General features: G+C 34.6%; 1 protein-coding gene across 1 annotated transcript; it reads right to left on the bottom strand.

The window, feature by feature from the left end:
- Positions 1 to 13,976: 13,976 nt before the first annotated feature.
- On the bottom strand, positions 13,977 to 34,281 carry LOC128205128 (cadmium metallothionein-like). Its single transcript, XM_052906563.1, has 7 exons — positions 34,141 to 34,281; positions 31,761 to 31,929; positions 28,379 to 28,519; positions 21,118 to 21,255; positions 19,646 to 19,780; positions 17,039 to 17,182; positions 13,977 to 15,715 (listed from the first exon to the last, which is right to left on the bottom strand). Exons 1-7 carry the CDS (start codon positions 34,168 to 34,170, stop codon positions 15,711 to 15,713), a joined length of 762 nt encoding a protein of 253 aa, XP_052762523.1. The 5' UTR covers positions 34,171 to 34,281; the 3' UTR covers positions 13,977 to 15,710.
- Positions 34,282 to 72,089: the final 37,808 nt, after the last annotated feature.

Below are 72,089 nucleotides of genomic sequence, written 5' to 3'. Positions count from 1 at the left end.
GGACAGAAAAGGAATCTTCGAAAAAGGAACATTGAACTTGGCTTCACCCACAGTAAATTTACATTTTACTGGCCGTTCCAAGGCGGTACCTAACAATCCTTGATAAACACACCTAGTTTTTATATAGTATATATGTACTGTGTTGTTTGTGGAGTATTGTGCTGTTTTTCCATGTTTCTTGTTTGTGATTGTTTGTTTTTGTATTCGATGTCTTCGGCGTTTACCCTGTGCCATTTAAGGGGGGTTAGGTTTAAACTTTTGGCTACTGAGCTTGTTTCTGTAGTTTTTCATATATATATTGATCCATTTACCTTATTCCTATTCTAATATGGAACTGGTTCCTTATTCTCATTCAAACCAAAATAAGAACAGCAATATAAAAGTATCAAAATTATCATTTCTTCATATCTTTTTCAATTGGCTATGCAACATTGGTCATCATAAAAAGGTTGCGTTGTTTTTTATACGGTACTTTGGGCTTAAAGTGATTAACAATAAACAGAACTGCGAATAAGGAATAAGGAACGGAAACGGTGACCTCTTAACTTTTTTACTAATACTTTTTTGAAGAAATTAATATGCAGAAGTGGTCAAGACAAACAGGCAATGAGAATGCCATTTTATTTGAGTGTGTTTTAGTGCTTAAAGTGCTTTAAAAACGCACCCGAAAAGTCCGAATACAGAATTCTGTAAAATATATCGATTTCAAGGTGTCTATTTCTTCATTTGTTTGACGAAATATTAGGCAATATTGATTTAAACAAAAAGGTTGAAGTAAAAACATTCTATATTCTAGTTGGATGGAGTACTTTTACTACTTAATAACACGCTATAAGTCGAATAAGATATAAGGAACTGGTTTCTTATTCCTTATTTAAAATCGAATAAGGAACAGAAACGCTAAATTTTCAACTGTTTACAAATACATTTTGTTTTAATAAAATAGTAAAATTGATCTAAAACAAATAAATTGCAGAAATGCATTGTCTAATCAAGAGGATTTTAGTTCATAAATTGCTTTAAAAACGCACCAATTTCCGAATTAGAAACAGAATTCCTGAAGAGTTCAAAATTCAACTTAGTACCCTTTTGATCACTTTTTGACAAATTTACTATGGAGTAAAGTGATCTACATAAAAAGTTTACAGAAATGCCTTGTCCATTGAAGAAGATTCTAGCACTAAAATGCAATGAACAACGAATAAGGAACAGAAATCTTGAAAAGGTTAAAATTAACTTCTGTTAAAATATCTCAATTTAAAGGTGTCTTATGTCTCCATTTTTTGACGAAATATCCATGCAATATTGGTTAACTAAACGTTAGCGTAAATGCAATGTCTATTGTAGCTGGATGGAATACTTCAACTAGTTTGTAACCCGCTATATTTAAATAAGGAATAAGGAAATGGTTTCTTATTCCTTATTAAAACTCGAAAAAGGAACAAAATGTTAAATTTTCAACTTTATTATTAATACATTATTATTATCAAATAACTTAGCAGAAGTGGCCTACATGAAAAGTTTAAAGAAATGCATTGTCTATTCAAGATGGTTTTAGTACATAAAGCGCTCCAAAATCCTAATAAGGAACAGACTTCTGGAAAAAAGCTCAATTTCAAAGTGTTTTATTTGCCATTTATTGACAAAATATCCATGCAACATTGGTCTTAACAAAAACGTTTGCATCAATGCATTGTCTAATTCATTGGTATTTGATGCTATAAGTACTTTAAATCGCATAATATATGAAATAAGGAATAAGCAACTAGTTCCTTATTCCTTATTCAAACTCGAATAAGGAACAGACAAGGTGAATTTTCAACCATTTTACTAATACATTTTTTATCAAATAGCATAGCAGAAGTGGTCTCCATAAAAAAATGTGCAGAAATGCATTGTCTATTCAAGATGGTTTCAGTGCTTAACGTGCTTTAAAAACATTTGCAGAAATGCACTGACTATTCAAGTGTATTTTAGTGTTTAAAGTGTTATAAAAACGCTCCAAAATCCGAATGAGAAACAACATTCTGGGAAAAAATCTCAAAGTTTCAAAGTGTCTTATTTGGTATTTTTTTACGAAATTAGTCGAAACAAATAGTTTGCATAAATGCATTGTCTAATTCAGCAGGATGTCGTGTTATAAGTACTATATAACGCACAAGTCGAATAAGGAATAATGAACTATACGGAACAAAAACGGTGAAACGTTTTTACTAATACATTTTTTTTTATCAAATAGCTTAACAGAAGTGGTCTTAATAAAAAGAAAATGCAGTAAAACATTGTCTATTCAAGAGGATTTTAGAACTTAATGTGCTTTAAAAACGTACCAAACTCCGAATGTGGAACAGAAATCTTGAAAACGTCAAAAAATTATCTTTCCCGTTTTATCACTTTTTGGAAAGTAACTAGTTTGCAGAATTGGTCTACATGAAACGTTTGATTAATTCGTATGATAAATGCTCGTCTCCTCAGAGAAGGCAGACATGGGACAACTACAATCACAGAGGTCAGGTAAAACGATATGGTAAAAACTAAACGAACTGCCCAATCTTTCAAGCAGGTATAGTTGATTTGTTGCTTCAGACCATCGACGTTATATTGAGGGTCAGACTAATTTTGTCCGCTGATGGAAGATTGTGGAGTGTGTGTTTTGAAGGTACTTTTAATGTTTGAAATGAGATTGCAATTAAACTTTTATTTCTCACAATGAAATTGATTTCACATTGTTAGTCGTACGGTTTCCACCATATGTATATAGAAAAAGACTTTACACAAATAAAGCTTACTCCTCTTTAACCATAAGACGTTCATTCTTAAGCTACCATGGAACTCTGTTGGAACCACTAAATTCCTTAACGACCACATTTTGTCTTAGTAACAAAATACCACCCTGGCTATAATTAGCACTGTGTAGAGATCTTTTACCATGTTTTTTTTTTCAGTATTGACTTTGGTTATAATTTACTCCGTCATAAATATTTCTTGTGTAATGCTTACATAAAAGATAAAAAAAAACTACGTTGGCTCTAGCGAAAATCTCACCATTCTTAGGCAAGTATGGCCATCTTGTTTTTGTATGTTTTTATGATTATTGATAGTTTGCTTATTCAGATGGAAAACAGTTTCTTTTGACTACACAATTGATATATTCAGTATAAACAAAACATAGCTCATAGAGATGTGACAGGATGGTTCTTCCGTGCAATATTTCACTTGTGGTTGTTAATTAAGTTTCAATTAAAACACGAACTATAACTATAACATTTCCGATCCCTTGTATTAAAATGCAAATCATACATCCAAACAGAGATTATTTAAAAGGTTAACATTCAAATCTGCGAAGATGTAGTGTTTCATCGTTTACCATTATAAACAATGCAATGTATTATTGTTAACAAAATAAAACAAAAAATGAAATGGCTGTTCATTCGATAAATTAAAGATAGTGCTTAAGTTATGAGTTGACTTATACAAATATAACTGGTTCAAGATCATTTATAGAACAGAACAGAACACACATTTATTTCAACACATAAGATCATTGAATTTTCTACATCAAGGAAATACCTTGTCATAGCACATGATTTTTATTATTTAAGATTTCCATGGCGGTTGTCTACAGTTTATACTTGTTTGGACAATTATGATAACAGCGTGGTACACGAGTATATATAGTTCTAATATTTGTATATTGGTTGCATTCAATGACTATATGAAATTCGTCTTCTAATGCATTTCAATTTGGACAAACTTTCTGTATTATATTAAATAATTTCTTGTAATTTTTTGTAAATTAACACACTAAAGATATGGTTAAAATATTTCTATAAAATATTTTTTTCTTGAGGTGGATAACTTACTTTCGAAACTTTGAACAATAACTTTCTCTTTATATTTGTTTCATAAGTAAAATTATGGTTGAATAGTATTCTCCTAGTGCGGTCGACGCATGCTTGAACCTTGTAGATAGTTCTTACGAAGGTGTCATTTGGCATACTTATGGCTTTATTCCTGTATCAAATAATACTGATAATTCAATACTACACTTAATCAAATAGACCAGTGTCTCGAACATGTTTAGTTTTTTTAAAACAAGAGTACCCATCAGATTGACAATCGCTCTGAATTTCCCCTTCTGAACTTCTGAACCAAATTGCAAGAACAGGTCTTATAAATTTATCAAAAAGTACCAATCTTGTTTACGTGTTATATTACTGAATTAATGTAAGTTTTGCCTTATGGGCTTGACCTAAAAGCGCTTTGATGATATGCATTAGTAAGTGTTATATTTGTTGGCTTTTAGTTTGAATTTACGACTATATGTTTCTGAAATACTAAGATTAGCTTATTTAGCATAAACATAACAATAACGTAGTTGTATACGGTTAAAAGACTCTAACCTGTGTATACCCATTTGGCTTATTTAACATATAAAATCCGTCTCCGTGGCCTAGTGGTTAAGCATCCGCCTACGGAGCGAGAGGTCGTGGGTTCGATCCCTGGCCTGGTCATACCAAAAAACGTTAAAAATTGATACAAGTAGATCCCTTTCCTGGCGCTCGGCATTTAAAGGGTAGTGCTTGGAAAAGTGGTGTACTCAGTACTTGTTTAACCCAGGAAAGTTGTATCCCGTGTATCGGTGCTTTACACCGAGCACGTAAAAGAACCAAGGGGTCTCTTCGAAAAAGAGCTAGGGTATCGCACCCGGACTTCCTTGTATCCCACCAATGTATCTTCCGCGTGCTATCCTTCAGCGAAAAACAACAACAAAGGACCCCGTTGGAAATAAGTGCTTGCACTTTCACGGGTTATCCTTGACCGCAAGGTCTAAAGAAACACATACATACATACATTTAAAATCGTTAATAAACAAAAAACTGTAACGACGGTATACATTCACCTAGACGTACACATAAACGACTTTCGAACACTGCACCTATTTTATTTGGTGCTTTACTTTTAAATATACGTGATTATACATATATTCTATAATAGAGAAAAGATGGTATTTAAGTCCTGATCCATATTGTTTGACTACAAAGTATCTCGTATTATGTATTCAAACGCTTTCGTGAAATCAGTACAGGCACACAATAGTTGTTTCTTTTGATTTCTGACATGGTTATTTAAAGTTTAACTTAACTTTAAGTATTATCAACGGTACCAATATTTGCCTAAACATCAGCCTGCGCCTCAATATGTTCATGATAATGTTCTGCATACGTTGAAAACCAACTATTAAATAAATGTGTGAATATAATATTTTCTAGCACACCGGATAGGCATTTCCGGTGACGTCAGCCGTTCTGGAAAATCCCATCTGGCATCCCCCCATGCCAGATGAGTCACGCGCTGTGACGTAATACTTTTCATTTCTTTTATTTAACATTTAATGTAACCATAATTATGAGATATCAATAGATGAGTTCCATAGCTATTAACTTTACAAAAACACACCTTCAAAACAAAATACCCCTTAAAAGACGTGATGCTAAAGGAACTTCTTGACGTATGCAGTGAATACATATTAATGCGCGTCATGACGTCAGCTAACATCATCGCACGTGCTTTTTGTTGAAATTTACAAAACTGCGCTTTTCTATGCATTTTTCACAAAAAAGTGTATTTCAAGGTATGCTAGAAAAAATATATATCATGTGTGTCCGTTCCGGGTCGAAAATCCGACCCTCGGGCCCGCTGCGTAGCCGGTAACTCGGCAAGCCTCGTTACCTGGCAACGCAGGTGCCCTCGGGTCGGATTTTTCGATCCGGAACGAAAACACATGACATATATTATATTATATCTCACATCACTTGATAATGTGATTCCTCGATAATTCCCAACCTCTTCCGGTCTCCTTAGTATTCATTTGAACTATATAACCTAAGTCAGATTTTCCGGAAAAAAAGGTTTGATAGTTTGTTAATTGGTCTTAGTAAAGATTACGATAATACATATTTACCGAATATCAAGAATTCATTAAATATCCAATCTGGACCAGCACTTTTGCCCAAGTTTAGATCTGAAAAACCCTTTAGAATATCTTTCTCAGTAAAAGGCAAACAAAGGACTGCTGAACCTGTATTCACAAATCTACTCAGCAAAATACTTCACCCAAGTTAACTTTCCTTCCGGCTGGTTTCATTCTACTGCAGGTGATGACTATTGAGCTATTGAAATTAATGTATAAATTTATACGATTGTTTAGAAGGTTTGACAAATTGGGTGTAAAAGCAAAAATGTCAAAATCAACGATAATAGCATTTCCTGCGCCAGCTTCATTGTATTTTAGACACAATCGAACAATTCAATAATTAAAATCTGAAATTCAAATGAATAATGCCAGATATGTTATTTTGTCATGTATGCTTAGTTCCATGTGTTTCATGACGGCATTATAATTTTGATTTTTTAACCGCGGCCGTGCCGTTGGGGCGTTTAAGTAATAATGGGTGTTCAATATCATAAACACTCCCGAAAACGTGGAAATTACTCTGTGTACAAACCGGAAACTATGTGTGAGGTCATCGCCGAAAATAAGTCATGCAGAGGAAAATGAGGCATGTTCATTTTTTTTTTCAAAATAGTGTGCCAAATAACCGGCTAGTAAGTGTTATTTTGATTTTTTTTAATTATCTCATATTCAAGTTTAATCATTGTATTAAGTTAATTTTAATATCGAATCTCTTTTTCATTTTTTCACGATGATTTGAATATCACCACAGGGTACATTTTCGCAGACGATGTCACCTATTATATCAATGTACTTTTGATTTAACATCGCTAGTGTACAAGCGTTTGAGTTGTAACGTACTATTCCAGTTTATCAGACCTAACAGTACTGTAAGTTTTATACAAGTTTGTTCAGCCAGATATAACACCGATTAATAAGTGTGCATTGAACAAATTCTAGCAACTCATTCTAGTGTTGACAAAGCTGGGACCGAACATCTCCAAAATGAATCTGGCTGTACGATTTGGTGTGTCAGACACAACAGTCTTCAGAGTGATTTGAACTTGGTTTGATGTTTTGAACATGGCCTTTCAATCTTGAAGTTCCATCTACTGGCCGGTTAAATAATCCTTAAAAAAAACTATGCCGATGAACCTTACTTGGTACTAAAGTGTCTGTATTTAGCGATGGCTTCGAATCATTTAAGTAGCAACCTTCAGATCTAAAAGCAAGAACAGATATGGTCAAATTGTAAGCACCAACACACTACAAAATACTTGATTGGTATAGCAATTACGTTTACACCACAGGGTGCAATAACATTCATCTAACGGAACGGTAACGGCTGGGGTGACACAAAAATAACTGCAAAGGAGACATGTCCAGTAAATAGCAAGGGGCATAACTCATATATTACTGGTTACATATATGCATTTACTCGTCAACATTTGAACCGTTCAGTTTTATATCTATACATATTGTTTGTCGTGATACATGACGAAAACTTATTTCGCCACACTCTGACAACAATGACAACGACTAAGTCATGACGACAACAAAGTTTGTAATGAAGAAATTACAGAGGACAATAATAGTCTTGTATATAATTTATTTTACATTACTTTCATATATTTCATTCCAACTTCACGTTTTAATATGACAAAATAAATAAATGAAAAACAAGCAATACAAAATGTATACAACATTCATAATAGCTCACGTGCAATACTAATGTAAATGTAGGTTCCTAGTTATTGTTGTAATCTTTATTAAAATGGCAATACATGAACTACAATCAGGTACTTAATAAGTCAGCTACTTTAAAACTGGGAAATGCATGTATAGTAATTGATATATGTGACCAAAATATGAAATACAAATAATAAGAAAAGTATTAACATTAACGAATTGCACATAAATATGACACAAGTTGGGACAAATAAATTGCGAGTCACTCCCTTATCACAATATCATAAAGCATCAACGTCTGGATCTTTTGACACTTCAATGTGTGTTTTGCTCCGGGGGTCGTGCGCTTCACATTTCTGAGTGTCCTTAATGGTCGCAACCTTTTACCGGTGCGCGCACTTGTGTACCAAGATGGCGGAAACTAGATCATAAATAAAGTTGAGGTGGAACCATCCATATTTACAATCAGTGTGTGCTGTCGTCAACCTGTGTTGTACTTTTGTGAATAATTTTTTGACAAGTACTGATAACGCTGCAATTTTGGAGACTTCAATTTACGGCACTTTCTTCTTGAATTTAAGTTACCATCTTTAGGAGTTCACATTGTAAAATATATGGAACGTAATGGTCTGAAACTTTTAAGAGTAGTGAGATAATTGCTGGATTTGATTTTACTGGCCTACGTTTTGAATGAACATCTGTACGGGATCATTTGACGACGGATCTTTCTCTTTTTGGTGTTGAGCTGTGGGTGTGCGGCATTTCCTCCCTAGATGCTATCAACTGAGCAATCTAACTTTTTCTTTAAAGTTGCTGCACTAGTGAAATTAATCTCGTTTAAGCTGCGCATATCAGACATGATTGAATATTCGTGGCAATTTCCAGTACGCAGACACATCTCTTACAGTTCGACTATTGCGTAGCCAAACTACAGCCTCAAAAACATAAACTGTGAATAAGCTACGTTTGTGCAAAGTTTATCTAGGTCAGCAATACACTTACAATATCCCTCAATGATTCGACCATCTCTCTCAGTAAGTATCCAGAGACGGAGTGATTTTTTGTTCAGTCAAATTGAATTGAGACCTTGATTTAACCGAAAGACATTTTATATCAAATTTCTAACAGTAAGGGTGGCGTAGAGGTGCGATACGTGTTTTTTTTCTTCGTAAATACGACTTAGAAACTCGTTAAAACAGCTTACTAACTTTGTGTCTCGTTTAAATAAGTAACGTATCTCGTTAAGACTACTTACGCATCTCGTTTACGCCTCTAAAACACTGTAGACAGTCTATTGAATCATCACTGTTATATATTTTCATTTTTCTACTACAATCACAGTAACAAGGTGTAAAATTTAACTATTTATTTAGTCCTATTTTTTAAACAGAGTAAGACTAAGCCTTGAAATCATTTTATCGTATAATCGTGTTGATGGGTTTACCTTGCCAATGATTTATATTGTTATTATTCAATAGAAACTCAAAGTAAATCTCTTGTTATTCACTTAATTATTTTTTTATCGTAAAGTGATGTTGATGTGTGTATTTTGCCTAGTTTGAATCATATAATTTATAAAAATATTTTACGACATGCCTCGTTTCTTCACTTTATATCTTTTACGACATGCCTCGTTTCTTCCCTTCATATCTTTTACAACATGACCCGTTCCTCTCCTTCATATCTTTTACGACATGCCTCGTTCGTTCCCTTCATATCTTTTACAACATGCCTCGTTCGTTCCCTTCATATATTTTACTACATGCCTCGTTCCTTTCCTTTATACTTTTTACGTTTGTTCATGTGTGTATCTTGTTTAGGTTAAATATAATACCTTGATAGAATGGACATTCCTGCTTCCCTTCCTTGATGTTATTGAGTTATAGTATATATATAAGTATATATATATACTAAGAGGACACGCCTTGTTCCTGAAACTACAAGGACATTCCCATATCTTTCCCTTGATATCAATTTGTTTTCCGTTAGTAATTTATAGAATTAATCTAACATTTCGATAGAAACTTAAAAGATATGCGCAGCATTCAAATTCACTCAGACTTTTAAGGGCACAAACGTCTACAAAAGTAAAATATCGAGCAGGTTTAGCACATAGCTACGCGTTGCATTGGTCCAGTGGTATGACACTTAACTACCAACCAAGGAATTGCGGATAAGATTCACCCCCTCACAACTAAAATCACTAATCGTCTCTAGAGCGGAACGTTAAAAGGAGGTCCGTGTTTAGTGTTCTATTCAAGTGCGCTTTGAAGAACTCAGTAGATTTAACCATGGCTATATCATATATGTGCATTGTGCCCCACCAATCGATGATTTTCTTTTCAAAACAACCACGGATGTATATGGACGGATTACAATGTCAGAATTTTTTTAATTTAACTAATCTACGAGTAGATCGCGTTGTTATTTCAATCTATGACTTAATAATTTATGCAATAATACACTCCATCGTAAATCAATTTGAACTAAGTAATAAAAATTAGTGAAAACACTATTATTAATAAATATTAGTATTATTACTTTTACGAACTACTTCTACTAATGCAATGGCATACATCCGAAGCCCGTCGGGTGGAAGAGTTGTTCCGAGTGTATTCCCCACAACTTCTGACGACCGTCGTTAGTCTGCCGGAGTAAAAGTTCACATACATAAGACAGCACATACAGTCTACTGAATATGATTTTGTGATTGGTCCAAGGTTCCGAATAATTGCATCCCTAAAAATATTAACGTCGTCCACTCGAAAAAATTACTGAATATCAGAGAAAATCACTCTGGGTATGCCATTATCCAAATATGCATGTTATGTAACGTAAATCAAAAGGCAAATGTTTGGCCAAAATATTGTTACGAGTTTATAGATAATCAATCAGTTTGTATAGTTACATTAATTGATTCCATTATTGATTTATTTATTTCGTTATATTATTAATATTATTATTATTATTATTATTATTATTATTATTATTATTATTATTATTATTATTATTATTATTATTATTATTTTTATTATTATTATTATTATTATTATTATTATTATTATTATTATTATTATTGCATTAAATGATATTAGAAGAGCAGGAATAGGAGCTACTGTAAGGGATATAATAGAAAAACTAGATTGCAATTATGGAAGTTTAGACACTAAAGAAGAAATACTTCGACAATTATATTCAATATCTCAAGAAGATGGAGAGAACATTAATAGTTATTGCACTAGAGCAGAAATTTTATTTGATAAAGCTGTGAGATTAGGTGGACTTAGAAGAACAGATGAAGAGGTTTTAAGACAAGTTATACATAAGGGGCTAAGACAAACATTGAAATTAAGATCTTTCTACAAGCTGGACACAGAGAAAGATTATGGGAAGTTTAGATTGGAGTTACGTAAATTAGAGGCAGACATGAAAGAAGAAGAGGAATTAAATCAGCATAGGTGTAATGTAGCACAGAACAGAACAACTGAAGAAAGAAATGAAGAGGTTGAAAATATGAGTGAAATTATAAAGAAGTTTTATCATAGGATTCAAATACTTGAAAGAGAAACTGAAGGTTATGAACAAAGAGACGTATACAGAATCGGGCGACAATATAAGAGGTTCAAGCAATGGAATAACTTCCGACAACGAGAGCGATATATACCTCATCGGCCTACATCATTCCAGCCGACATGCTACCAATGCAATAGGAAGGGTCATATTGCCAGAAATTGCCCTAATGCAGTCATAAAGTCAATGACGACCACTACCAGGCCCAATAAAGAAGTGAAGCTGGTTAGTGATACAAACGAGGCTGATGTTCAGATAAATGGTATCACAGCGAGAGCTCTGATTGATACAGGGAGCTGCGTGAGTGCAATTTCAAAAGCCTACTACGATACTTACCTGAGCAACCTTGAATTACTTCCTGTCCAGAATATTTTGAAGATAGAGTGTGCAGATGGAAGCAGCTTACCTTACCTTGGTTATATTGAAGCAGATCTTGAAGTTGAAAATGGATTACAAAAATCAGGAACTCACTCATGTCTATTTCTTATCACCAAAGACACTTCATTTTCAGACAAGACACCTATCCTTCTTGGAACCAACATATTGAAAGAACTTTTATTAGAGTGTGAGAACAACTTCGGTGAACAGTACCTTCAACGTGCAAACCTATACTCACATTGGTATTTGTCTTTCCGCTGCATTGCATTAAGAGAACGTGAGCTCAAGAAAAACAAGAACCTCATTGCAGTTATTAGAAGCGCCATGTCAGAGAAAGTAACTCTACGCCTCAATGAGAGTATAGACATCAAGGGTTATACAGATAGGGAAATTGAATAAGGAACCACAGCAGCTCTGATACATGAATCAACTGAAGCCTACTTACCTGACTTAATTTATGTTACACCAGCAGTACAAGTACAAGGACAAGACCCCTATTACAGAGAATCTCTCTAATGTGACAACAACTACATTGACCATTCCACCTAGAGCGATTATATGTGAGCTCCAACCAGTTGTAATCGACGATGAAGTCCTAACCTCAATTGAAGAAGAAACAAAGAAGGATGTTCTCAAGGAGGTGCATATAGATGAAGACAAGAACTTAACAGAGGAACAGAAGAAGCGGATTTTATAATTACTTGAGCGACATAGAGACATTTTTTTCTACTAGCGATACTGACATAGGTAAATGTAATCTCATTAAACACAGAATAGACCTCCTTCCAGAATTTCAGACTCCTTTCAAACAACAACATAGAAGAAGTCCACCTAATATGATATCAGAAGTACGTCAACACCTTGAACAACAGTTAGCAGCCGGAATCATAAAGAAATCAAGATCACCATGGTCGTCAAATGTAGTTCTTGTAAGGAAGAAGAACGGAAAGTTGTGTTGACTACCGCCAATTAAACAACCGGTCTGTGAAAGACGCGTACGCTCTCCCAAGGATTGAAGAAGTATTCGACATTTTACTTGGAAGCCGTTACTTCACAACCATTGATATGAGGGCGGGGTACCACCAAGTAGAACTCGAGGACGAACACAAGCAAAGAACTGTGTTTACAGTTGGTCCACTAGGCTTTTGGGAATACATAAAAATGCCATTCGGCCCTAGCAACAGCCCAGCAACCTACCAAAGGCTTATGGAGGAGTGCTTGGGAGACCTCAACATGAATATATGTGTCATCTACCTCGACGATTTAACCTGGTTACCTTCCTTGATTTCATTTTGTTAGCGCATAGTGATATAATTGTGTGTATCTTGCCTAGGTTTAATGTTAGTTCTTGATAGAAACTAAGAGAACATGCCTGGTTACCTTCCTTGACATCATTCTGTTAGCGCATGGTGATATAAATGTGTGTATCTTGCCTATATAAAATGTTATAAATAAATATAAACTAGTGATTTTATGTGTGTATCTTTCTTAATTCTAATTTTATAATAGACATGCATTGTTTCTTCCCACTATATCATTTTTTTCTAATACTGATATTGTTTTAGTGGTATGAAACTTGACTTTTAACCCAGGGATCGCAGGCTCGATCCGCTGCCTAACCACTGAGTCACTAATCGTCTTCGACGAGGTACGTTATCCTGGGGTCCGTGTGTCAGTGTAATACACAGGTACGCTTTATAGAACATGGTAGCTTTAACAATGGCTATATTAAATATGTGCATTATGTCCAACCAAGTGGAGCTCCTCGGCCATTTTCCTATGTAAACAACCTCTGATGTATATGGACGGTTAATAATATCAGGACTTTACTCTTAGGAATTTTAATTATTTGTGCAATACTACACTATACTGGGAATCAATTTGAATTTAGTAATACATTTTTCATGTTAAAACACTACAATTAATAACTATAGTCCTATTATTAATTTTACGAACTTCTTTTACTAATGCACCGGCATACATCCGAGGCTCGTCGTTTTGCGGTGATGACCGAGGATTTTCTGACTACATGCCTTTATGTCAAATTAAAGTTCACGCACACAAGACAGCGCACCATTCCACTGAATATCAGGTTCCAATAAATGTTGAGGTTGTTGCTTCGAAGCAATCAGTGAATTTCAGAGAAAATCACAAGGAGGCCAAATATCCATTTACTGTAAGGTTAATCAAAGGGCAAAGGTTTCCCCAGAACCAAACCATAAATGGTTTAAATGTGCGAAGGGGTGTAATAATTAGCTGTTTGTGGTCTGAACTGGTGTAATTAAATGTTTCATGTTTATCTCTGTCAACTCATTGACATACATTGACATACATATAGTTTACTAGGGCAAATTTATGGAGGGGCCTCAAATTACAAGTTCAACACGTTTTATTTATTTATTTTCAATAAGTTTAAGAACGATAAGACACGTCAAATGATTTATTTCAAATTTAAATGTATATTGGTATATTAAGTTCTCTATAGTCGTTTTGTATTATGAACATTTGTCTCGGAGGACACTCAGAATAAACTACGCGATTTTTGACAGTGTTTTCGATAGCATTAATTACACCGCGTAGTTTAACGTAGTTTAACATGCATAAGCTGAAATATCTGCGTAAGAAGAAGACTTGAATTATAATATCGCAATACATATCATCTACGTGTTAACAACAGTATTCTTAACAGTCCATGTCAAACAATTGATCATTACATACACAATATTGTATCATTGTTCATCATAGATATGCATATCACTATTGAGGGTAGCATCATTATTTATCATAAATATGCCTAGATCTCTTGAAGGTAACATTATTATTCATCATAGATATGCATTGTGTCATTTTAAACTCACAATATTTTCTTGAAAAAAAAAACAAGTCAAACAAATCAACACAACTACCAATCGGAACACTTCGGCCATTATCCAACAGATATGAAGCTTGCCGGAGATGGCCGAGTTGGTACGATTGCAAAACCACCTCTATAAACATTCAAATTTATTAAACCTACACCGAAGATATCAAAAGAAATGCTGCTCAAACTCATACAGTCATTTTGAGAACTAACGCACTTTTACGCTGTAAGTATGCACTATGAATTGTTTATATTCCAAGCCTCATATATGGACAGTGCATAGTAACGGTCAATGCACAAGTGTTCATCCACAATCATGTACTGAGAGAGAGAGCACGTTTCAGACTAAAACACTTTTAAAGCATACACACCATAACGATCAATTCAAAAAATATAATATTTATTTCTAAAAGTTGTGCGGAATTATCAAATTCGTTAAGGTGGACAAAATAAATGCTTTCAACTAATAATCATTTGATTTCGAAATCCACCTTGTCATACATGTTCATATATTAAAGCAAATGAAATCTTTTTAACGTACTCAGAATGATCGATTTACATAACAATTTACACTATAATAACTGGTAGCAGATGACATCGTTATAAAAATTTGAAAACGTAATACCACGCCATATTGTATCAATTTAAAATCTAAAATAGGTCAATTTTTAATGTCATATCTACACCGAATATAAAGGAAACATTCCTATCTCCAGGTCCTTAAGCCATGGAATCCAATGGGACCTCAATGTACACGAAGTCCAATCCGATGTGAACTGAATGAACACAGACTTCAATCTTATGGGATATCAAAGAACACAGAGCTCAATCCAATGGAACTTCAATGTACACAGACTTCAAACCAATGTGATATCAATGAACACAGAGTTCCATCCTATTGAACGTCAATGTACACAGACTTCAAACTAATGTTATATCAATGAACATAGAGTTCCATCCCATGGAACGTCAATGTACACATACTTTAATCACATGGGACATCAATGTACACAGACTTCGATCACATCGGACCTCAATGTACACAGAGTTCAATCGTATTGGACCACAATGTACACAGAGTTCAGTCTGATTGGACCTCAATGTACACATAGTTATATCCCTGCTTACATAGCAAATTTATTATTATTAAGTATCATTACGTTAAATTATGAAATTCAGTATGTGTCGCCAGTGTGATGTCATCAAACCAATTTGTTCACATCATGCGCCTGGCTAGCCTTGCCCGTTTCCGACTGTTTACACTGTAATGAGAATAAAGGCTGGGTTATCGACTTGGCGATGCTGATGATAAAGATCATTAAGGTGAAGCCCGTAACATTTGTTAAAACTTGTCCATCTTTCTTCTAAAAGACGATACCGGGCTTATTAATATATGATGTGTTTCCGGTCCGGATAAAAAAAAAACGGACCCGAGGGCACGCGCGTGAGCCGGTTACGAACCATGACGGTCCCGAGGGTCCGATTTTACGATCCGGACCGGAAACACATAATTACATACTTTAATTTATACTTTTTTGTAAAACATGGTGTAGAAAAACGCATTTTTGTACATTTCATCAAATAGCGCGTGCGACATTGTTTACTAACGTCATAACGGGTACTAATTTACGTTCAATGATGACGTCAAGTAGTTCTTCTTAAATCGCGTTTTGATTACAATTATTATTTATTTCATTTTTTTAATAAATTTCTTGTAGAAATATGTATTCGATCGGGCTCTATTTAAATTCCATACTTTTATTTCCATAAACTATACAGTAAAATAAATTATAAGTGCCGCGCTGTTCGCCTGATTCATCTGGCCCCTTTATAACAACAATACTTAAGTCACTTTTCAATTTTTCCACATATAAGCATGGCATGATACAAATTTTTAAATGTTTAACTCTATTTAAAAAAAAGGATTCTGTTATATTGGTAAGCATCATTAATCATTTTTAATAAAAGAACTTCTAGAGCAAATATTGTTTCAGGGCTGTAACCTCAACAGTTATTGATATTGATATTAAAATATTTGTGTACTGTGTCTATTTGTCTTGTAACGTTATGTGTTTCTTGCGGTGTCCTTTTCTCGAAAACCTAATCTTGATTTAACTAAATATAAGTTTATCGTAATTATCAGAGAAATTTTCTTTTAATGTCCAAGACCTCTTAAAAACGTAAACTTTACACAAATTATATCCAAACAAAAAAGTAGCTTAGCTTAATCTTAGTTGTTATAAGAAAATTGGGCCCTGGTCTCCTAAGTCGTGGCAAACGTTTTGAAGAGGTATGTTCTGAACCGGCGGGGTTTTGACTCAAGCAAATGGAAAGGACATGCCGATTATTCAGCAGAACTGCAAGTCATACCGTATGCTAAAATATGCAGTGTGAACAGGCTCGTGATTATTTCTTGATACCGTTGCTGTGGCTGATTCTGTTGTTAGAAATAATTATAACAATGATTTTCTTTTCTTCAGTTAAAATCGGACATAGATGGCACATTTGAAAGTCTGTGAAGGCTAAACATACTTGTTAGCTACAATATGTTTGGTACAATATCTGTAATGAATTATGTTTCTTACTGCAAAAACCATTGGTTGGAGTTGTGTTCATCGAACAAACGCACGTGCTATTTTTGTTCAGGTCGCATATGCTGTTGCTATCTCTGATCTTACATTGGTCAAAGCCCGCTTTTAAGCAACAAGTTTCGCCCAGCTCACTTCCACCTGCAGCGTAACAACAACAGCATTATAACACTTAACATTCTTGACCCGTCTTGTCAACACACGTACGACCAAATGTTGGATTTCGACCCAAGCATGGGTCTCCTAGCTCATCTCCACCTGCAAGATAGCATTTAAGCCTTAATATCATAGGCCCGGCTAAACAACGCACGTACGACCAAGTATCGCATTTTACCATGTAAGGTGTAATTGTATATTGACCGTCTAAACATCCCACGTATGACCAAATATCGCATTTTGGTGTAGCAAGATCTCCATCGGAAGCGTAAAGACAATAACATTATAAACTTAACGTTATGGACTCGTCGTATCAACGTATGTACGACCAAATATCACACTTTGGTTAAAGCAAAAATGCCCTAGTTCATCTCCGCCTGCAACATATCACTTTCCACTTATTATAATGGACCCGTCGTATCGACGCACGTACGACCAAATGTAGCACTATGGTTGAAGCACCTAGTTCATCTCTGCCTGAAACATACCACTTAAGCCTTGATACTATAGGCCAGGCTAAACAACGCACGTACGACCAAACATTGCACTTCGGTTGAATCAAATATTTCCTAACTCATCTCCGCCTGAAACATACCACTTAAGCCTTGATATTATAGGCCCGGCTAAACAACACACGCACGACCAAATATCGCACTTTGATTGTAGCAGGGATCTCCTAGCTCATCTCCGCATGCAACATAGCACTTAAGCCTTAATATTATAGGCCCGGCTAAACAACGCACGTACGACCGAACATTGCACTTTGGTTGAAGCAGAGATCTCCTAGCTCATCTTCACCTGCAACATAACAATTAAGCCTCAATGTTATAGACCCGTACGACCAAATATCGCACTTTGATTGTAGCAGGGATCTCTTCGCTCATCTCCGCATGCAACATACCACTTAAGCCTTACTATTATAGGCCCGGCTCAACAACGCACGTACGACCAAATATCGCACTTTGATTATAGCAGGGATCTCCTCTCTCATCTCCGCCTGCAACATAACACTAAGGCCTTAATATTATAGGCCCGTCTTAAAGAACGCACGTACGACCAAATTCGGAACTTTGGTTGAAGTAGAGATCTCCTAGCTCATATTCGCCTGCAAAACATAACACTTAAGCCTCAATGTTATATGCCCGTCTTAATAACGCACGTACGACGAAATATCGAACTTTGCCAGAAGCAAGAATCTCCTAGCTCATCTCCACCTGCAAGATAGCATTAAAGCCTTAATATCATAGGCCCGGCTAAACAACGCACGTACGACCAAGTATCGCATATTGGTTGAACTAGGGTTCTCCTAGATCATCTCGACCTGCAAGATAACACTTAAATCTTAATAGTATTGGCCCGGCTAAACAACGCACATACAACAAAGTATCGCATATTTGTTGAACCAGGGATCTCCTAGATCATCTCCACCTGTAAGATAACACTTAAGTCTTAATAGTGTCGGCCATTTTTAACAACGCATCTGCAACATAACACTTAAAGTCTTAATATTATTGACATGTCATATCCAGGGGCGTACCTAGGCATACGGCAGTACGCCGTGGCGTTCAAAACAATTATGGCGCCCATGAAATGGAAAGACATTATATCTCGAAATCAGGAACAACAACCGAAGGTTAAGTGTGTGTGGTTAATATTTGGTGCAATATAAGTGAATGATGTCGTCTAGGATCTAGAGAACACTTGGCAAAAAAAAGCGTTAGTCTATTCCCCTCCCGCTCAAACTCCCACCCCATATAAAGTATCGAGAACCAACTAATGAAAGACCTTCACATATCGACACCTTGCTCAAACGTCAAGGCGTACAGTTCGAAATGCTTAAGGTACGCCCCTGTTATCAATGCACGTACGACCAAATATAGTAAAATGAGTACCATCTTTGTATGACAATCTATAACAGCACTGATTTCATAGTACCAGATAATGAATGACTACACTTTCGATGAAAATCTATGACAGCACTGATTTCGAAGTACCAGAAAATGAAGGACTACACTTTGGATGAGAATCTATAACAGCACTGATTTCGAAGTACCAGATAATGAATGACTACACTTTGGATGAAAATCTACAGCAGCACTGATTCCGAAGTACCAGATAATGAATGACTACACTTTGGATGAAAATCTATAAAAGCACTGATTCCGAATAACCAGATAATGAATGACTACACTTTGGATGAAAATCTATAGCAGCACTGATTCCGAAGTACCAGATAATAAATGATTACACTTTGGATGAAAATCTATAACAGCACTGATTTCGAAGTACCAGATAATGAATGACTACACTTTGGATGAAAGTATGACTACTCGTTTGATACTATACCTTTTAACTATATCTTTTTTTCAAGAATCACTTAGTTATAATACATAAGTGTATGCACCAGAAAATAAATAAATACACTGTTGCAACGCTATTCTGACTTACAGCATTTCTCCTCAAAGGGGTCATAATTGATGTCCGGATTGCTACACCTGCAGATCCCATCAATACATTTAAGACCATCCAATACACAACAGCTGTCGGGATCGGCTTGGCATGCCACTCCATATCTCATTCTGACTGTAAGACAAGACAAATACTGATTTTTCAAAATTAATTGTCATCAGTGAAAATGAGTCCTGGTGAGGTTAAAGCGAGATGTTCATGTTTGCAAGATATAGTGCCTTATACGCAGGAAATCGATTAGTGTTGTTTTTTTTTAAATATTTTTTGGAAATTAACAAAAAATCAATTTTGAACAGTGTTTAAATTTTGAACATTTTAATCATTTCGCTTGTTCATATTGTTTTTCGGGGTTGATGTAAATATCTCCAAAGGTCTCATTTTCGCAGACACTTGGCCGATTGCTTACAAATATTGTTTAAGTAAACTATATTGTTGAAATCATTCTTGTTAAGATTTGAGACAGCTGTTTCATCTGTACTTGTTTATATTTAAAGATGTGAGCACATCATCAACTATTTAACTATTTCACATTTCAAAGTTAACAATAATGTCGTTAATCACGTTGTTCACTTTAACAAGGTTCTGAACAATGGGCCATTGTCATAAATGTATTATGTAAGCGTACGTTACCTAAAAATGAAAAAAGAAAAATAATGCCATTCCTCAGTCATATTGCGTTTTAAGGCATTTTTCTTTTATGAAGAAACATCAATTAAGGTACGCGTACAAATAAGCCAAAGTCGTGGTTTTAGTTTGTAAACCGAAATCTCTCAAATAACCCTTCTGCAAGACACACTCTACTGCAAGACATTTTACCAACACTTTTCCATCACAAGCAACTTTTTTATATATTCGTCATGTTTAAAAAACAACAAATACAATAATTGAACTACAGGCCGCAAAGATACAATGCAATCTAACGCAGCAGTATATCAGGTGCAAGTTGCTGAAGATAGGCGCTGTGTTCCGGTACAACAGTAGAGCGTATTACACAACAACGACCTGAATCAATAAGGCATGTTCCGGTTTAATAAAGATACAGTTAACAATTGGAAATGGAGCGAGAAAGTTTAAGCTCCGCTTTTAGAAAATCTTGATATTTTAACACGATTATTTTCAGTGCAACGACCTGAAACCAAAAAGGCGCTTTCCACGAGGCATCAAGTCTAGACACGGGAGCATAAGAGGCGCTTTAAGCTAAATTACCGTTGCATAGAATTTGGTTGTTTTGGTGCTCCATATACAACCGCAAAAGCGAAGCTCACCATAACAGTATTACGAAGTTATTATTAACTATATTGTTTTGCACTATTATCGAGTACAGCAATTACTTTTCGTTTTATGCTATCTTAGGGGCGGACCAAGCAACCAGAATGGAAGCGATATGATATATCTCACCTTATAAAACGTGAACATGTCACTTTATATTAAAAAGGTGACATGACACTTACTGCACGATCCATCCAGTCTACTTATGGCATAACAGAACGGACATGGTGGTGTCGTCTGCGGTGTCGGCGTCTGCGGTGTCGTCGTCTGCGGTGTCGTCGGCGTCGTATGTGTCGTTTCCGTAGTTAAGGGTCCATTATCTGGTATAGACAGAGAGGATTTACCGCGAGTCTTTCTTATCCTTTAAGACATACCATTCTTACAAGTTATTGGTTTTTAAGATACATGTAATACCAAATTTCTTAATTACAACTAGTTAAGACTAGAGAAATGAAACCATATATAATAGTCAGAGCTGTTGGACCACTCTATATGTCATTAATCGCAGGTCTCGCGGCATTTTGGGTACACAATTACTCTTTTGGCGAATATCCCTTCAACCGGCGGGGGTAAAGATCCCCCTTTGGCTACACAATTTTGTTTAAGTCACACTTGGGGATGAGACGGGGTCAAGTCATAATGCAACCATTAAAGGGCGCGGGCTTATCATAATAAACACAACAAAAACAACAACAACAATAGCATTATTTTGACTTTAAAATATTCAATTATTTACTGCGTATTTTACTTTCACTTTTGGTTTATAGTTTCTGCAGTACTGATGTTGAAGGGTCATTGCTTTTGAACTTTAATTTGATTTGCTGTTCGTTTTAGGGGTATAAATAAAGAAAAAGTTCGCGGTTTTTCATTAGAACATTTTTTCTTCGAGTTGCAAGTTTGTATATTTTTTTGCCCTCCCTCCCTACCCTATAATATATTATTAAAAATTTGCATTTTTGCGTGCTTTAATAATTTGTATGTTTTGATGTAGTAGGTGTTTGTTTAAATTGGTAAATGTATGAATGATTGGTATGTCTTGACAAAATATGTATATAAATTATTATAGATAAGGATTGTTTAAGATATATACAGTACAATAATAATCAATATGTTTTGGTCAAAGGATTTTCATATAAATAACTTCAATGTATATTTATAATATATTTGTGATTCTATTACTTGTAATATTGCATAACTGTTTAATTGTTTGGTATAATTTATGATTGGATACATTTATGAATTATTTTGAATTTAAGATGGTTTGCTTGTGTTGGAATTTTTAATCGCTTGTTGATTTGTCATTGATTGATGGATTTACCGTCAATTTATTTGCAACTCGATCAGGTTCGAATTATCAAACGCATTATTAACTATGACATTTTGTTGTTAATTTAGTGTTCGATAGGAAAATCGATATTTCAAGATCAGAGTTTTGTCAACTGGTTACAATTATTAGATTCATGAGCAGATTATTAATTACTCGACAGTCTTTCTTTCCGGTACTTATTTAACCATTGAGTGCAACGGAAATATCTCGTTATGCGCGTAGGTTTGTTCACAAAGCCGTCTGGCGACAAATCATAAAATTAAATTTACTGGTCAAAGATTATATTTACTGGCAAAAAACACAACACGGACTTAATCGGAGTTGACGTCTTCCTCGTTTTACTATATGATTATATGAATACACGGAAATATAAAAAAAAAATCAGTGGCGTGATATACGTTGGCATTGCAATCTAAGAGTAGTTAATTATAAATAGATTTTTAGAAAAGTCATTCCTAAAGGAACACATTAAAACAAAATATATGATATTGGTGTATATGCCGTTTAATGTCTCAATGGATATCACTTTCTATGTTATAAGCATTATCTGATGAGAGCACTACGAGTCTGCGTTGTTAACAGCAATCTCCTTCGCATTGATCTCCCTCGACGAAAGGAGCCACGTATGCAAACAGCTGTTGAAGTAGTTATTTGGTATTTTTTAATTGTTTTTTAACATGTATTTATGCAGTAGTTTATTAACGTTCCAGTTCATAAAGGTAATAATGATTCGCCGCGTTACTCAGATGCTCATGGGAAGAGGATGGGGGATTTGGAAAGGACTTATTTCGCACATAATTAAAAAAGGGATTCCCGATCTGTGCTGATTAATTCTTAATTATGAGTATTGTGTGTGTACAACGAGTTTCGAGTTTTATTTACGCTTTACACATATACATGTGAATAGAGGTAGATATACATATTATGATATTACATATTATAATATAAAGAAATTAATAAACTACTGAACCAGGCTTTCGGGGTTAAGAGCTATACACTTATTTTTGTAGTTATGAAAAGACATAATTGCTTAATCAAATTCTATTCATATTTAAAGAGATGCAATATACACATAATTTGCATTAAGTATAACAAATCTTTTATTACAGATGAAAAGATAAGTTAGGTTACATTGCCAGGGGGTACCTTAATAATTTAAGTATAACCGAGATGAATTTGCTGATGTTAATTAGCGTTTGACAATCATTCTCACACATTATCCTTTTAAAACAAAAAATGTTTCTTGCAGTAACAAAGTGGGTACATTTCACCCTCCTCTCACATCCCTGAGTCCTGATTACTGCTTAATTTTTGAGCGAGTTATAAATACATCTTAAGTTTTCAAGCTAGTCCTGAATACTTGTTGATACATATAACAAAAGCAGTTGAAGATTTAAAGCAAACTGAGATGTTTATATATGGTAATTCACCGCCAAAAAAGGTAGTACACGAGAGTTTGTGTAATCATGAGGTTAATTTATGTTGATTTTGTTTTGATAATTGGAACTATTTTGTGTTAGAGTCTCTGAGGTGTGATGACAGCGTTATGGTACATTTTGTTAAAGATGCACTATCACTCCCAAATAAGATTTACCATATTTCATACAATTGTTTTAACTTACCATAAAAGATTAATTAATGTCGAAAACAATTGTTCTTATGAGGGATACTGCGTTTAATTTGAAAGAAAGATGCTGAAAACACGGTATTTCTGCCTTCTGAGACGATAGTAGATCACAGTAAATATTTTAGCATTCACCAATCATTTAATATTTTTGCGTTTTCAGCTATAAAATACACGGTTATAAACTTGTTATCAGTAATTAATATTTTCCATAATTGCATTATTTAGTAAGTAAGTGATGGTTTATCACTTTAAATTATGTATGTTATACATGTGTATGTATTGATTTTGAATAAGAGTGTCACTTTAAAATTGCGTTTCGCATGTAGTTTTTATGGCTCGTCCTTTTTAAAAAGCCATAAGTCATAGTTTTAGTTTAAGTCATAGCCATTCATGTCGTATTCTATATTTAGGATTTTTCTAGAAAAACTGTGAAATGAAACTAAAGATTAATGTAAATACAACTGTACATCTGGGGCCGTTTTCATGAAGCATCTTAAGTCATTTCCTAACTTTAGTCTATTTCTTAAAACTTTTCATATCAAATGACCAATGAGATACTTAAATTAGGGAAGTGACTTAAGTAAGGAAACGAATTAAGATGATTTACGAATCCCAGTCCTGCTTAAGATTCTTGGGTTTGCATAATGAGTTTTTTAGGTGTAAGTGAGGGCAAAAGGTTTGGAAATATGAACTATTCAGCAGAGGCCATTCCTAACAACATAAAAAAATTATGCATAATTTGATAACATTCAACTCTTCGTCTCAACTCAAGGTGTATGCCAAATGTGTTGAACATGCGTCCTATCATTTCAGACATGAACATGTTTGAAATTTTATATCCTAGAAGCAAGGGACCCTAATTCAGACACAGCCGGATCCAATGGTTTGAAGATATCTTGATGAGAACGCTTTTTAGTCCGTATTCACTGACGTACTGAGTATAAATTTTAGACTCATTCTGAGAAAACTAAATTTTTAAATGTTTCAAAATATCTTGAACATAATGAATTTTGACAACAGATGCCTTTATGCACTATACTATCATTTTTACAACAAAATTTAATTTTTGCTCTTCTGGGTCTGATTGATTCTAAAACTTTTTTACTAACAGTTTCAAACCTGAGTTCAGGCTCAAGACTCAAAAAAGCAAATATTTATTTAATTTTACCTTTTTTAGAGCAGTGATTGAATTGAAAAATATCCTAAATTTATTACTATTTGATAAAATTACAATTATTTACACAAGTTGTTTATAAATAAGAAATATAAAATATTTGTTGTATTTAAACGAAGAAATAATATTTTTGTCCTTCTTTATTCAATGTAAAAAATACTGAGTCAATGTATTCCGGATAAAACGAATTTCCGGATGTAAGGAACGATCTTCTTTTGGCCCGAGGAGTTCGTTATATCCGGTGTTTACTATTTATGTTTTTTATACCTTTTACTGGCGCATTTTCTTAGAAAGACTTTGGTCAAAATTCCAAATATACATACACTACAGCAAAAAATGTAACTATGTACAACTCATTTTTTTTAACAATTACTAGAGTACACTTTTTTAGATATTGATTAAGATTTTAATCAATATATTCTATGAGAAATTACGTTTATAAAAAGAGTAGAAAGATTTTGAATCATACTATGCTTTTATGTGGTAAATTGGCTTGACATTGAGATTCAGACTTGACTGAAGTTTTTTCTGAAGATATTCTGTAGCTATATCTAGCTAATGTCAACGCCGATGTTCTTATAACTGCTTAACGTCACTTCATATATAAAATTATGTACGCGTTGCAATGCAGTAGAAGATTACAAACACTTTTTATTAAATGTCCGACCTTTAAAAATATTTTGAATGATATGCTTGAGCTTTTAAAAAGATGTGGAACACACATAGCAATAAATAGCAATAAAGGATATTAGATATGTAGTATTGTAAACATTGTTTTAAGTCAGATTGTTTATTGTACTTATAAATCCTACTTTATTTGTGAAAGTAGATCCAAACCGATAAAAAGTATATATCATTTATATAACGATTTGATAGTCTGAAAAATAAACGCTTTTTGGAATGATATTGTTGCTGAAACTACTATTAATGTTAAAGCAACTTATTAAAATATTTACTATTTAGCCCAATTGTTAAACTGTTGTGATAAATAATCATTAAGATTTTACTTCATGGCATCGAACTATTACATATTGTAAAATAAACTGGAAATTCCAAACAAAACAAAAAGTTACGTTCATATACATAGACGTGTTTTAGAAAATATAGTAACAATGACCTCAACCGCGTGGCCAACTCCTACCTAAGGAATATCATACGAACAATGTTTAGATTGGACATATTTAGTGACTCAATACCTTAAATTAAAGAAAACTAATAAACAGTGCTGCTGCAAGGTATGATATGTAGATATTTAGAGTTTTATCATTTCTGTTAAGTTCTCGAACATGAGTATCATTTTGTTCTTGAATGTAAACTGTAAATTGATATAAGAAAATCACACATAGATAAGATTTATCATGTCCGACCGAATGAGATAAATTTTGTACAATTAATCACCCATCAAAATATCAATGTAAATAGGAAACTAGCGATGTATGTATTAAATATATTTATAAAAGAAAACTATCATAATTATAACAGATAAATAGTTATGCTTGTACTCTCCTCACGCTTTATTTGATGTATTATTAACTTTAAAAATGATTAAAATTCGTACATAAATGATGATATTTGGATGAACATTGACTATAAAATATCACATATATATGTGTGTGTGTGTGTGTGTGTGTGTGTGTGTGTGTGTGCGTGTGCGTGCGTGCGTGTGCGTGTTGTGTGTGTGTGTGTGTGTTTTGCTGCTTGTGCACGTATGTGCATATGCACGACCTTTTACCAGCCTATGTTCGACTTAAAGCTGGTGGGTGGGACACAACTCCCTTTGCAGTAGATATTTAAAGAGTTTTCTATATTTCACTATCATGACCCTGTACTTCACTTACGAACAACGAATGTTGTTAAAATTACTTGAAAATTACTTAACAAGTAATTAAAAATACTTATTATCTTTTATATATTAAAATTAATAACACGACGATGGGGTAGGACACCCCGCTTATCTCTAAATCTGAAATAGTAGATCGTGTAAATTTAGATTTATAAACGTTTTCAAAGCGCGAAATGGGAGGACAAGTAATTTGTAGGCAGGATTGCGATACTGATAAAGTTGAACATGCGTACCAAACAACAAAATATTTCTGTTCTGCTAAATCCGTGAGTCCCGAGAACTGCGTAATTGGGTCCTGTATCTCGCGTACAAAAACGGGGGGGGGGGGTTCAACCCAAGTATTGGTAAAAGGTGAACAATATTCGATAGGAAATAGCCCAATATGATATTATCAATGTTAGTTTTTTAATGTAGATGTAATGTTGGTGCCAATCTATTAGAGTGTCTTTTCAGTGCACCCTTTCGTAAAGCTTGCTGTTATCACGTAATCAAGTTATGTGACCCTTGATGTTTAATCTATTACAGCTCTTAACGATCTTGCCGTTGCATACCCACACGGTATGTGAACGATTGAGAAGAAAGTTATGATAACTTATACATCCGGGCCCCTTTTCAATAAAGATCGCAAGGCTCAAGATGGCGATACTCCCTTTTTGGTCATTAGTTTAAATATTAAATATTTCACATCGATTGTAAAGAAAGTTATGATAACTTATACTAAGTCACTCTCGTTGGCACAATGTTGCGCGAGAGTTTGGTCTTGTGTTGTGGGGGAAACCGGAGAACCCGGAGACACCAACTTGTCCGGCTTAGTGACCACCAACCAAACTCACATGCGCCCAAGCCGGGAATCGAACGCGGTCGCCTTGGTGAGAAGCGAGTGCGCTAACCACTGCACCGGACAACCTGCGCTTCAGTACAAATATGGTTATCTCGAACCTTTATTGTATAGATCCGTAAATTTACGGATTTCCCCGAGCACTCTTAAGCAGCGTAATGTTTACGGCTACAATATCTTATTGAAACAGGCCCCAGTGCATGTATTTTTCTTATATTATATCTCATTCTTGAATTGTGTTGTTTGTGTGTGTGTTTTCTGTAACACAATGAAAACATTAGTATCTAGTATAGTCTAGATAGTAAACTTATGTTTTTTTATCGATTTTCGTTTATTGTAATTTCATTTGTATGGAAGACTTTATCTTATATCCAAATAAAGTAATTTATGATTCTAATGCATCAATAATTGTTTAAAAATGGAAACCATGAATGCCACAATTCATTAAACCAGGTTTTAGATTCCTACAATCTACCCATCAATTCGAACTAAAGATATTGAGCGGAAACCACCTGTTGACAATCGGCCGCTCGCCCGTTAGCCCGACCAACGACATATATCCCAATCCAATAATTTCGAAATACCTCAGTAATAATTATTAATATGTAATTAAAGTAATGAAAACTAAACTAACCAGGAACGCACTTCTTGCATTTATAGTCGAATATGAAGCCATCTTTGCAGACGCACACTTTACTATATCCGTATGTGTCGCATATGGCATTTTCATCTTTACAGTAATGACAGTCGTCACAACACTGGCCGACTTCGAGCGCTAAAATATAGACAAACACAAACGTCTGGGTTACAGTAACAAATAAACATCAATAAGATATGATTGATTAAAGGCGTTTCAATTAAACAGCTACGGGAAGAAGGGGGGGGGGCGGAAAAACTGAAGACATATCATATAATGATTAATCAATGTGTATGCCATTTCAACCGACTGAGGTAGAAATTATCATTTTCTCACAATTTCTACTTTGGCCTCCGCTTATTTATACACTAATTAAAATAAATGCTAAAATAATGTCATTCAGAATGTTTTCCATTAAATATTTTAATAGATCACAATCCTACACCCAGAAAACCTATATCGAATGCCTGCAAAACCTTTTCTAAAATGTGGTCTTTTTAGTCTAAATTATACAGAAAATCGTTCCTAGGCGCATCCTCAAATTAAAACTGTCCATGGGGAGCATGTCCCCGTACGCCCCTAGAACGACGGACCTTAATATTATACTTCAGCCGCACCACTCTTTAAATGCCGACGGCGAGCCTACATTAAATAGATTGTAAGAAGAAAGAAAAAGTGTTTATGCGGATGTATGTCAAATGGCATTATAGGTAAGGTAGAGGTGGTGGTTGTTGATGAATGTCTGCATTTAGAATACAACCCTTATTTCAGGCAATGAAGTTGCAGATAGGCATTCATTAAGTACTAGGTTAAATCGTTAAGAATTTCAACTATCGCGGGTGTTTAAAGGTTCGTCTACTGCCACTCATCCGATACACATTTTCTGCGTCAAATTTTGCGTTGACAAAGTGTCAGCCAATGAGGTTGTATTCTGTCTCAATTAGATGGCCTAAAGTATACGCTACGCTCACTCCGCCCATTCTTAATCATTAAGATTGGCTTCATGTCATCTGACTATTATTCAAAACATTATTCTTACTAGATGTTTGTCGGCGAGACGCCAACAATGTCGAGCCCGCAAATGTCACAATTATTCAACAGTTATGATAAAATTAGCTTTTAACCATGAATGTAATTAAACCTTTGACATATATTCATGTTTCTTGTACCAGGTACGCTTTCTTCTCATCGTAACCACCATCATTTTAAAATCCCTAAATGCGTAGCCAAGTTACAGCCCAGACAAGCTTTAATCGGACGGACGTACGAACTCACGCACGCATGGACACCAAACCACCATTGTGGCGATAATAACGAAAGCAGTTGCTATACCATCACATATAGGGGAAACCCAACATTCTTTTTATAAGTTCAAAAAAGTATATATTCAGCGTGACTTTGTGACAAATATTTTTCCAGTCTGTTTAACCTTTTTCTCGTTAAACCTACCGAATAGTACGTTCTAAATACGATTTTGCGTACACGTTCCTATTATACTAATCATTTTTGGGGCAATATTGAGGGAAAAACTTAGGGAAAAACACCCATATGCGGCTGAAAATGTCCGAAATTTCTATCGGCGTTCTGTTTACATATGACATAAAATCACTTGGTATGTATACCCTTGAACAAACATCAGTCAATGAAAAATATAAGCCTTTATAAACGTTTTTTTTTTTATTAATAGCTACGTGTTCACAAATTCCCCAGTTAAAAAAGCGCCAAAATATCGCTAATATTTGATTATCCGGACACAAATCATAATTATGTTGTTTTGTTTTTTGATCATATACCTCAAAATAGTTAAACATCATAATGCATTAAAATAATTCTTTGTATCAACCTATATTGTGCCCCTTAAGAATAAAAAAATGCATCTATCAATTGTACCCTTTACTGTGCCTCTTTAAAGGCACTCGCTAATGGTTTGTTAAATGCACTTTTCTCTTTAATTACGAAATAAAGTGTGGCAAATCATAAGGAGTGTTAAAACTAAAATACCAAAAGATGAAAACTTTCAGCAAATGTAGATATTTGCTCAAATATCGTCTTTGAAGACCACAATTTTCAATACCGTTCCCAACGGGTTTCAGCGATTTCAGCGATTTCAGCGATTTCATTGTCGCGTGATTGCCAAGTCGGCTGATTGATTATCACGTGATGTTATCAATGTATTTTTAAAAGGTCCAAATGTCAACCACTTTAGTGAAAGTCCTTGTGGCCTAGTGGTGGAGGCGTCCGTTTTATATTTTTCTAGATTTTCCCGGTGTGTGTTCGAACTCCACTAAAACCAAAATCCGTTTTTATACTTTAATTGTATTTTTCTGCAATTTCGATATCATGGAGTAATATAATGATAAAATAAGTGTTTTAAGATGCATTACAGGGAAAACTCATTTTTGGTCCAAAAAAGTTATCGAGTACCTTTAACTACCAGTTTACACATGTTGCAAAAGACAAGGCACACATGTTAAGAAAGGCTTAATCGATAATCGAATATAGTCATGTTGCATAATTCACAAAATAATGTAGACTAATATTTATTTATGTATATCAAATATAAGAAAACCGCCTACACACAAACTAAATTATTGAGCAATAACGAAATACTCGACAATTGAATAGATAATTTTTGTAATACTTTGCATGCATTATAAGAAACCATATGGCTATTGATGCACGAAGTGTTTGCATTGCCCGGGCACACAGACTGGGACAGAGGCATTCCCGAAGGCAGCCCTAGAACAGGCCAATCATTGCTAATTTCCGAGATTTTGGTAATGTTAATCTTATCATGAGCAACGCTAGGCGTCTGAAAAATACCCCCTTTTCTATTGATTTCGATTTTCCGCGTGAGATTCAGGAAGCTCGGGGGCGTCTGTGGCTTAAGTATAAGGAACTCAAAAATCGGAATCCGCAGTCGAGGGTGCAGATTGTATACCCAGCCAAGCTGATCCATGACGGTACCCTGTTGCACGATGAATTACCAGAATGGGGTCAGTATATAGGAGCCAACAGACTCGCAAAACTAGAGCGTATTAACAATGTAAAACCCACACACAAACAAAACTAATGAGCAATAACGAATAGAGAATTTTTGTAATACTTTGCATGCATTATACAATACAAAGATAACATAAAGCATCAACACAAGATCCAACCTAGACAGAATATGACCTAATAAGTAACAGTAATCACTTATTAAAGACCGGTCAACATGCTGATGTACATGCATAAAGCAATATATAGCATGAGACATGCAAGACCAAAAACTCTGGTTTGAATAGTTGTAACTCTTAAAAAGTCATGCAAACTATTTAAATATTGTCGGGTTATTCCCCTTTTAGACTACAAACATCGGCTTGCTATTGTTACTTACGGGTACACGGGCATGGTGGGGGTTCGCTCGAGGTTTCACTGGAGGATTCGCTCGAAGATTCGCTGGATTCAGATTCAGATTCAGATTCAGATTCCCCCTCGTAGTAGTAATCAGAATGAAAAAATCCACCTCCAAATCTACATTGAACAGCTGCCAGAAGAGCAAGGGTCTGTTTAAAAATGAAAAAATGAGGTTAAAAATTGTTCCATATTTAAAGAGAACTGTTATTTTACAAGAATGTTTTAGGTTTGGTCGAATAACGTTTAACATTAGCTAAACTATTATGATAGCAATGACGAACAGAAGGTTTACATACCACGTGGTTAAAGTGATGTATACAAAAATATGATGCGAAGATTGCCCATATGCACTAAATAATGAAGATGCTGTTGTCCATATGGAGAAAATCATGAAGGGGCTAATATCCTCTGTTGCAGGGCTATCATCCGCATGTGCAATATCATGAAGAGACTTTTGTCCGTCTTTGCAAATTTCAGCTCAGGGTCTAATGTCCTAAAGGTTAATGTCCTAGGGGTCTTAGGGGCTATATCCTAGGGGCTAATGTCCTAGGGGTCTTAGGGGCTAATTTCCTACGGGCTAATGTCCTAGGGGTCTTAGGGGATAATGTCCTAGGGGCTAATGTCCTAGGGGTCTTAGGGGCTAATGTCCTAGGGGCTAATGTTCTAGGGGTCTTAGGGGATAATGCCCTAGGGGCTAATGTCCTAGGGGTCTTAGGGGCTAATGTCTTATGTGCTAATGTCCTAGGGGTCTTAGGGGAAAATGTCCTAGGGGCTAATGTCCTAGGGATCTTAGGGACTAATGTCCTAGGGACTAATGTCTTAGGGATCTTAGGGGATAATGTTCTAGGGGCTAATGTCCTAGGGGTCTTAGAGGATAATGTCCTAGGGGCTAATGTCCTAAGGGTCTTAGGGGATAATGTCCTAGGGGCTAATGCTCTAGGGGTCTAAGGGGATACTGTCTTAGGGGTCTTAGGGTTTAATGTCCTAGGGGCTATAGTCAGTCTACTATATATAAGTTTACGTGGTCACATACTTACTAAAGACTGTTCAGTATATTAATCGTGACTTTGTGACCAATATGTTCCCAGTCTGTTAAACCCTTTTCTCGTTTAACCTACCGAATATATGGTTAGTTCTTAATAGGATTTTGCGTACACGTACCTATTATGCTAATCAGTTTTTGGGCAGTATTGAAGGGAAAAACACCATATGCGGCTGAAAATGTCCGAAATCTCTATTGCCGTTCTGTGACATCAAATCACACGGTATGTCTACCCTTGAACAAACATCTGACTATGTTTTATATCGCGACCTGATTGATTAGCGAAAACAGGCTCATTTCAAACCCTCGTAAGAGTTTTGAGCAATCTAAGGCATCTACTGTCCTGAAGAACAGAACAGTTCTTCAGGATTAACTTGGAACGCAATAACCTTCGGATATGTTTCGTTATTGTTTCCGTTATAATTCACAATGGTTTGAGAATAGGTGAACGATTTAGTGCCTTAAAGGTATTCTTGGAAAGTCATAAAAATCATAATTTATATACACTGACATCTACATCAAAACTAGAAATGCATACAGGAGAACCTGTTTTAAGGGGCCACTATAATCGAGTGGCCATTGAATTCAGCCGTGCTTGAAAATTCCATATGGCACCCCATGCGAGATGAGTCTCGCGCTGTGACGTACTATTTTTATTTCTTTAATTATACACTTAATGTGACCATAAATATGAGGTTTCAATAGAGGAGTTCCATAAACATTTACTTTACAAAAATATACATTCAAAACAAAACAAAATATCCCTTAAAAGACGTGATACTGAAGGAACTTCTTGACGTCATTCTCGTTTACCAGAGTTACGTACCTTTCACCTGAGTGACGTACAACTAAATTTTATAACGATCGAACCTCTGATGAATGAGAATGCTTGACGTATGCAGCGATAAAAATTACAGCGCGTCATGACGTTAGTAAACATCATCGCAAAAAAAGTAAATTAGGTATGCTAGAAGAAATATCAATCATATGAGTCCGGTCCAGAAAGCAAATACCCGACCATCGCGCACGCTGCGTAGCAACGCAGGTGCCCTTCTGTCGGATTTTTTTATCCGCACCGGAAACGCATGACATATATTATAAGTACTTTGTTAGTAAAAAAAAAATATATAACTAATTCATCATTTGTATTGATGTTAATATTTAACCACAACTGAATTCCATTTTTCTCAATTTCTTATAAATGCGACAACGAATATCACATTTTTCAAATCATGTTTTTTTGATCTGAGAATTTAGAACATCGTATTTACAATTTTGTAAATGATTTTATATTTAAAATAAATAAAATCAGACTTACGATAAATATCCTCAACATTTTAAACAGCATCCGTAAAATCGGAGTACAACACTTTTCTCCCGACACTCGCAATATCCCAAATAATCCTGCTGTCCACCGATATATACTGAACGTAAAAAAATAATCCTTTGGGCTGGTTTTTATTCAAAGCATCCATTGCACGCTCAGAAAGCTGTCGTTTCCTGATGCGTGCGCATACACAACGTTGAATTTCCGGATGCACACGTCGACAATTGTGCAGTCTGACGCAAGCGTAGGAATATTAATGTCCTATTATTATGCAATATAATGATGAAACTGATAGCGATTTTTATTTAAATACGATACCATCTGTTTGATTATTAACGCATTGAATATTCAGTCATACAAGATAGTGTATTATACATAAGAAATATAACCAAAAATATGCAAATACATAGAAAGTTATGATTTAATAGTGATCTCTTAAAACTGAAAAATAAAAACGTGATGGAATGTAAACTTTTTGCAGAATAATTATAATCGATTCCAAATTAGAACAGAAAATTGCATATTATAATCGTTTTATTTTGCTGTTGTAGTTTTTTCCAAGTACATCCGAAACTAGTTATGTCAAAGTCGTTAAGACCTCGGGAAATACTTCGAGATAACGAACATTCGAAATAACCGAAATACAGAATAATTCAAACAAAAAAGAAAACTATGGGAAAAGGTTAAACATATTAACCATAACAAAGAGATAACAGAGTTCGACAAAACAAACGACTGTTTTCACTCACCAATAAGCATGCCATCATTAAAGACCCCGGGTTCTCGAAAGAGCGAGTTTATTGAAGAAAAAAGCGCAGCGGCTGCAGACTATATGGCTCATTCATAGACTTTGAATTGCAATCATGTTCCTATTGGCATTTAAATTCAGTATAATGTGCATAAATTAGCTTGTCATTTCATCAACCCATTGGAAATAAATCAAATGTTGATGCTTGTTGACCTGATGTCATTTTGGCATTTTAAAAGAAGTTTGCTTACTGATTACTTTTATGTAAAATAAATTACCCAATATACGTAAAAGCGTAACATATAAAGTTAGGCAGATTGTATTTTTGTTCCATAACTGAACTGAAATTAAAAGTGAAATGACCGATTGTTCATTGATTCAAGGTTTCAAAAAGTGTTAAAACTGTATTTGTTTTTGCTTTAATATTAACATTTTCTTCCTCAACACATTAAACCTTTTTAAATGGTACCACAATAATATCGGGTCACCAGGCATGCGATCTTAACATTATTATACACCGGATACCTTAAGACGAAGTGGGACACACAGCGTTGCATGATCATTATGCAGTGATGGCGCGGGAAGGCCTTTGCACACTCTAAAACAACACCAGTAAACTATAAGTTAATCTCGTTCGTTCTTTGCGACGTGCATGTTTCGGTGTTGGAGTAATTATTTTTCATATAAGTATTGACCAAACAGAATATACTAATTTAGATCAATTCAAGATAATAGGATGGAAATTGTTCAGCTATAAGCTTACAGATCGGGAGTTATACATAGTTCAAGTATTCCCATAATAACAAAATAACATTTCCGATTCCCTTGTAGGGTCAATGTTACATTAGGGGTTTAGGTGAGCCTGTAGGTAAACCACACTTTTCCTTCAACGTTCAGTAACAAATATCATTGACAAGAAAATAATAGACTTACTATCTTTCGTAGTCCTTTTCAAGTTCTGATTCGGCTTGCTGTTGCCTTTCCTGCCTTTAATAGCCGAAGAAGAGTGGGATGTGCTGGGGCATCCCTTTGAGACGTTTTCATAGTTTTTATCTTCACAGCTTGGGCCGGCAGATAGGGGTTTATGTATTCATCCAAACTTGAGTGTTCAGGGGCTGGCTGTCTAGTATATTTCACGCCAAATCTCTTTTTAGGTAGCTTGCCCTTGTCTCGCACCATGACTATATTCTTTTTAAGTGTTCAATTCACATCAAAAAATGTCGATGTTGTCAATTCGAAAACTATCGGCAAACTGACGGCATCGCTTCTGCTGTTGCTTTTTTATAGTTCGGGAAATACGGCTCCTGCTCGGCATCTCTTCTGCTGACAATCGGCGTCTTCAGCAACGAATGGCATGGTGATCGGCATAGCGTTAAATGATCTGCATAGCTTCCGCGTGTATACGCGCAACAAAACTCTTCCACTCGTCGTCTTCGGGGAGCTTTCGGCATCGATTCAGCTTCCTTCAGGGACCGCTCGGGATGGCTAAAAGATTACGAAGCCTCGCAGAAGGCTTTCCGAAGATGCCGAGTTAATGGCGATGGGTTCCCGAACGTCGCGAATAGTTCCCGATGGTTTGCCGAATATCCCGAAGGCGTCCCAAATTAAACCTTCGGCGTCCAAATTTAAAAAAAATTGAAATTTGGATGCCGAAGTATTTACGATCCCGATTTGGCCCGAAGTGCCGAGAAGGTTTCCAGAAGTGTTGGACGGACATGCCGTAACATACTGATTTTGCTGTTCCGCTTTCGGGAACCCTTCGGTAGCCTAGTGGACGGCAGGTTTAAGGTTTAACCATATTTTTAAAACAAACTAAGACGAAATGCATTGAAATCAGTTTGTTATCGTATAGTCGTTATGACGGATGTACCTCGCCAAGGATTTAAATCGTTATTCAATTGAAACTAAACGTAAATCTCCTGATCCTTCCCTTGATTGATTTCCTATCGTAAAGTGATGTTGATGTGTGTATCTTGCCTAGTTTGAATCATATTATTAATAAAAACTAAAACCACATGCCTCGTTTCTTCCCTTCATATCTATTACGCAATACCTCGTTCCTTCACTCCCTATCTTTTACGCAATGCCGCGTTCCTTCCCTTCATATCTTTTACAACAAAACTTGTTCCTTACCCTCATATCTTTTACGACATGCCTCATTCCTTCCCTTTATATCTTTTACGACATGCCTCGTTCCTTCCCTTCATATATTTTATGCAATGCAGCGTTCCTTCCCTTCATATCTTTTACAACATGACTCGTTCCTTTCCCGCATATATTTTACGACATGCCTCACTCCTTCCCTTCATATCTTTTACGACATGCCTCATCCCTTCCCTTCATATCTTTTACGACATGCCTCGTTCCTTCCCTTCATTTCGTTTACGACATGCCTCATTCATTCCCTTCATATCTTTTACGACATGCCTCGTTCCTTCCCTTCATATCTTTTACGACATGCCTCGTTCCTTCCCTTCATACCTTTTACGACATGCCTCGTTCCTTCCCTTCATATCTTTTACGACATGCCTCATTCATTCCCTTCATATATTTTACTACATGTCTCGTTCCTTCCCTTCATATATTTTACTACATGTCTCGTTCCCTTCATGTTTTTACGTTTTTTCATGTGTGTATCTAGCTTAAGTTAAATCTGATATCTTGATAGAATACAAAGACACTCCTGCTTCTTTCCCTTGATATCATTGAGTAATAGTATACATACATATATATGGTTACTTTAAGATTTTGCAAGGATATTAACGCAGCTACATCTGTAACCATACACTATAAGGCCATATAGGTTAGGAAGGTAGCAACTTGGGGCTGATCCATTATTTTAGGTTGAATGTGGCGTTGCATAGAGCGAACTATAAATGGTTTAAATGTGTGAGAAAGGGCTAGGGGTGGCTAAATAATTAGCTATTTGTAGTCTGAAGTGGTGCATGTTAATGTATTACTTTTATCTCCGTCTAGAAACATAAACGTAGTTCACTTGACAACTTCAAAGAGGGGCCTTAAATTACAAGTAAAACACATTGTATTTAGTTCTTATATTTATTCTTTTCAGTAAGTTAAAATACGATAAGGCACGTCAAATGATTTATTTCAACGTTAAATTTGTATTGGTGTGTTTAGTTCTTTATAGTCGTTTCGTATTGAAACATTTGCCTCAAAAGAAACTACAACGCGACTTTTTACTGTGTTTTCCTATTGAACTAAATACACCTCTATACGAAGTTCAACATGTATTTGCTAAATATCTGCGCAAGATGAAGACTTGAAGAAGTTGTACCATTATTTATCATTGATATGCTAGCACTGCTGAGGGTGGCATCATTATTTATCATATAAATGCATAGTTGTTTTGAAATAACTAGTTTCTAAAGTTGTTCATATAAATATTAAAAGCAACGTTATTATTCACCATAGATATGCATAGTACTATTGAGGGAAGTAATATTTTATTACAAATATGCATCGATCAGAAATAACATTATTTTTCATCATAGATATACATAGTTCTATTGAGGAAAACATCATTTTATTATAAATATGCATCGACCAGAAGTAACATTATTGTTCATTATAGATATGCATAGTACTATTAAGGGAAGCATCATTTTATTATATGTATGCATCGACCAGAAGTAACATTATTATTCATTATAGATATGCATAGTACTATTAAGGGAAGCATCATTTTATTATAAATATGCATCGACCAGAAGTAACATTATTATTCATTATAGATATGCATAGTACTATTAAGGGAAGCATCATTTTATTATATGTATGCATCGATCAGAAGTAACATTATTATTCATCATAGATATGCATAGTACAATTAAGGGAAGCATCATTTTATCATTAATATGCATAGTTGTTTTGAAAGTAACGTTTTTATTCATCATAGATATGCATAGTACTATTGAGGGTAGACTCATTTTATTATAGATATGCATCGATCAGATGTAACATAATTATTCATCATTAATATGCATAGTACTGTTACGGGTGGCATCATTTTATTATAAATATGCATCGATAAGAAGTAGCATTATTATTCATCATAGATATGCAGTTTACTATTGCGGGTAACCAATTACATATAGAACTAGTAATTTCAGTACATTTCTCTTATTTTTCTCATGTTGTTCACTTCTTTTAATAATCCGTAGATTGTTCGTATTTTTGACAATGTGATCTAGTGATAAATCAATAAAACTACTAATCGTAACACCTCGGCCATTATCCAACATATATGAAGCTTGCCGGAGATGGCCGAGTTGGAACGATTGAAACTTACTTATATATACATGTATTAAATCTGCACCGAAGAAATGCTGCTCCAACTCATACAGTCATTTTGATAGATTTTACGCTTTTAAGCACTTAAATGTGCACTCTGAATTGTTTATATTCCAAGCCTCATATGTGGAAAGTGCATAGTTACACTCAATGCAAAGATTTCATCCACAATCATGTAGTGAGAGAGAGCATATCATATAGTGAGAGAGAGCATATTTCAGACAAAAACACGCACGAAAAAAACAAACAAAAAAACAACATACAAACTCATGGGATATCAATGTACACAGAGTTAAATCCAATTGAACTCCAATGTACACAGAGTTCTTTCAGATAAAACCTCAATGTACACAGAGTTCAGTTTCATGGTATACCAATGTACACAGAGTTTATTCAGATAAAACCTCAATGTACACAGAGTTCAGTTTCATGAGATACCAATGTACACAGAATTCATTCAGATAAAACCTCAATTTACACAGAGTTCAGTTTCATGAGATACCAATGTACACATACTTCAATATCATGTAATATCAATGTAGACAGAGTTAAATCCCATTGGACCTCAATGTACACAGAGTTCAATCCCATTGGACCTCAATGTACACAGAGTTCAATCCCATTGGACCTCAATGTACACAGAGTTTAATCCCATTGGACCTCAATGTACACAGAGTTAAATCCCATTGGACCTCAATGTACACAGAGTTAAATCCCATTGGACCTCAATGTATAAAGAGTTAAATCCCATTGGACCTCAATGTACACAGAGTTTAATCCCATGAAGCGCATCCGTCTGCTTTCATAGCAAATTAACTTTCATAAAGTATCATTACGTTTATTTAAAAAAAAATAAGTAAATGTCGCCAGTACGATATCATCAAACTGATTGTCCACATCATGCGCCTAGCTTTATCGCCTCCTCATCACCCTGCAAGAAGAATAAAGGCTATGTTATCGACTTAACGATGCTGATTATAAAGATCTTTAAGATTAGGCTCGTTACATTACTGATGCTTCTCCATCTTTTTTCTAAAAAAGAAGATACCGGGCTTAGTAATATATGATGTATTTCCCGCCAAGATAGAAAAAAGTCATCGAGAGCACGCACGTGAGCCGGTTACCCAAACCCAAAGATACTTCCGATCTGGACCGGAAACACATGGTTTATTTTCAATCATACTTTGATTTTTTTTTGTAAAAAATTTGATGTAAATTGTTGTTCTTCTTAATTTACCAAATAGCGCGTGCGACATTGTTTACTAACGTGATAACACGTACTAATTAATGTACATTTAATGATGACGTCAAATAATTCTTCCAAAATCTCGTTTTCATTATTATTCATAATTATTATTTATTACATTTTGTAAATAAAAGTATCATAGAAATGTATATTCATCGGGGGCTATTTTGATGCAATATTTTTCGTCCATAAACTGTACAGTAAAATAAATAATAAGTGCCAGCTGTTTGACGGATTCATCTGGACACAGTTGAACGAAAATAGAAGTCATTTTACATTTTTCAACATAAAAGCAAGGCATCACTCTAAACTGTAAGTGCTATACCCCATTTAAAAAGTACGGAACTTAAATAAGACCGTTAGAATTTCCAACATATCGCTTATACCGCAGAAAATAACCGTAAAAACAACACATTGAAGTGATAAGTAAACTTGTTATTTGATTAATTTCAAATTGAATTAAGTTACTCGTTAGCATTTTCTGTGTTGCATTTCTTTATTGATATAGCTGGGACAAACTGCGGGGGACTGCGGGGACAAACTGCTGGTAAAATCCCCGCTAAATACCCCCGCATCCCGACGACTACCTAGGTAAGGCCCATTCCTCGTTTTTTTGTGCGAAAACAAAACCATGGCATTCACACGGCACCGCGGGGCCACCTGGAAGGTATAAACGCAGCCGATTCCCTAGCTATCCCCGTTATACCCCGGTCCGGAGGGGGTGGGGTACTGTGGTTACAATTGACTGGTACATAAGTTAGTTAGACAATAGACGCAAACAGCTAATTATTTCAACAAATCGGAAACCGTTTATCATATCGCGTAACAATATGGGCGGTTAAAGATATCACCGCATAGTTGATATAATCTTGTTGACGCCTTTGTTGCCATAATGACCTTGGGTTAATACCATATGTTATTTTCTAGCACACCGGATAGGCATTGCCGGTGAATTCAGCCGTGCTGGAAAACTCCATCTGGCATCCCCCATGCCAGATGAGTCACGCGCTGTGACGTAATAATTTCAATTTCTTTTATAATACACGTTATGTAATCATAATTATGAAATTTAAATAGATGAGTTCCATTAGCTTTACAACAATAAACTTTAAAAAACGAAACAAAATAACCCTTAAAAGACGTAATGTCGAAGGAACTTACTGACGTTTGCTGTGAATACAAATTACTGCGCGTCATGACGTCAGTAAACATCATCGCACGCGCTTTTTGGTGATATGTACAAAAATGCGCCTTTTTATATGTTTTCTTCACAAAATATGTTATTTAATGTATGCTAGAAAAAATATCTATCATGTGTGTCCGTTTCGGATAGAAAAAATGCGACCCTCGGGCACGCTGCGTTGCCGGTAACTCGGCAAGCCTCGTTACCTGGCAACGCAGCTGCCCTCGGGTCGGATTTTTCTATCCGGAACGGAAACACATGACAGATATTGATAATACCTCACTTCTATAGTAATACCTTCGACTATCACCCCGCACTTTCACACTCAGCCGCACTGTTACCCTCTGACGTCATGAAATAACACTACGCTTAAAGCTGCACCCTCACAGATTGAACGTTTTGACATATTTTTTAGTTTTTGTCTTGGAACGAGCCTATTATTGCGAAAATCCATGGAAACCAGTTATATAAGACGGTTGACAAAAATTAGATCGCAGATTTATATATCTAAGTTCAAATTTTAATGTTTTATGCATTTTTCTTAAACCATTAGTAACGGTTTAAGCCATAAAGCATTAATTTTCGAACGGAAATATGCAAATTTACGATATGATCTTTTGTCAGCAATCTTTTATCGTTGGTTTTCAGATATTTAAGCATATTTGCTCTTTTCGAGACAAAAAATAAAAATGTTGTAAAAAAGGTATATCTGTGAGAATGCTTTAAAATATGCCCCATGAATAAATCTGGGATTGCAACCTTAAAAGACATTAATTATCATACCTCACGTCTTGAGAACCTATGAAATCGCCTCGGTCGACAGTATTTACCTCAGGTTAACAATATGCACTATCACCCTAAAGGCAGTCAAAATTTATACACTAAACAAAATTCCTAATCGGCTACCTAAGTTATCTTCTAATATTCCTTTCCCTGTGAAATAAGCTTTATTACAAATTACTTTTAAGAAAAGACCATTACCTCGTACACATGCTGTGAAAACTTGGTTCACATATTTCGCTTTGTCAAAAAGATACAGTGTCTCAAATGACAACACTCTCAATCATAACAGTCACAAAATATAACATAGCGTGTAACAGTGTGTGTATACCACGTGATAAATACGTCATATATGCTACGTCGGAAGGCAATATTTTGCTTAAAATGAAGACTTAAATCAAAGATAACTTTCCTTTTACTTAACCATTTTAAACGAAAGAACGGGCAGTCTATGCCGCTTAAAGGGCCCCACTTTTGTTTTATAACCGGAGTTTGATAAGGTGATTAGTTTCATCAAACACTTTGACAAACCTGTTTCAAAAACAATGTTTTAACAGTGCTCCGTCAGACGGCCTTATTGTGAAAAGGTTTGTCGAAGTGTTATAAGAAACTAAACTCTCAATCAAAATTTGGTAAAAGACCGAAGGTGGGGCTCCGTAAGCGGCAGAGACTGCGCTATGCTTCATTTAAAATGGTAAAGAAAATGAAAACTTATCATTGTTAAAAGTCTTCATTCGAAGCAAAATATTGCCTTCCGACGTAGCATTTATGACGCAATTTATCACGTGGTATACACACACTGTGTAAAGGAAGAAAAATAAAAAAATACCACCCTTAATCACTTTAAAATGATATTACATCATATGTGAGACTGAAACACAGTCATCAGCGGCTTAATTAGTTCAAATGAATGTTGAACTTTAACAATACCATCTATGTGAAACAAAGCCTGAGTCAAAAGATTGCTAAAAATACAAATACAATGAAATTTTTTATTCCCTATGGAATTTGCATTGTTATTTCTTTTCCTTGTGACTTTTGGATTTGGGCTTTATGCTTCGATTTAGCTGAAATGTTCAAAGACAATTGCCACGAGATAGCGGATATCGAATACTGAAATGTATATTGATTATACTTAATGCACTTTTCAGGATGGTTACTTTACTAAGTGGCCGGTTAGGAATTTTGTTTAGTGTATACTATTGCCCTCCATGACATATGATAATTAAATAACATCTATGACATTAATCTAATTGTTCAACGTTGTTTTACTCACACCAACATTCCCCTTGTGAAAATCCACCGCAGCCGATAGCGTCAAGGCAGCACGTTTTCATCGGGCCACATTCAGGACCTAAAATGTTATATTTTTTATATCATTAATAATGTCAATGTATTAAAACGTGCGAAGAGAGGATGCAAAATCGTTCCTAAGAACAATTATGTTATTATTGCACACATCGAATTCATCGATTTAACTTTTAAAATATTGTGTAAATGGATAAAATAAAGTTTTACATAAAGCTTCATTTTCATACATTCCCGTCTCGAAGTGACGTGGAAAAAGGAGATTCATAAACCGACAGGTTGTCCGAGTAGCGCTTGATTAGTGCACTCCCTAGGCGACCTGGGTTCGATTCCAGACCTGGGCGTATGCGAGATTGGCAAGCCTTACAAGGGAGTTTCCCCCGGGTATACTGGTTTCCCCACAATACACGGCCACACTCTCGCGTAAATTTTGCCCATGAGAGTGATTCGTATAATATTGAAATAACTTGTTTCACACTCGATTTTGAAGTGACACTCTAATTCAAAATCAATACATACACATGTATAACAAACATAAATGTTGAGTGATAAACCTTAAACTATTTACTAAATTATGAATTTATTGAAAATATATATTACTGATAATAAGATTGTAACCGTGTTTAATAGTTGAAAACGCAAGGATATTAAATGATTGGTGAATGCTAAAGATTTACTGAGATTAACTATAGTCTCATAAGGTAGAAATACCGTGTTTTCTGCACATTTCTTTTAGATTAAACTCGGTATCCTTCATAAGTACCATTGTTTTCGACATTTGTTCACCCTTTTAGGTATATTAAAACATAATTTTCTAAATAACAATTTTGAAATGGTATGTGTTGTGTTGTTTTGTATAAAAGGTATTAAGAATGGTATTCAGGAAACACAATTTCCTTAAAGCATTCAGATGAGGGCGGGATTGGGCAGGAATTGCACCGATTATTAGACTGAAATCTAAGAGGGAACGCTTTTCTGCATATAAACTATTTCTGAATAGGTTTTTTTAATGCAAAATATTATCACACTTTATTTTAAATTTAATTGACAATATTGCCAATATTCCATTCACCTTTTTTTATGCCGTGGGCATATACAGCGATTCTGCCATTAATAAGTGTATATTGAAGATCAATTACTTGTAAGCATCCGCGTTTCCGACAATAAATAAACACGGTTAATAAGCCATAAGAAATTCTGACAATAACTCGTCTGTCAATGAGTGTCGCACGAAATTGATGTGGAAAGGTTATCGGAGTATTATTAAGCAATGAAATGATAATAAATTTAAAGCCTGAAAGACAGCTGAAAGTATGGGAAAGGGCAAGTGAAAAGGGACACGTTCAGTGTCAGGGTATAAAACTTGTTATTCAGATACCCTGACACATAAAGGTATTACTTTGTGTGAACACAAACCTTAAGATTATGGCCTGGGTGCATCTGTTATTTTGGGATTGTCCGGTTGGGAAGCCTGCATTTATAAATGGACTCTCAGAATTATATTAAGACATACTACAGATATGTATAGCCATCATTGGATGCACATTTCAATGCTAACTCATGAATATTCCAGGAAAACAATGCTTCTGCCGGCAAGTCATAATGTTGCCACAGCATGGAACGAAATTAATAACGATTATGACTTGTTTTGCCATGCACACTTCTCATATTTAAGTCTTATTGAAATCGTTGACTATTATACTAATGAAAAGAAGAATAAAGTTCCAGTTCCACACCATACATGCCATACTTATTCTTAGTGACCTAGTGAACGAGCACCTGACCACACATTCGGAGCTCCTCGGCCATTTTTTTTCAAAAACAACCTCGGATGTATTTAGACGGTTTACAAACTCAAAAAGAAGCATGTTTAAGTCCGCTGCAAGTAGATCGCGTAGTAATTTTATTTAGCAGTTAAACTTTATGTCTTTACTCTTCAAAATCTTAATTATGTTTGCAATAATACACTTCACTGGTAATCAATTTAAACTTAGATAAATTAATACAACTCTAAAAGACTAAAATAATTAACGATATAATTTAAATAAAAATACGAACTACTTCAACTGATGTACCGGCATACATCCGAGGTTGCTTTTGAAAAAAAATGGCCGAGGAGTTCCAAATGCTGACCACATTGAATTTAATCAAAGTACATGCCCATGTGAATTGACAGAGCATCACAAGGATCTTGCTCCCAGGCCCTCATTCATTCCAGTATGAACAAATTTTGTTTTGAAAATTTCAGTTTTATTTTCAGCCATTGAAAAAGTCCACTCGCTTTTCGAATGGCGTTGTATTTCACAACACTAAAATATGCCGGTTTATTTCGCAGATAAGAACGTGATCTGCACGATGACTATTTAGTCTATTTGACCGTGTAAGAACACAAGAAACGCTTGCTAAGTTAACTTTAGCTGTAGCAAAGATATGGCACAGAGAACTCGTTCGACCTTATTTGAATACCTTTGCAATGTGATGGTATAGTAAGGAAAATACAATGTTTCAACAAGGATTTTCGATAATAAAATTATGAAATAAATATGTTGGGTTTTTTAACTTTTAAACTAACTGACCTTAAATGCTTGAGAATTGGCAATATGTTCATAGAGTACAGTCATTTGCGTGCTGCATTGCATTTTTTAAGACAAAAAAAACAGGTGTCGATAGTTGTGCCAACTGTCGATAACTGCACCCAGCATTGACTATCAAGGAATCTAACTGTTTATAGGTATATGTTTTTAATATAAGAAGGGAAATAACTATGCAAAAGCTATTATACACGAACAGCTTTAATCGGAACACCTCTTCCATTGTGCAATGAAAACAAACTCGGATATATCTATAGACGGTTTACAATGTCAGAGTTCTTTAAAGTAGATCGCGTAGAAATTTCAATTTAGCAATTTAGTCTAAGACCTTTCGCTAGGAATCTTTACTATTTACGTATTTAAAACCACATTTTTTAATTAAATGTGAACTAAACAAATCACACGTTACAACACTTCAATAAATAAATAACACTATTATCAATTAAACGTACTACTACTACGAACCGGCATAAGTCCGATGCTATTTTCAATGGCAAATGGCAGGGTTCCGATTGGAATAGTTCTGCTTGGAAGGCTAGGTAAAGTTCTTTCCACACCATTGTAACACATATTATGGGGAATAACTGTTGATAAATATATGTTTTAACACACCTAAAATGTTACAGTTAAGGTCATCCAATAGACCACCCCAGTAATCGTCTTCAAATTGACACAGGCCTAAGATATTCCAACTAACGTAACTTAGTTTAGCTTTTGCAACAAAACCATCAGACACAGATGCATAATATGACAACTGCATGAAAACGAAAGGTAATACAAAAAGATTTATCATAAAGATCTCTTACAGCAAATGCCATTTATTGGAACCCTGCCAGGCTTACAAACACATGTTCGACTGTCCACGTCGCACTCGGTATTTTCGTCTCTATCAGAACAATCGTCATCTTCAGTGCCTGTGTAGCAGCAAGCCTCGTTAAGCCAATTACCACCTGCAGCGAAACAAGAATAGCATAATAAAAATCTGGACCCAACTTATCGACACACGTACGACCAAGCAAGGGTCTCCTAGCTCATCTCCGCTTCCATAATACCATGTTAGGTGTAATATATTGGCTAGTCTCGCTCGGCGACCAAATATTTGTGGAGGCAAGATCACCATTTAAACCTTTAGGTTAATAACATTATAAACTTAACATTATGGACTCGTCGTATCATTGTATTATGAACTACCAAATATCGCATTGTGGTCAAGGCAATATCTCCATTTAAAGCGTAATGACAATACAATTGTAAACTTAACAGTATGGACTCGTGGTATTACTGTGTCATGTACGTTGAAATATCACACTTTGTATAAAGCAAAACTGATCTAGCTCATCTCCGCCTGCAACTTATCACAATCTACTTAATATAATAGACCCGTCGTATTGACGCACGTACGACCAAATATCACACTGTGGTTGAAGCAAGGATCACATAGTTCATTTTCGCTGCAACTCAATTCTTAATTATGTGCCAGTCTAAACAAAATTTGCACGACCAAATATAGCAATGGCTTAATATAAAATTTCTTAGTTCATCTCCGTCTTCAACAGAACTTTTATGCCTCACTATTATAGGCCCATAATTTAGGCCCATCTTAAAAACACACGTACGATCACTATCGAACATTGCGTATTTAAAAAATCTACTACCTCATCTCCTCCTGCAACATAAAATTCAGCTTTAAAATATGTGCCTGTCTAAACTTGCTTGAAACAAGAATAATTTCTTAGCTCATCGCCGCCTATAACATAACACGTTGGTCTTTATATTGAAGGCCCGTTGAAACAAAGATCATACAACCAATTATTGCAGGTGATCTCAACCTGAAAATTAATACTAAGGTCTAAATGTTTTAGGTCCTATTTTAACAACGCAGGTTTGACCAAATATTGCAGTTGATCTCAACCTGCAATATAACACTTAAGTCTTTATGTTATAGATCCTATCCAAACAACGCATGTATGACCAAATATTGCAGTTCATCTGAACCTGAAATATAATATTTAGGTCTTTATGTTATAGGTCCTATCCAAACAACGCACCTACGACCAAATATTGCAGTTCATCTGAACCTGAAATATAATATTTAGGTCTTTATGTTGTAGGTCCTATCCAAACAACGCACCTACGACCAAATATTGCAGTTCATCTGAACCTGAAATATAATATTTAGGTCTTTATGTTATAGGTCCTATCCAAACAACGCACCTACGACCAAATATTGCATTTTGGTTTAAGCAGGTAACTAAGATTATCTCCACCTGCAATTTAACACTAAAGACATATAAGTATTGGCTGTTTTAACAAGGTAAACTAGATGACTATTTAAATATGTGTGTTTTTATTTGTCTGAGTCTTAAAATAAATCAATCATGTATGCATGTTAAAACCCCCCAGAAGTTATCGCTTTCATTCAAGAAAAGCATTAAAGTATCAACAAAGCTGGGTTGATATACTTAAAATGCTTGTAACGATAGATAGATATAGTATATGTAATATCCTCGAAGATGAGTTTCATTTTTTGTTAGAATGTACATTGTATAATGATTTAAGAAAATAATACATCAATAAAAATTATTGGAAAAGACCAAATGTACTGAAATTTGTTGAACTTATTGCCAGTGAAAGGAAAGCTACATGTAGGAAATTATCGATGTATGTACATAAAGCTTTTGAATTAAGAAATACATTTGTTTATATCTAACATATGTAATAAGTTTATATCTGTATAACAGCCACTGTCTCCTCACTGTGATAATATATTAGTATTATATATATTATAGTTTGAATTATATAATAGTATAGTGTTTGTTATTATACAAACGTTGAATTATATAATAACATAGTGTTAGTTATTGTAAAAAATATAAAAATAATGTATCTATGAAATTGAATTTGACCACTGATCTATGAATTGTCATGATATGTGTATATATGCAAAATTCTTGTTTGCTCATGGGCCTATGGCCTTTATGCATTTGAAATAAACTATAAAAACTGTGAAACTTTGTGATCACGTGACGTACCTGTACAAGGTGGTGTCGTCGTCACCGTCGTCGTTGTCGGAGTAGTAGTACTCTGCGTCGTTTCCGTAGTAGAGGCTTCATTTTCTGGTATAAAAAGGGAGAATTTGTATAACTCGACAGTCTTTCTTTCAGGAACTTTTAAAGTTGTAAATTTTAATGCAACAACAGCATCTCGTTTAATATGCGCGTAATACACCTACGCGCATAACGAGATGTTTTTGTTGCAACTTAAATTATTTTAACATTTGTTCATGCAGTATTTCATTAATAATGCTTTTAAGATTCGCTGCATAACTCAGATAATCATTAACGGTGACGTAGGGATTCGGAAATGACAAATTTCTCGCATAATCTAATAAGGAAACCCCGTTCCGTGCTGAATAGGTCATAATTGAGAGTGTGTGTGTGTAATCAGTTTCGAGTTGTATTTATGCTCTACACATATACATGTATACAGAGGAAGATATACATATTATAATATAACATATTATCATACTAATGAACCATATTTTTGGGGTTATACTTAAGAGCTTATAAACGTATTGTTGTACTTGTGAAAATACATTAGATATGGAGCTATATGTAACAAAATTGATCAAAACGATTATAAAATTGTAATTGTACTTTATTCAGGATTGTTGGGTTAAGAGTGAGGTATGTGCACGTATACTTGTTTTAACCCCCTATATTATACTGACCGTTCAAAGGCGGTACCTAACAATCCTTGATAAACATACCTAGTTTTGTATAGAGTATACATGTACTGTGTTGTTTGAGAAGATCTGTGCTATTGTTCAATGTTTCTGGTTTGCGATTTTTGTTTTTATGTTCTATTTCTTCTACGTTCATCATATGCCATTAAACGGGGTTTATGTTTAAGCTTTTAGCTACTGAGCTAAGTTCTATAGTTTTTCACATAAAAACATTCTTAACAGTCAGAGTGCTTATATATTTATAACACCTAATGTATTTGTGAAAGGAGATCGAAACCGACAAAGAATGTATCATTTATATAATAATTTGATAGCAACTCAATTGAAAAATAATATTGTAAAATTAACTGGAAATTCCAAACAAAGAGACTTGATTGTATATACATAAAAAAAAAACTCGTTTTATTTACTAATTTAACTAGATGGAATAACAATGACCTCAACCGCGTGTCCTTCCTCTACCTAAGGTATATCATTCAAACACTGTTTAGATAGGACAAGTGACGAAAGACGAGGCATTTAAGGAAACTGTTATAAACAAAAGTTTTGCTGTAAGGGTGCATACTTTTTACAGATAAATGTGTATGCTATAATTGCACTCTCCACAAGCTTTATTTGATGTATTTTATGGCATTATTTACTTTAAAACCTGTTATAATTACTTTTTATATGACTTATATATACCAACATATATCCAAATCCAATAAATTCAAAATACCTCTGTAACAATTATTAATACGTTATAAATGTACTGCAAATTTAACTAACCAGGGACACACTTCTTGACTTCATAGTCGAATATGAAGTTCTCTTTGCAGACGCACAATTTACCGAATCCGTATGTGTCACATACGGCATTTTCATCTTTACAGTATCGGCAGTCGTCACAACACTGGCCGACGTCAAGCGCTAAAATGTAGGCACAAACACACACGTCATCGTTGCAAATGTAAATAAATAAACATCAATAAGGTAAGATTAAAAAACGCGTTTCAATAAAACAGCTGCGGGGGGGGGGGGGGGGGGGCACTGACAAGCTTAAAGCAAATCATATAATGATTTATCAATGTTTGAGCCTTTTCAACCGAAAAAATATATCTGTCTGTTTTGGTAACGTTACGTAAGTTTTTGAATTAACATTTTTGTACCTGATATTCATTTAGAAGAACAGTAATCTTTTCTGCTGATTTATTCTGTTGAATAAACATATCTAATATATTGTTTCAAATATGTATATAGCGTTATGTGGGCCCGCATGTGTATTTGTATTCATGATTATTATTCGTTTGTCTTTTGTTGTAAGTTGTTGAAAAATTAAAATTTATACTTAGAGTAAAACTTCAAGTCAACTCATGTATATGAAGTAATTTACGGCCACCGGCCCATAATACATTAGCATATATACATTAATGATATACGCTCATTCAGTCTACTACTTTAATCACTGCAAAAATGTCTGGCACGCCAATGTCATTATTTTTCAACCGTTGTGAGAAAGAAATCTCCTTAATCATGAAAGTAATTTGCTTGCGTTTATATAATTGCTGTAAAGACGCAGTATTGCAAGCGAGCAAATTACCAAAAAGCGCTAGCGCGCTTCATGGAATTTGCTTGTGTACAGTACTGCGTCCATTCAGCATAAACGCTAGAAAAAAATGCGATTGAATCTTAAATGAAAACTTTTTGCATCAACCTTTATCGATCCCCTTTAAAAATATAAGAATGGATCTATGAATTGTAAAATTTGATACAATTTAACTATCATTTAACACATGTTGCCAAAGACAAAGCGAAAATGTTAAGCAAGGCTTAATCGATAATCGACGATATTCCAGTTGCATAAGTCACAAGATGATGCAGACAAATAGTTCCTTATGCATATTAAGTACAAAAAAACGGCCTACACATAACAAACCATTATACTATAACTAAAGATTTGACAATTGAATAAATAACAATAGTAATACTCCGCATGCATCATATAATACAAAGCTTAAATAAAACATAAACATAAGATTAAGAGAGAGAGAGAGAGAGAGAGAGAGAGAGAGAGAGAGAGAGAGAGAGAGAGAGATGGGGATGAGAGAGAGAGAGAGAGAGAGATATGGGGGGGGGAATAAATGCAAGTTCCAAAACTCTGGTTTTAATATCTAGACTAAAAGTGTGAGAAAGTCAAGCAAACTTTTAAAACATTGTCGGGTTCCCCTTATCGATTTCAATAAACTAAACAGCCGTTGCCATATGTTTGTTATTGTTACTTACGGGCACACGGGCAGGTTGTAGAGGTTTCACTAGAGGATTCGCTTGAAGTCTCGCTTGAAGTTTCGCTTGAAGATTCGCTGGATTCAGATTCCCCCTCATAGTAGTATGGAGACCCCAACCCAAAAAGTCCAGGGCCAATTTCACATTGTACAGCTGCCAGGAGAGCGAGGGTCTGTTTAGACATAAACAATTAGTTTAGGAATTGTTCCATTTGAATAGTGTTCATTTTACCAGGACGTCATGTTTGGTCGATTAAGGTTTAACATTCTGTTCACCATAATGATAATAATGACAAACAGTTTACATATCACGTTTTTTAAAATGTGATGCGTAAACTGCCCATATGCGTTAACTATTGAGGCTGTTGTCCACCTAAACACAATCACAAAGGGGCTAGTATCCTATGTTTAAGGGGTTATTTTCTGCATTTGCAATATCATGCAAATACTTTTGTCCGCCTATGCAAATTTGAGCTCACGGTTTAATGTCCAAGGGTATTATGACTTATGAAATAAGGGTTAGGTCTATCTAAGTTAGGGAGCTTATGTCCGTCTACCATATTACAGATGAACGTGGGCGCATCCTTGCTAAAAACTGCCCAGTTTGTTACAAATATGTTCCAAGTCCGTTCCACCTTCTTTCTTATTTTGCCTTCCGAATAGTGAGTTTGAATTTATCGTACACTTTATTTTATTTTAGTATTCAGATTCTTTTCTGTTGAACTCTTAAAAGTGTCAAATTTGTTAAATGATGGCCAACGGCAGAAAAAAGTATATTTCAATTTTATACATATTACATGATTTACACAGTCTTTCATTTTGTGTGGTGTTTGTATATCTACCCGAGAAATTATTTATTTCCGAGTACCATGTTTGGAAATAATTATCAAAATTCTTACTTCGTATGAACTCAAGACAGGAATTGCCTATTTCTTCTGTTAGCCATACAATTCCAAATCCATGCTCATTTAAGATCACTTAACCTTGTGATGCCCAATTTGCATACGGTTTGTTATTTTTGCCATCGTTTTAAGTGTGTGATAAACTTTTGTAACAATAGATGATTATTGTAAGGATACCATTTCCAATATTTTATCATGTTATATTTTCTATAAATAGATAATGAGGCTCGGCAAAGTTCCGCATAAAGGGCTACTAAGGTTGTAGTTTTTTTACTCCTATCAAGCTCCTTAAAAACCTAGTGTAGATTAGTTCGACATACGAAGCCGGGGGTTACCCAAGAATTCAGAACACAACCTAAATATTAATCATGCTAATATATCAATGAATTCAATCCTTTGAGAAGTAGGCAGTCATTGGGCTCAATTATATTGAACAATTTGCGAGGACGGAAAGAAACTAGTTGTGTTGTTTTTGGGATATCAGAAACTTTTCTGTGTCACTGTATTGGACTACTTCGATTGGTGTTTTATCAATTGATATATCATATAAGTTTGGATATTCTATTCTCAAATATCATTGCTTTAGTTCTGTCAACAATGATCCCTAATCTCCATGTGTTAGAGTAATTTTCATCGTTTTTAAACTGTCATGTGACTTTGCGAAAAATTCAATGTAGTCTGCATATACTAATAAAAGTAGTTTGATATATTCCAAAGAAACAGTACCAGGCAATAGTTATGCTAAAAGCTACAGAAACATGCTCAGTAGCAAAAAGTTTCAACATAAACCCGGTTTTGTGGCACTGGGTAAACGCCAAAGACATAAAACATAAAATCACAACTCAGAATTGATATGTTCTAAAAGATCGTATAAGAACATTGCTAATAATGGAGAGCTCGAATCCCCATTACAGAAAAAAATAGTCGAAGAAGAGATAGAGCTTTAAGTCGAATATAACACACAGCTTGACAGAGTTATGCTTAGCCTCCAAAGCTAATATAAAACGAGACAAGACTAGACTATCCGAAAAAAGGGAGAGAACAGCGAGTTGAATATAACACACAGCATGACAGGGTTATACATAGTCCTTAAGGCTAATATAAAAGGAGAAAAGACAAGAATAGTCGCAGAAGGGAGATAACACGAGTTGAATATAACACACAGCTTGACAGGGTTATACATAGCCATTAAGGCTTATATAAAAGGAGTCAAGACTAGAATAGTCACAGCAGGGAGAGAACAGCGGGTTAAATATAATACACAGCTTGACAGGGTAATAAACAGCCCTTAAGGCTAATGTAAAACGAGATAAGGCTAAAATGGTCGAAGAAGGGAGAGGACAGCGGGTGATCATAACACACAGCTTGACAGAGTTATACATAGACCTTAAGGCTAATATAAAACGAGACAACACTAGAATAGTTGAAGAAGGGAGGAAACAGCGGGTTGAATATAACACACAGCTTGACAGAATTATCTATAGCTATTATGAAACGAGACAAGACTAGAATAGTCACAGCAGGGAGAGAACAGCGGGTTGAATATTATACAAAGCTTGACAGAGTTGTTCATAGCCCTTAAGGCTAATGTAAAACGAGACAAGACTAGAATAGTCGAAGAAGGGAGAGAACAGAGAGTTGAATATAGCACACAGCATGACAGAGTTATACATAGCATCCAAATCTAATATACAACGAAACAAGACTAGAATAGTCACAGCAAGGAGAGAACAGCGAGTTGAATATAATACACAACTTGACAGAGTTGCTCATAGCCCTTAAGGCTAATGTAAAACGAGACAAGACTAGAATAGTCGAAGAAGGGAGATAACAGCGGGTTGAATATAGCACACAGCTTGACAGAGTTATACATAGCCTCCAAAGCTGTTACAAAACGGTATCTGATATTTTTATTGAGGAGTTGTTGCCAAAGAAATGGATGATTAACTCGATCATCTCTTTAGTTTTTTATTAATAATCACATGTTAACACAAAAAGGCAATTATCATTAAATTAAGATATTGTCTGTACTCAAGATTTACGGTTTGTGAACGTGTGTAATTTTAGTGAGATTGTCAACGTATTAATCCATCTTGACTATACTAACCATACCTTTCAATTAAACTCACGATTCAGTGTTATAGCATGTTCAAAGGCATAGTAGATTATTGTTGACATTGGTACTGGGTCTGTTATTTGGGAGATTTCTTAAGAGATTAATTACACGCTACCAAATGTGAAATATATTGTATGAACATAATCCGGTATCATTTAAGATGCACTTTTACATCCAAATATGATTTACCACAATTAATAATATTGTTTTAATGTTCCCAAAGAGATGAATAAATGTCGGAAACAATGGTTCCTATGAAGGATACTGAGATTATATTGAAATAAATTAGCATAAAACGCTGTATTTCTACCTTATGAGACTATTGTAAACCACAGTAAATCTTTTAGCATTCACTATTCATTTAATATTTTTGCGCTTTCTGTTCTTAAATACACGGTTACAATTTTGTTATCAGTTATTAATATTTCCGATAAATGCATTATTTAGTAAGAAGTTAAAGGTTTATTAGACAAAATGTGTGTTTGTTATACATGTGTATTCATTGATTTCAAAAAGAGTGTCGGCTTTTCCCAATATTGCTGGTGGGTACCGTGTCTAAGCACCACCCCAAAACAGGCTAAAACAGTACACAGGCAATTTAGCGCTCTGCAGCGGCACCATCAAACAGGGGATGTTTAGTTAGGCCCCGTTTTAAAAGGTATCCTAATTTTAAACCCGTAAAATGAAAGGTGATAAATATCTTTACATATTACAATGCACTTTACACCAAAAACAAGGTAACGCATGGAAGTTTACGATCTGAAGCCATTCAATCCTGGAAATTAACAAAGCAGATAGTCCTTATATAAGTCTGAGGCATAAACCCAAAGCGATGGTTTTCCAATGGGTTTACAAAAGACGTTAAATGTATACCTTATTGAATTTCTGACATAATAATTCCCTGCTGTGCATTACTTGTTTATTGTGCCGAGTTCACAGCAGGGGTCCCTCTATCTGTGTTTTTGTTTAAACGCTCAGGGCGATTCGAGATGACACTTTTTAGAGTAAATAAATTGTTTCACTTCTATTATATACACAGTATGCATAGGCAATGTGTTTATCAGTTTGACTTATTCTTGTTTGAATTAGTAAAACGAAAACATGTAGTACTCAATTTAAATCACAGTACGAGCGCGAATCGCGAGTTATTCATAATGCTTGGTCAAGTATCTGTTTTATCATACCGTGTATATTGGATTATCATTGTAAGCCTATTTATACTCACACTCGGGCCTTGCCCATTCGGCGAGTGCTCCGTTAAGATTGTTAGTCATTTCAGTTTTTAGGAGCATAGTGCACAGACATAATGTAAACCTGGTCAAAGCTACCCTGTCTTTTAAGGTTCACCAGAGTATAGCTCTGTCACACGGGATCCCAATTTAACATCCCTACCGGTTAGTATTTTTAGTGACGGGAAATCGAACCTGGATTGACAAGCCTTCCGTTCAATATGTACTGTGCGTATATCGGTTTATAATTGTAACTGTGCCGCGCTTATACAATATATCTGCCTGCTGGTTACCGTTTGTTTCCGAAATGTCTTGCAATCTGCAGCTGCATCAGGGGAAGGTTCTTATATCAGCATTTAAAATCATTGTCATCAGTTTCATTTATAACTATTTTATATAATTTGATTTGTACACTGTTCATTCATTTTTGCATTTCATTAGACTGAATAAATACGCTCTAATCAATACGGTACAACTACATTTTATTCACTATGTTAGTAAAGAAATAGATAACTATTTCATCATTAATGTTTATGTTAACAATAAAACACAACTGAGTTGTAATTTTCTAAATTACTTTCAAATGTGACAACGAATTTATATTGTTCAAAACATTTGTTTCAATCGAAATGTTTTGAACACAATATAACAATTTTGTGAATGATTTAATATCTATAAGTCAAACTTACGAGAAATATCCTCAACATTTTAATAAGTATCAGTTATATCCGTGTACAACACTTTTCTTCCGACACTCGCAATATCCCAAATAATCGTGCTATCCAACCATATATACTGAAAGAAAAAAAAACAACTTTTGGGCTGGTATTAATTAAAAGCATCCATTGCAAGTCCAGAAAGCTGTCGTTTCCTGATGCGTGCGCACATACAACGCTGAATTTCAGGAAACATGCGTTGGCACTTGTACAGTCTGGTGCCGTTTTGTGCGTAGGAATTTTAATATTAATGATAATTGGATAATTCATATAATTACGAAAGTAATAGCGAGTTTAACTTTAATACAATACCATATGTTTCATTATTAACGCTTTAAATATTCAGTCATAAAGCAGATTGTATCATGTATAAGAAATATAACGAACGCAATGCTAATATAAAGACAAATTCTGATTTTATATATGAAGCTTAAAACTGAAAAGTATAAATCTGAAGGAAAATTTACATCTTTTGGAGAATATTTATAATCGGTTCCGAATTCTGAGTTATAATCGTTGTAGTTTTTCAAAGTATTAAGCACATATATTCCATCATAAAGTCATCTTAAAAACCCGATTTCTCAAACCTTCTTAAACTCAAAGGGCTTTTGAAGTTTTTTTCAATTACCAAAAAATTATCAAATATGTAACAAATGAATAGTGATTTTTGTGTGTTTTTCATTGAGATAGTTTTTATTTATAAACACTTCAGGGCAAAATTCGACAGTGCAAAAGTTATTGCAAATCCATTCAAATCAAAATTTTATTGTACAAAAAATATGATTTTTAAAGGAAATCATTTTGATGTTCAATATTAAGTAGCTAAATATATATGTGTGCGACATGTGTAGCTGTAATAAGCAGTTGAGCAAATTTAACGAAGAGAAATTTTATCAGAATTCTCACAAAAAAGCTTTTGCAGTTTTCGGATAATAAATTATAGAAATGTATATGCTTTTTGTTTAAATAATCAGTACTTTCCAATCAAAAAAGTATTGAGGTTTTGTGGTGTTTGCAGCTTTTTTAGAAAATATACTTTCATTTTTGTGAGAACTTATTAAGTGAACTCTTTAATATTACTTTATTAAATATCTTTATTCTTTGAAAATATATCATCGATAACTCTCCAAACATTGTTTAATAGGTACTTTGGTTTATTTTGACACAAAAAAACATAGTTATATTGTTGACAGACTTTTCCGAACAAAAATGCAAAGTCCAAAATCTGGTATCTTTAAAATAGTCAAATTAGGTCAATTCTTTATTACGCCAAACATATTACAAATTATATTTGTTTTTTCTCCCCAAAATGATTGCCCTCCCCCCCCACACACACACGCACGCACACACACACACACGACGTTCTTGATACCCCTTTGATTGGAGAATGGTAATCCTCTCATTTCGATGAAAATGGTGTGTATCACACAAAGTTATATTTATAAATATTTGAGTTAAGTATCTTGTTAGAGTTGTGGCATTACCATCGGTGATTGCATTGTAGTTGGAGATTATATTTTCCTTTGAAGTAATATAGTTTAATTTTTCTTACTTACAGAGATGAATATTTTATAACTTATATTTTGTTGTATTACTTTTATCAGTAAATGTATAAAAATGTGTAATAAAAAGGTGTAGGTTGACATTTGTAAAGAGTTTGATTAAAAAAATCACGAGATTTTGTTCAAATTGTTGCAAAATAGGTATCATTGGACACTTCTAACAAGTTTTAAAGCAAATATACATTGAACTCCGAAAGTACCAAATGGTTTCTCTATATAAATAATACGCCCGAATAGCGATAACCGAATTCTATAGATACGAGAAAAGATGAAGCTATCTATGCTGAAACAACGAACAAATTATAACAACAGTTTAATGGTATTGCGCAATTTTGTGCAATTACTGGCATGGAAGTGAATTTAGACAAAACCGAAATAATTGTTATTAGATCGGGCGGACCGCTAAGAAACTAAGAAAAAAGGTTTTTAAATGACCCAAAAATAAAAAATTACTGTATCGTTTTATTTATACGCACAGCATCATCATCATGTAAGAACATTTCTGGAACTGTATCAGTCGAATAATTTTATTTTTTTTGACCTCACCGAAAGCAATAATTTATTAGCCTTGCGAATGTATACATGTGAAGTTATGTCAAAACTTTTCAAAACACATTCTCTTGTCCTAGTGCGAAATTTTAAAATTTTAAGTTATAATGTTAGACAAATAATAAAAACATAAATCAGGTCTTATTAATCAACCGAAATTTATAGGTTTCACATAAAAACAACAAAATTCCACACTTCAATCCAAATTCAAGCAAATTTAATGTAAGAGCAATGTCTTCACTGTTTTTACGTTATTAGTAAATACGCTTTGTAACTGGTGAGTTACAGCGTGGAATTTTTATATTAATTTGATGGATGTGCACCTTCGGGAATTAGAGCATCAAATATGTTGTAAAATCCACCAGAAAAAGTGAGAGTTGATGTCCAATCGTGTGAAATCCACCATTTTGCATGCAAATTTGCATGGGATTATGTAGTGATTATCGAGCACCGATTTATCGTCGCTGACAGGGTACTGTCTGCGACAATCGGTAGTGGTTGTTCAAAATTGCTAATGATACTTCCGGTTTTAACGTATGTTTTTGTAACTTTTGTAACAGACGTGATAGAAACTGTAAGGCAATGCCCAGATATTTCCTCGAACACAATTTGTTATCTTATTGAGATGTCGATGTGTTTATCTTGCCTAGGTTAAATCTAATACATTAATAGAAAACTAAAAAGAATTGCCTCTTTCCCTCCTTGACATCATTGTGTTATCTTTTTGTGATGTTTGTGTATGGATCTAGCTAAAGTGTTATCTCATTAATTAAAACAAACTTAAACGACATACATTGATATCATTGTGTTATCTTATAGTGATGTTGATTGGTTTACCTTGCCAAGGATTTATATTGTTTTTAAATGGAAACTAAAAGAACATCTCTAGTTCCCTACATTGATGTGTTTTATATCGTATCGTGGTGTTGATGTGTGTATCTTGTATCGCTACGCGTGGCGGATCCGTAGTCGATTGGTTACTGTCAACCAATGAACTGCAGGCTCAACTAAAATCCCTTAACGTCTTCCGATTGGGACGTAAAACGAGAGTCTGTGTTCACTGCCATATTCAAGCTCGCTTTGAAAAACAACGTAGCTTTAACAATGACCATATTATACGTGTGCATTATGCTACACCAAATCGGTCAGTTTCCTTCGAAAACAACCTCAGATGTATACGGACGGTTCACAATGTCAGAATTCTTTACAGTACTACGCTGCAAGTAGATCGCATAGTAATTCAAATTAAGCCGTTAAGCCCACGCTTTTTACGCTTAGGGATCTAAATTACATCTGCAATAAAAGATTCCATCGGGAATCACTTTGAACTTGGTAATAAAATTTAAAAGTTAAAACACTATAATGTATAAAAAATAATATCATTATTTTACGAACTACTTATACTAATGCACCGTCATACATCCGACGCTCGTCGTATGGCGGAAAAGGTCGAGATGTCCGACTGTATGCCCCACATTCTCCGCCTTAGTCGTCCAATAAATGTTCACATACATAAGACAGCGCACACAGTCTACTGAATATCAGATTGTTATCGGGCCCAGGTTTTACTTAATCGTATCTCAATAGATATTGAGGTTGTCGCCTCGGAAACATTAGTGAATTTAAAGAAAATAACAAAGAGGGAGGGGAGGATTAAACACAAGTATACTTACATGTGTAACCATATCAAATGAGGTCATATGCTATTAGTTAGATTATATTAGGAAATAAACCACACAGAATGGGGTCATATCCTATTAGTTGGATTATATAAGGAAATTAACCACACAGAATGGGGTCATATGCTATTAGTTAGATTATATAAGGAAATTAACCACACATAATGGGGTCATATCCTATTAGTTAGATTATATAAGGAAATTAATCACGCAGAATGAGGTCATATGCTATTAGTTAGATTACATAAGGAATTTAACCAAACAGAATGAGGTCGTATGCTATTAGTTAGATAATGTAAGGAAATTAATCACACAGAATGGGGTCATATGCTTTTAGTTAGATTATACAAGGAAAGTATCCACACAGAATGAGTTTATATGCTATTAGTTGGATTATACAAGGAAAATAACCACACATAATGAGGTCATATGTTTTTAGTTCGATTATACAAGGATATTAACCATATAAAATGGGGTCATATGATAGTAGTTAGATTAGACAAGAAAATTTACTTCAAAGAATGATTTCATATGCGTTTAGTTAAAGTGTAAGAGGACAAGAACAGTTACATGTGTAACCATATCAAATGAGGTCGATAGGAAGGTAGCAACTACGGGCTGATCCAGTATTTGGGGTTAAATCAGGCGTTGCATGGAGCGGTAACGTCGTTAGAAGCGAACTATAGATGGTTTAACGGTGTGCGAAGGGGTGGCGCTGGCTAAATTAATAGCTCTTTGTTGTCTGAAGTGGTACATGTTAATGTATTATGTTAACCTCCGTCTCCTTCAGAGACATAAATATTGTTCACTTGGCTAACTTCATGGAGGAGCCTTATATTACAAGTAAATCACATTTTATTTATTTCTTGTGTTTATTCTTTTAAATAATTTAAAATAAGTTTAGACAAGTCAAATGATTTATATCAACTTTGAATGTATACTAAGGTCTTTAAAGTCGTTTTGTACTTTAACATTTGGTAAGAACGAAGAACAAACGCGATTTGGACCTTGCTCTCGATAGGACTAAATACACCACTATACGTACAGTCAAAACTCGCTATGTCGAAGTCGTTGGGACCTCGGAAAATACTTCGAGATAACGAACACTCGACTTAACAGAACTACAAGGAGTGTATAACTAAACCGAACAAAATCGAAAATAGTTCGATATAATCAGAACATCGAGATAACAGAGTTCGACATGCAAGTTCCGACTGTAGTTTAACGTAGTTCAGCATGTATTAGCTTAAACAAATTCATAAAAAGAAGACTAGAAATATATCATTGTTAAACATGTCATATTCGTGATCACACCAATACTGTTAACAGTCCTTGATCATAACGCATACAATATTTCATTATTTTTAATCACAGATATGCATAGCACTATTTAGGGTAGCATCATTAATGGACATAGTCATGCATAGTAATATCGAGGTACTCATCATAATTGGACATAGATATGAATAGTAATATCGAGGTAAGCATCGTTATTGGACATATATATATATATATATATATATATATATATATATATATATATATATATATATATATATATATATATATATATATATATATATATATATATATATATATATAGTAATATCGAGGTAAGCATCATTATTGGACATATATTTAAACAGTAATATTGAGGTAAACATCATTATTGGACATATATAAATGGTAATATCGAGGTAAACATCATCATGGACATAGATATGAATGGTAATATCGTGATTAACATTCTCATTTACCATCGATATGAATTGTAATTTTGAGGTAACATCATTAAATATCATAAAATTGCATTGTGCTAATAAGGTAAATATTATTATTCATGATAGATAGGTATTGTTATATTAAGATTACCATTATTATTTATCACAGAAATGCATTGTTCTGATGAGAGTTTCTAGTTACCTAGATCTAATTACGTTCATACATTTTTTTTCTTATTTTTCTTAGTAGTTCACTTCTTCTTATAAGAAGTAGATTGTTTTTAAGTTTCACAGCGAAATATTGTGATAAAACAAATGTGATATTTTAACAAACAAATATTTCTTGAAAAAAGTCAAACAAATGAACAAAACTACCGATTGGAACACCTTGACCATAATTCAATAGCTATAAAGCTTTCCGGAGATGGCCGAGCTGTTACGATTGAACACCTTGACCATAATTCAATAGCTATAAAGCTTTCCGGAGATGGTCGAGTTGTGACGATTGAACACCTTGACCATAATGCAATAGCTATAAAGCTTTCCGGATATGGCCGAATTGTTACGATTGAACACTTTGACCATAATTCAATAGCTATAAAGCTTTCCGGAGATGGCCGAGTTGTTACGATTGAACACCTTGACCATAATTCAATAGCTATAAAGCTTTCCGGAGATGGCCGAGTTGTTACGATTGAACACCTTGACCATAATTCAATAGCTATAAAGCTTTCCGGAGATGGCCGAGTTGTTACGATTGCAAAACAACCTTTTTTATACATTCTCAAATATTAAACCAGCACCGAAATATCAAAGTAAATGCTGCTCAAACTCGTACAGTCAGTTTGATATATGAGAGAACACTGTAAGTATGCACTATAAATTGTTTATATTCCAAGCCTCATATTTGGACAGTGCATAGTTACGGTCAATGCAAAAGTGTTCATACACAATCATGTACTGAGAGAGAGCACGTTTCGGACTAAAACCCTTTTCTAAAGAAAGCACACACACACACACACACGCACACACACACACACACGCGCACGCACGCACGCACGCACACACACACACACACACACACACACACACACATCATAATTGCTACATGTTGTGCGGAGTTATCAAAACTCAACTTCTTTATCGCGAACAAAAGTGAATGCTTTTAATAAGTTATTATTTAATTGTGGCAGCTATTGTTCGAAACAACTTCGTCATACATATTCATATATATTATAAAGAGCTTATAAACTCAGAATGTTCCATTTAAATAACAATTATCATTATAATAACTAGAAGCAGATGGCATTGTAAAATACATAAGAAAATGTGAAACCAGGCCATAAAGTATACTTTTAAGATTTAGAATAGTAAATTCTTTATGCACTACCTATGCTGAATATAAAGGGAACATTCACATATTGTAAGCCTAAAGTCAGGGAATCCCATGGGACCTCGCTGTACACAAAATTCAATCCCATAGGACCTCACTGTACACAGAGTTCACTCTCATAGGACCTCACTGTACACAGAGTCCAATCCCATAGGACCTCACTGTACACAGAGTTCAATCTCATAGGACCTCACTGTACACAGAGTCCAATCCCATTTGACTTAAATGTTTAGAGTTCAGTCCAATTGGACCTCACTGTACACATGGTTCAATTAAACTGGGACCCGTACACAACGTTCAATCAATTTGGACCACACTGTACAGACAGTTCAATCCCAATGGACCTCACTGTACACATAAATCAATTCCATAAGATCTCGATGTGCACAGAGTTCAAACCCATTGGACTTCAATATACACAGAGTTTTGTCCAATTCGACCTAATCATACACAGAAATCAATTCCATGGGATCTCGATGTGCACAGATTTCAATCCCATTGGACTTCAATGTGTAAAGTACAGTCCAATTCGACCTCACTGTACACAGAGTTCAATTTCACGGGATCTCGATGTGCACAGAGTTCAAATACACGGGATCTCGATATACACAAGGTTCAATCCCATAGGACCTAACTGTACACAGAGTTCAATCAAATGAGATCTCGATGTGCAGAGAGTTGAATCCCATTGGACTTCAATGTACACATAGTTCAATCCCATGGGATCTCGATGTACACAGAGTTCAGTCGAATTGGACCTCACTGTACACAGAGTTCAATCCCATGGGATCTCGATGTACACAGAGTTCAGTCGAATTGGACCTCACTGTAAACAGAGTTCAATTACCTGGGATTTCGATGTGCACAGAGTTCAATCCCATGGGATCTCGATGTACACAGAGTTCAGTCGAATTAGACCTCACTATACACAGAGATCAATTCCATAGGACATTAATGTACACAGAGATCAATTCCGTTGGACTTCAATGTACACAGAGTTCAGTCCAATTGGACCTCACTGTACACAGAGATCAGTTCCATAGGATCTCGATACACAGAGTTCAATCCAATAGGACTTCAATGTGCACAGAGTCAGTCCAATTGGACCTCAATGTACACACAAATCAATTCCATGGGATCTTTATGTACACACAGTTCAATCCCGTTGGACTTCAATTTACACAGTGTTCCGGAATAAGAATCGCATGATCGATTATTCGGAAAAAAATATACTTTTTTTAAACAGACCAAATGACAGATGAACTTATGGTTTATTTGATATTGAAAGTACAATTTCCGAAGCATTTGGTGACAATAAAAATGCATTTAATTGAGTGCACGGTCGTTTATAAGAGGGCAAATTAAGGATTAAGGCTTTTGTCTGGCATACAGTAACTAGATATAACATAAGGTTATCGCTTATCCCAAATTTCCCAAATTTCCCATATCCCCAATGGAGCTAAGGCAATCATCTTTTAGGTCTGAATGGTTTTCACCAGTATATATGCAACCCTCCGTGGCATCATCATATTTATAGCCCATTGCAGTCTCACACACACAGAACTTCTCACTACAAGCTGGCCAACCATCTGAAAAAAAAGAAGTTTTATACATAATTTAACTTAAATAAATCGAACTTGGCTAAGCGTATTATAATTTAAATGTTAATTATTTGGGAGCAACATTATGCAATCCATTCTTATCCAATTATTACGATTAGGACAATAAGTATGGTTCCGCCTTAACAAATTGGGTCCGACCCTGATTTTCTTAAGTGAATCATTTCAAAATATTTGGTACATAGAATTAAATATCTTGGTATGAAAGTGTGTTGCTTAGAACAAGAATTGTCAAATACAATAGTTTCCAGACATTAATGCAAAAAGTGACTAATTTAAAGACAAAAACTAAAAACGTTTTCAGAAGATCATTCCGCAAAAATAAATTACGTTTGACCGCCTGCAGTGGATGCGCCTTTAACAACACTTGCTAATGCTACATAAAACTATATAGTTTCTAGCGTATTCCGCATAGTCGGCGTTAGAATTATACATACTTTATAAATTGTCGAATATAGCGATTATTAAAGCCTCAAAGTATGGCTAACGGGGTTTAAAAAAAATACCGACTTATTGGAGATAAGTGCTCGCCTTAACAAATTCTTGACGAAATGCCATTATCCAAATACATGCAACACATATGCTTTTCACTTACTATCATTACAGCAAACGACGTTCTCGCACTTTATTCCTGCTGATCTAATACAGTCGTTGGCAGACCGACCACATGGCCCGCCTAGTGGCACTGTAATTAGAATAAATGCTCTGAAATATACTTTACGATGCTGATGATGATAAAGATGATATACATAGTGAAACTAATCGTTTCGTCACAACCTAAGGACATGTTCACACGGTATGTTTTAACATACATGTACATGCGTTGAGGGGTCAAACTATACACTAAGGCCATATCAAATTGATGTTTCGTTCCGAGGATTTACCGCACCTTTTTTTGAAAATGTAGAAAGCTATATAAAAAATGTGAGACCGCACCTATATTTTCATCGCCAACCGGAATCTTGTGATAATTAGCGTTTTTGAAAGCAGAAATAGAATCAATTATAATCTTTATACGCAGTTTTAGTGTTTTTTTGTGAAGGGAAATAACCGATGCGTGGAGTTTTATAATGAATATCGAACGGTTTAGCATTGGTTTCAATACATTCAATCAAAATGGCGACTTCCGGAAAAAACATCGTCGCTCGAATGGTGGATTTTTAATGGTATGTTAACTGTGTTGTGATAATGCTCGAAGTCATCGTTCATCATTCCATGAAACACATAATCATTAGTTACGCAATATAATATGTGTACCGGATACTGGTAGCTATAATATTGCGTAATTAACGATTGTTTTGTGGATGGAAATTGGAGTGAAAAATCACTCCCTTATTAACTTCAAGTCATGATACTCGTGATAAGAATTTGACCGTGTGATGTCGATGCTGTAGAAAACAGTATAACTCAACATGAACATTGTTAGGTCCAAAATGATTTTCATGGTCTTTTTTACCAAATACTTACAAAAAGAAAAATTGCAAACAAATATCTGGGCATAAATAGCAATCAGTTTAGAATGTTACAATGGTATGGATAGACCAAACAATAGGTAAGCTTAACTTTTTGTGCTTTTACAGCATTTGGGATGAATAAAACAATCCTTTGACCTTTAAGTAGCACTATCACAGGTTGAACGTTTTGACAACTTTTTTTATTGTTTGTCTAGGAACGAGCCAATTATTCCGAAAATGCACGGAAACAAGTTATATAAAACTGCTGACAATAAATAAGATCGCAGATTTTTATATTTAAGTTAAAATTTTGATGTTTTATGCAGTTTGTTTAAAGACTTACTGTGATCTACTATCGTCTCAGAAGGCAAAAATACCGTGTTTTCTGCACCTTTCTTTCAAATTAAACGCAGTATCTTTCATAAGAACCATTGTTTTCGACATTAATTTATCCTTTTTGCTAGATTAAAACAATTGTATTAAATACGGTAAATCTTATTTGGGAGAAATAGTGCATCTTTAAATGATTCAAAAAGTATTTAAAATGACGCGGGGAGGCACTCTTACCAACACAATCTCCACTTGCGTCACATACTTGACCAGCCGGGCATTCGCTGGGGCCTAAAAATAAAATGGATTATTGGTAGTTAATCATTAGTTTTCAACTAATATTTTGTGATATATCATTACAATTTAGTTGTTCATCATATCAAGTAAGCGGGCTCAGTTTGTAACAAAAATAGTTATTGGAGAACATTAATGAGGCACTCTTTTTCAAAATCAATACATACAATTGTACAACAAACACAAATGTTGAGTGATTCACCTTTAACTACTTACTATAGAGTGCATTTGGAAATATTAATTACTGATCACAAAATTGTAACCGTGTATTTAATAGCTGAAAACACAAAAATATTATATGATTGGTGAGTGCTAAAATGTGACGTAACAGCCACAGAACTCTCTAAGTGTTCACTTAAACTGTTGGAAGTCTTTAAGTTATTAAACAACAACCGTTCGAATGTCAGTTCTTTATTGTTCAACATTCTTTCTAAGTATAATCATAAGTTCTAAATACAGCATGACATTTAAGGTAATCCCGCATCTAACTGACGTCCATTAAGGACTCAAGGCCGCCTTCCTTGCCTTGCCTAACACCCCTCTGTTTTCACATCCAAAATCATCTCTCTTATACTAATTTGTTGTCTACATATGACAGCTTTACAACCACAGGAATACACGTTTTTGTAATTAACATGACCATTTTGTACATTTGTACCAGGTCGGCTGTCAACCATCTCCATATTCAAATGACAATCAAATATCCCTACATTACTAAAACATACAGTATGTAGACACATATACATTTAATTAAATCTTAATTATATCTTAAATATAACTTTGATTAAAGTATTACGGTATTACGTCACATTCGTCCCCTTTTTTATCAAGATTGTTAAGAAAATCTTTGCTTCAACCCCAAACAATGCTTATAATTGAATAGATAAATAAGATAAATAAAATCGTAAGTAAATATGTTTTTCAACCCCAAACAGGTAAATTAAAAAAAAAGATAATTCCGACAAAAAAAAATACGCCAAAGAAAATCTGTGCCTAAATCTCAAACAATGATGATCAAATTGTATAGATACGTAGATACCATCCCTTTTTAATGCAAGATTTTCTTTTCGTAAGAAATAGAAAGTAAACTGACACCATATTTGTCAAAATTTCTGACATAATATAGACTTATTGGTAATTAGCCATCAGGTAATTAATAAACATAGTTAACAATTAGAAAATAACACTGCAGATTGAGTCCAAGTAATTAACACTGACAGTACTGTTGTCAAATTTGGTATTTAGTCAATGTTTTATGTAGCGCTGCTTTTCAGGTTATCATTCTGAAGACAGGAAATCATCGTTGTTGTTGTTGCCGCTGCCGTGTTGTTGTAGCTGTAGAGTTTATAGCCAAGGGGTTGTTTGATTGTAGAATGTCCCCACCCACTCGAAATGTTCTGCCATTATACGACTGCTAATTCTTGAAGTGTACTTATATAGATGTGTGCAAGTGTTCATGTTATTGAAGATACTAACGATCTCAAGTTGGTGTTGTCCATCACACAGGAATCATCACGGTCCTAAAGACTTGATCATGTGACGTCAAACCGAGCACAGGTCATACGAGAATGTGTGCTTAGCTCCTCTGGCTATTCCGAAGTGTAACCAATTGGTTAGCACATCACATACGCAATACCAGAATATAGTTCGATCCTTTATGAAACACCGATGACCACTTAACACAATATCACCACTAGGTATATTATCTCGATATCCGCTGAAGAAGTATGTTGACATTGACTGTTCGTATCACGTGACATATTACCTGTACTTCTAAAACCTTTCATTGACATAGGTGTTGCTATTACCATAAACTTTTGTGTTGATATTTTCAAGCAGGCTTATATTTTGAAAGTGGCCCCATTTATAATTTATTACTGTATCAGCGCGTAAGTGTTTTCTATGTTGGATTTAATGAATGTTTGTCCTAAGTTTTCTGTGAACGTTTTATTTTCATGAACAGCGTTTTTATCTTAATATTCAGAACACATTTTAATGCAATATTTTACAAAGCTTATATGTTACCTTTACCACACTAAAACACCCTTTCATTCAACATGTGCATTAATTCCGTTCTGTCCTGTTTGCTTATCAGCCGATAACTAACACAGATATTTAGAACAAGATTGATGATCCGTTATGTTTATCATTTGACAACTTTTATTATTATAAGAAAACTAATACATAAGTGATTCAATTAATTTATTAAATAACTCACACCCTAATGTGACTTCACAGGAGTCCAACAATTGTGTTGAAATTCAATATCTTGAACATATCATCTCCAATCACTTTTAAGAAACCTGGTCTTTCTTGACCACTATCTTTGTTTATCTTTGTACAACTTTGTACATCTTCATAGTTATAAGAAAGCTAAACTCTAGCTTAACATGTTACCATCATGTTATCATCTGATAACTTACAACTTTATAATTGATTCATTAGTTTTACCAAACTAATCTGTGAGTTACTTAAATAATTTAATTAGATTATTTACTACCTAACAAACAATTTTATTAGTGATTTCGAAATTGAAAATTACTTGCCGTATTCAGGCGATACACTTATATAATGACATCTAAGAAATTACTTTTCGTTTTGCACGCTTTCTCTCTCAGACCTTACTATGATCCAAACAATGATTTATTTATATGAATTTCAAAACTTTAAAACCATCACCAATTTACTCAAAATTATATAAAATGATATATTGACAAAATACTACAATTATTTACACAACTATAACCTTACTTAATTTTAATGATTTCATATCATTAATGTCAAGTTAATTACAGGTAACATTGAATTCATTTACCTATCTGATTTGTTTGACAATGGCTTACAGTTACATGACAACTAAAACCTGCCATTTTTCTCCTTCTTTGACATAAAAACATCACATTTTGTATTACCTTCAGTGTTTGCACTAAACCCTGAGTATGAGTCATCATTTTTTGTATTTATGCAACTTTCATTAATGTTAGACCTGCTAAATTAGTTTACTCAGACTTCTTTTAATAACATTTCTTTCCATGTTAATTGTTCAATTAATGTCCTTAAATGACTTAGTTTTCTTTTTCATAGTTATTCAATAATGTACTTAAATGATTAAGTTCAATACATGACAAGCTCTTCGTTTTCATTTAACAACGGTTTTTTCACACCTGTTTTACTTTTTTTTTATCATCGAATTTCTCAATATTTTTATCTTTGTTACCTTAAATACTCATTCTTTAGTTTATTCTTATTTAAATCAAATGGTTTTATTGTTCTAAATAATGTGGAACGTTGTTAAGTCAGAAATTAGATTGCTTAGGGGTTCTTTCAAAAGAACAGCTTTGCTCTGATTGCATTTATTATCCAAAACTTTAAAATGTTGCCCCGTTAAATATTCCAAAATTATAGCAACACATGTCATATCTAGGCAAGAAATACAAAGTAATAAAACGTCACTAACTTTTGTCCCGTGGCCTGGTCGCGCTGCAATGTCCATAGTCACTCGAACCCCAGTTGTCATCATGTACCTTTTTCTTTTTTATTTCAAATGTGATCCAATAGTCATCAGTACTCCACGTTCGCGTTCCCAAGTTCATCAGCATTGGCCTTTATGCTGCGTCACGGCAACCAAAACACTCGTGTGACGTAACAGCCACAGAACTCTCTAAGTGTTCACTTAAACTGTTGGAAGTCTTTAAGTTATTAAACAACAACCGTTCGAATGTCAGTTCTTTATTGTTCAACATTCTTTTTAAGTATAATCATAAGTTCTAAATACAGCATGACATTTAAGGTAATCCCGCATCCTAACTGCCGTCCATTAAGGACTCAAGGCCGCCTTCCTTGCCTTGCCTAACACCCCTCTGTTTTCACATCCAAAATCATCTCTCTTATACTAATTTGTTGTCTACATATGACAGCTTTACAACCACAGGAATACACGTTTTTGTAATTAACATGACCATTTTGTACATTTGTACCAGGTCGGCTGTCAACCATCTCCATATTCAAATGACAATCAAATATGCCCTACATTACTAAACATACAGTATGTAGACACATATACATTTAATTAAATCTTAATTATATCTTAAATATAACTTTGATTAAAGTATTACGGTATTACGTCACAAAAAGATGAACTGTGATCTTCTATAATCTCGTAAGGTAGAAAACCGTGTTTTCCTCACCTTTATTTTCAATTAA

This window comes from Mya arenaria, chromosome 10 (genome assembly GCF_026914265.1).
Source record: "Mya arenaria isolate MELC-2E11 chromosome 10, ASM2691426v1".
Lineage (NCBI taxonomy): Eukaryota > Metazoa > Mollusca > Bivalvia > Myida > Myidae > Mya > Mya arenaria.
This window is presented reverse-complemented; position numbering and strand designations above follow the sequence as displayed.

Bases quoted from the DNA above. Each gene is read 5' to 3' on its own strand.
- LOC128205128 (XM_052906563.1), bottom strand. From the start codon at position 34,170: ATGCTGTTTAAAATGTTGAGGATATTTATC. The intron at 21,256-28,378 runs GTTAGTTTAGTT...TGTCTATACCAG, and splicing joins ATGCAAGAAGTGCGTTCCTG to ATAATGGACCCTTAACTACG. The intron at 19,781-21,117 runs GTAAGTGTCATG...CTTGTCTTACAG, and splicing joins TAGACTGGATGGATCGTGCA to TCAGAATGAGATATGGAGTG.